Source organism: Pararge aegeria, chromosome 8 (assembly GCF_905163445.1).
Source record: "Pararge aegeria chromosome 8, ilParAegt1.1, whole genome shotgun sequence".
NCBI lineage: Eukaryota > Metazoa > Arthropoda > Insecta > Lepidoptera > Nymphalidae > Pararge > Pararge aegeria.
In genome coordinates this window covers 20,046,704-20,118,610 of record NC_053187.1, presented here as the reverse complement: position 1 = coordinate 20,118,610, position 71,907 = coordinate 20,046,704, and the positions used below count along the sequence as shown (strand labels likewise).

Here is a 71,907-nt window from a genome sequence, read left to right as displayed (position 1 = left end):
TCTAGCTATCTGGCTTTCATCAGTGCATCAACAGCAGCATAACTAGTATTAAAATAGTAATGAGTTTTATTAATGCATATATTCACATTAAATCTTGAATCTAAAGTCTAAAGGTGTCAAAACTAGATTTAGGTTAGGTTAGGTTAGAACATGAATACGAGGGGTGCCCGGCTACAGGCCGGGCACTTGGGTTCAGTTCAGTCAAAAATTATATATTATTTACTATTATTTATATTTGAATGAGAATGAAAAATAGCAATTATTTTGAATAGTTTTCAGAATGAGACAGACCGGTGTGGTAGGGTAAAATCTCCAATTTAAAGTTCCCTTATTGCGTATATGTTATGTGTGTTTGCATAGTAGTTTACTATAATGGTAAGCGGTTCGTGTAACGATCTTGCGCGTTTATATTTACAAGTGACGATTTCGATGACGAGACCTCGTAAGAGTCCCGTATCGTTATTTTTCGTCACTACCTACCCGTACCTCCCCCCCCGTGCAGGGAGTGGGTAATTTGCGCGCCTGCTGCCTTCCTTGGATGTGGTAGCAGTTTCTCAGGCTCCCTCACCGGAATCGAACCCTGATTCCCCGTTACCCGCGACAAACAATGGTAGTCGCAGATACTCATTCCGATTACGAGACCTCGTAAGAGTCCCGTATCGTTATTTTTCGTCACTACCTACCCCCCTACCTCCCCCCGTGCGGGGTACCATATTGATATGATATTAAAAAAATACCATTAATAAATAACATAATAAAAGACCACCACTTTCATACAGACATAACGCCACATAATTATAAAAAGTATAGTGTGTGGATCTAATCAACCACCACTGGCACCAGACCCTCAATGCCCTTAAATTTTACCTCGTTAAAATATTTAAAGTGTACTCATTCCGATTGCAAGACCTCGTAAGAGTCCCGTATCGTTATTTTTCGTCACTACCTACCCGTACCTCCCCCCCCGTGCAGGGAGTGGGTAATTTGCGCGCCTGCTGCCTTCCTTGGATGTGGCAGCAGTTTCTCAGGCTCCCTCACCGGAATCGAACCCTGATTCCCCGTTACCCACGACAAACAATGGTAGTCGCAGAAACTCATTCCGATTACGAGACCTCGTAAGAGTCCCGTATCGTTATTTTTCGTCACTACCTACCCCCCTACTTCCCCCCGTGCGGGGTACAATATTGATATGATATTAAAAAAATACCATTAATAAATAACATAATAAAAGACCACCACTTTCATACAGACATAACGCCACATAATTATAAAAAGTATAGTGTGTGGATCTAATCAACCACCACTGGCACCAGACCCTCAATGCCCTTAAATTTTATCTCGTTAAAATATTTAAAGTGTACTCATTCCGATTGCGAGACCTCGTAAGAGTCCCGTATCGTTATTTTTCGTCACTACCTACCCGTACCTCCCCCCTGTGCGGGGTACAATATTGATATGATATTAAAATAATACCATTAATAAATAACATAATAAAAGACCACCACTTTTATAGAGACATAACGCCACTGTGTGGCGCCGCCATCAGTCTCCTTAGACTCGGTACTTTGTCGTCGCCGTCGACTTCGCACCTTCGCCCCATATAGTAGTGGCGCGGCGCGACGGGCCTAATGTGTAAGTGAAAAAAAAAAAAAAAAAATTAAATTAATTGTTATTTTACAATATCTTCTAATATGTATTGTATACTATACTTTGTATTGGTCCGTTTTGTTTTTTGTTTTTTTTTTTTTAAACGGAACTGAACCTAAGTGACCGGCCTGCGGCCGGGCACCCGTCTTATTCATGTTCTAACCTAACCTAACCTATCCAAACCTTTTAAAACTAGTTTGGATTCCTTTAGACCTCAGCCCACCGGCAACTACGACTAACTAAACACTGATCTAGCTATCTGGCTTTCATCAGTGCATCAACAGCAGCATAACTAGTATTAAAATAGTAATGAGTTTTTATTAATGCATATATTCACATTAAATCTTGAATCTAAAGTCTAAAGGTGTCAAAACTAGATTTAGGTTAGGTTAGGTTAGAACATGAATACGAGGGGTGCCCGGCTACAGGCCGGGCACTTGGGTTCAGTTCAGTCAAAAATTATATATTATTTACTATTATTTATATTTGAATGAGAATGAAAAATAGCAATTATTTTGAATAGTTTTCAGAATGAGACAGACGGGTGTGGTAGGGTAAAATCTCCAATTTAAAGTTCCCTTATTGCGTATATGTTATGTGTGTTTGCATAGTAGTTTACTATAATGGTAAGCGGTTCGTGTAACGATCTTGCGCGTTTATATTTACAAGTGACGATTTCGATGACGAGACCTCGTAAGAGTCCCGTATCGTTATTTTTCGTCACTACCTACCCGTACCTCCCCCCCCGTGCAGGGAGTGGGTAATTTGCGCGCCTGCTGCCTTCCTTGGATGTGGTAGCAGTTTCTCAGGCTCCCTCACCGGAATCGATCCCTGATTCCCCGTTACCCGCGACAAACAATGGTAGTCGCAGAAACTCATTCCGATTACGAGACCTCGTAAGAGTCCCGTATCGTTATTTTTCGTCACTACCTACCCCCCTACCTCCCCCCGTGCGGGGTACAATATTGATATGATATTAAAAAAATACCATAAATAAATAACATAATAAAAGACCACCACTTTCATACAGACATAACGCCACATAATTATAAAAAGTATAGTGTGTGGATCTAATCAACCACCACTGGCACCAGACCCTCAATGCCCTTAAATTTTATCTCGTTAAAATATTTAAAGTGTACTCATTCCGATTGCGAGACCTCGTAAGAGTCCCGTATCGTTATTTTTCGTCACTACCTACCCGTACCTCCCCCCTGTGCGGGGTACAATATTGATATGATACTAAAATAATACCATTAATAAATAACATAATAAAAGACCACCACTTTTATAGAGACATAACGCCACTGTGTGGCGCCGCCATCAGTCTCCTTAGACTCGGTACTTTGTCATCGCCGTCGACTTCGCACCTTCGCCCCATATAGTAGTGGCGCGGCGCGACGGGCCTAATGTGTAAGTGAAAAAAAAAAAAAAAAAATTTAATTAATTGTTATTTTACAATATCTTCTAATATGAATAAGAGTACTTCGTATTGGTACGTTTTGTTTTTTGTTTTTTTTTTTTTAAACGGAACTGAACCTAAGTGACCGGCCTGCGGCCGGGCACCCGTCTTATTCATGTTCTAACCTAACCTAACCTATCCAAACCTTTTAAAACTAGTTTGGATTCCTTTAGACCTCAGCCCACCGGCAACTACGACTAAATAAACACTGATCTAGCTATCTGGCTTTCATCAGTGCATCAACAGCAGCATAACTAGTATTAAAATAGTAATGAGTTTTTATTAATGCATATATTCACATTAAATCTTGAATCTAAAGTCTAAAGGTGTCAAAACTAGATTTAGGTTAGGTTAGGTTAGGTTAGAACATGAATACGAGGGGTGCCCGGCCACAGGCCGGGCACTTGGGTTCAGTTCAGTCAAAAATTATATATTATTTACTATTATTTATATTTGAATGAGAATGAAAAATAGCAATTATTTTGAATAGTTTTCAGAATGAGACAGACGGGTGTGGTAGGGTAAAATCTCCAATTTAAAGTTCCCTTATTGCGTATATGTTATGTGTGTTTGCATAGTAGTTTACTATAATGGTAAGCGGTTCGTGTAACGATCTTGCGCGTTTATATTTACAAGTGACGATTTCGATGACGAGACCTCGTAAGAGTCCCGTATCGTTATTTTTCGTCACTACCTACCCGTACCTCCCCCCCCGTGCAGGGAGTGGGTAATTTGCGCGCCTGCTGCCTTCCTTGGATGTGGTAGCAGTTTCTCAGGCTCCCTCACCGGAATCGAACCCTGATTCCCCGTTACCCGCGACAAACAATGGTAGTCGCAGAAACTCATTCCGATTACGAGACCTCGTAAGAGTCCCGTATCGTTATTTTTCGTCACTACCTACCCCCCTACCTCCCCCCGTGCGGGGTACAATATTGATATGATATTAAAAAAATACCATTAATAAATAACATAATAAAAGACCACCACTTTCATACAGACATAACGCCACATAATTATAAAAAGTATAGTGTGTGGATCTAATCAACCACCACTGGCACCAGACCCTCAATGCCCTTAAATTTTATCTCGTTAAAATATTTAAAGTGTACTCATTCCGATTGTGAGACCTCGTAAGAGTCCCGTATCGTTATTTTTCGTCACTACCTACCCGTACCTCCCCCCTGTGCGGGGTACAATATTGATATGATATTAAAATAATACCATTAATAAATAACATAATAAAAGACCACCACTTTTATAGAGACATAACGCCACTGTGTGGCGCCGCCATCAGTCTCCTTAGACTCGGTACTTTGTCGTCGCCGTCGACTTCGCACCTTCGCCCCATATAGTAGTGGCGCGGCGCGACGGGCCTAATGTGTAAGTGAAAAAAAAAAAAAAAAAATTAACTTAATTGTTATTTTACAATATCTTCTAATATGTATTGTATACTATACTTTGTATTGGTCCGTTTTGTTTTTTGTTTTTTTTTTTTTAAACGGAACTGAACCTAAGTGACCGGCCTGCGGCCGGGCACCCGTCTTATTCATGTTCTAACCTAACCTAACCTATCCAAACCTTTTAAAACTAGTTTGGATTCCTTTAGACCTCAGCCCACCGGCAACTACGACTAACTAAACACTGATCTAGCTATCTGGCTTTCATCAGTGCATCAACAGCAGCATAACTAGTATTAAAATAGTAATGAGTTTTTATTAATGCATATATTCACATTAAATCTTGAATCTAAAGTCTAAAGGTGTCAAAACTAGATTTAGGTTAGGTTAGGTTAGAACATGAATACGAGGGGTGCCCGGCCACAGGCCGGGCACTTGGGTTCAGTTCAGTCAAAAATTATATATTATTTACTATTATTTATATTTGAATGAGAATGAAAAATAGCAATTATTTTGAATAGTTTTCAGAATGAGACAGACGGGTGTGGTAGGGTAAAATCTCCAATTTAAAGTTCCCTTATTGCGTATATGTTATGTGTGTTTGCATAGTAGTTTACTATAATGGTAAGCGGTTCGTGTAACGATCTTGCGCGTTTATATTTACAAGTGACGATTTCGATGACGAGACCTCGTAAGAGTCCCGTATCGTTATTTTTCGTCACTACCTACCCGTACCTCCCCCCCCGTGCAGGGAGTGGGTAATTTGCGCGCCTGCTGCCTTCCTTGGATGTGGTAGCAGTTTCTCAGGCTCCCTCACCGGAATCGATCCCTGATTCCCCGTTACCCGCGACAAACAATGGTAGTCGCAGAAACTCATTCCGATTACGAGACCTCGTAAGAGTCCCGTATCGTTATTTTTCGTCACTACCTACCCCCCTACCTCCCCCCGTGCGGGGTACAATATTGATATGATATTAAAAAAATACCATAAATAAATAACATAATAAAAGACCACCACTTTCATACAGACATAACGCCACATAATTATAAAAAGTATAGTGTGTGGATCTAATCAACCACCACTGGCACCAGACCCTCAATGCCCTTAAATTTTATCTCGTTAAAATATTTAAAGTGTACTCATTCCGATTGCGAGACCTCGTAAGAGTCCCGTATCGTTATTTTTCGTCACTACCTACCCGTACCTCCCCCCTGTGCGGGGTACAATATTGATATGATATTAAAATAATACCATTAATAAATAACATAATGAAAGACCACCACTTTTATAGAGACATAACGCCACTGTGTGGCGCCGCCATCAGTCTCCTTAGACTCGGTACTTTGTCATCGCCGTCGACTTCGCACCTTCGCCCCATATAGTAGTGGCGCGGCGCGACGGGCCTAATGTGTAAGTGAAAAAAAAAAAAAAAAATTAAATTAATTGTTATTTTACAATATCTTCTAATATGAATAAGAGTACTTCGTATTGGTACGTTTTGTTTTTTGTTTTTTTTTTTTTAAACGGAACTGAACCTAAGTGACCGGCCTGCGGCCGGGCACCCGTCTTATTCATGTTCTAACCTAACCTAACCTATCCAAACCTTTTAAAACTAGTTTGGATTCCTTTAGACCTCAGCCCACCGGCAACTACGACTAAATAAACACTGATCTAGCTATCTGGCTTTCATCAGTGCATCAACAGCAGCATAACTAGTATTAAAATAGTAATGAGTTTTTATTAATGCATATATTCACATTAAATCTTGAATCTAAAGTCTAAAGGTGTCAAAACTAGATTTAGGTTAGGTTAGGTTAGGTTAGAACATGAATACGAGGGGTGCCCGGCTACAGGCCGGGCACTTGGGTTCAGTTCAGTCAAAAATTATATATTATTTACTATTATTTATATTTGAATGAGAATGAAAAATAGCAATTATTTTGAATAGTTTTCAGAATGAGACAGACGGGTGTGGTAGGGTAAAATCTCCAATTTAAAGTTCCCTTATTGCGTATATGTTATGTGTGTTTGCATAGTAGTTTACTATAATGGTAAGCGGTTCGTGTAACGATCTTGCGCGTTTATATTTACAAGTGACGATTTCGATGACGAGACCTCGTAAGAGTCCCGTATCGTTATTTTTCGTCACTACCTACCCGTACCTCCCCCCCCGTGCAGGGAGTGGGTAATTTGCGCGCCTGCTGCCTTCCTTGGATGTGGTAGCAGTTTCTCAGGCTCCCTCACCGGAATCGAACCCTGATTCCCCGTTACCCGCGACAAACAATGGTAGTCGCAGAAACTCATTCCGATTACGAGACCTCGTAAGAGTCCCGTATCGTTATTTTTCGTCACTACCTACCCCCCTACCTCCCCCCGTGCGGGGTACAATATTGATATGATATTAAAAAAATACCATTAATAAATAACATAATAAAAGACCACCACTTTTATAGAGACATAACGCCACATAATTATAAAAAGTATAGTGTGTGGATCTAATCAACCACCACTGGCACCAGACCCTCAATGCCCTTAAATTTTATCTCGTTAAAATATTTAAAGTGTACTCATTCCGATTGCGAGACCTCGTAAGAGTCCCGTATCGTTATTTTTCGTCACTACCTACCCGTACCTCCCCCCTGTGCGGGGTACAATATTGATATGATATTAAAATAATACCATTAATAAATAACATAATAAAAGACCACCACTTTTATAGAGACATAACGCCACTGTGTGGCGCCGCCATCAGTCTCCTTAGACTCGGTACTTTGTCATCGCCGTCGACTTCGCACCTTCGCCCCATATAGTAGTGGCGCGGCGCGACGGGCCTAATGTGTAAGTGAAAAAAAAAAAAAAAAATTAAATTAATTGTTATTTTACAATATCTTCTAATATGAATAAGAGTACTTCGTATTGGTACGTTTTGTTTTTTGTTTTTTTTTTTTTAAACGGAACTGAACCTAAGTGACCGGCCTGCGGCCGGGCACCCGTCTTATTCATGTTCTAACCTAACCTAACCTATCCAAACCTTTTAAAACTAGTTTGGATTCCTTTAGACCTCAGCCCACCGGCAACTACGACTAACTAAACACTGATCTAGCTATCTGGCTTTCATCAGTGCATCAACAGCAGCATAACTAGTATTAAAATAGTAATGAGTTTTTATTAATGCATATATTCACATTAAATCTTGAATCTAAAGTCTAAAGGTGTCAAAACTAGATTTAGGTTAGGTTAGGTTAGAACATGAATACGAGGGGTGCCCGGCTACAGGCCGGGCACTTGGGTTCAGTTCAGTCAAAAATTATATATTATTTACTATTATTTATATTTGAATGAGAATGAAAAATAGCAATTATTTTGAATAGTTTTCAGAATGAGACAGACGGGTGTGGTAGGGTAAAATCTCCAATTTAAAGTTCCCTTATTGCGTATATGTTATGTGTGTTTGCATAGTAGTTTACTATAATGGTAAGCGGTTCGTGTAACGATCTTGCACGTCTATGTTTACAAGTGTGTGGGCAGTTCGTGTATTGATTATTCGATAACGAGACCTCGTAAGAGTCCCGTATCGTTATTTTTCGTCACTACCTACCCCTACCTCCCCGTGCCGGGAGGGGGTAATTTGCGCGCCTGCTGCCTTCGTTGGATGTGGTAGCAGTTTCTCAGGCTCCCTCACCGGAATCGAACCCTGATTCCCCGTTACCCGCGACAAACAATGGTAGTCGCAGAAACTCATTCCGATTACGAGACCTCGTAAGAGTCCCGTATCGTTATTTTTCGTCACTACCTACCCGTACCTCCCCCCACGTGCAGGGAGTGGGTAATTTGCGCGCCTGCTGCCTTCCTTGGATGTGGTAGCAGTTTCTCAGCATGCTAAAAAAAGCTCCAGGTCAAGGCGGTTTCACGGCTGACATTTGTACAGCTGTCGAATCAGGATGTTTTCTTTTGAATGATAGAGAAGTGCCTCGAACTGTCATTCTTCCCAATAATTTGGAAGGAAGCAATCGTTAGGACTATTATTAATATTCGGAAAAATATTGGAAAAGATTATGATAAGAAGAACAAGAGTATGGTCAAAGAGGCTTCGTTCTGCTGCCTATGCGGTAAATAAGATATGACCAACATAAAAACTGCTAGGCTGATCTATTTTAGTTAGGTACTTTCACAGCATTATATCATATGGAATTTTACTATAGACTAATGGTGCTGATATTAGCACTATCTTCGTGCTGCAGAAATGGCCTGTTCGTTCGATCTACAAAATGGGTCCGAGAGAGTCATTGAGATAAATTTAAAGATTTTAAAATAATTACAGTGTTTAATGAGTACATATTTGAAAATTTAATTTATGTTCATAAAAACACTTCTAAATCTCTTCTTTCTCTTTCTCTTTCAATTTTAAGAAAAAACGTGACTGCAATAATAGTCTAAGTCAAAGTCAAACATATCTTTATTCAAGTAGCCCATAGGTCTTGGTAGGCACTTTTGATACGGGCCTTCTTGAATAAAGATTTGGAAAAGAAAATTGATCTATTTTATTATGTCGCTGGACATAGAGGGGGCTTTTGACAGCGCATGGTGGCCTGGTATCAGGTGTCGATTAGTTGAAAGAGGATTCCCACAAAACATCAGGAAACTCATTAGCTGTTCCTTAATTATAAAACTAACACCCGTATTAGTGTAAGTGCTAACAGGACACGGTGGTTTTGCCGGGCACCTGCACAGATTCAAATGCAAAAATAGCCTAAGCGGTGTCTGTGATGCGGAGATAATCGAGGACATTCTTCACGTGTTGATAGGTTGCCCACAAGAATGTGAAGACAAACTTTAAACAATAACATTTACAATGACAACTGAAAATTACCTAAACATTAATTATTGAAACAAAACGACCAGTTGGCACAGACAAAAGCCTTAAACAAGAATTGAATTGAATTAAACAAAACAAAAACAAAATAATAAAATTAATTATTTTAATCTACAACTATTACACAATAACCTATGAATTGCACCTATCAGGCTGAGGACTTAGACAACCAGATCTTTTGATTTCTAGTAACTATTATTATTATAAAAGAGTTACAGAAGTTGAGCCTGAAAAATTAAATAATATATAATATAGATTGTTGTGAAGAATCGCTGTGAAGGAATTGTTTACTTGTTGGAAAGAATGTGTTCTCTTTTACTACAAAATTCACTGTCCACTTGTATAAGAATGTGTTCAGGATCGAGTATTAAATTAATACTGGGTAGCCAACCATTATGTGGCCTTTTTTTGAAATAAACTTTATGCTTGTGTTAAAGAAGTCTTTACTGTATTGATTATAATAAAGCGATGGTTTTTAATTGAATATCAATGTTTTGTTTTACTATTAAAATCCATCATCTTAGACTCAAACTGACTATCCACAAAATGTATTTTGGTTCTTAATCTGCATAACTGAACTGAAAAATAATGATTTTAATATTATTTTTATATTTTAACAAAGCTATCTTGTTTGATTGAAAGATTGTATTATCCGATAAACATTTTAAAGATATTTTTTATGGTTCCTATTTCCTAATGTTGAATAAGCCAAATTATTTAGAATATTTGGAGCTTGTTTTAATTAAAGCGGCTCATTGTCCGAAATAGCAATTGATGGTATTCTGTGCCTAAAAAATGTACATGATACTGCTCGCTGTTAACAAGTTTGCTAAAAAATAAATGATGGTAGACCCAGATATTAACTTCAAGACTTGCAAATATGTTAGAAATATTGGGTTAGGCAATAAAATACAGTGCACATATTTATTTTATTTTTATTTACTCTGTACCGTGAGATTTATTTTAGTTACCTAGTAGGTAAACATTTTTTCTAATACCTTACTTTCGCCCTTTTTAAACAGGTACTTATAATTTATCATAGTGCCTGCCAACTTAATAGGTTTGAATAGTTTTATAAAGTTTAATTATCATGCCTAAACTTTAACCGTTCTTATTATTTTGTCACAATGGTGCTTGTAGCAGCTTCTAGCAACTAGGTTTAATGTAAATGTAATATACTCATCTCCAAACTGTACTTTTTAAGTTCACTATCCTTGGTTTTCCCACCATCACCGGCTAATTTTCCTTTTTTTCCCCTGACATTGACATTCTTCCTACTAAGACCTAGACCAAGAATCTTCTTTCAGGAATCGGGAATACTCAACAACTGGTGTTGTATTGATATAATTTCCTTGATCCTAACTGATTATTAGTTCTGTTTATTACAATTTGTTTGTTTGGATACTTTATTTATTTATTTTATTCCAAATGTTAGACCATATTATATTAAATATTCAGGATGGCACTAAGATCTTTTATTAATTAATAGTATTATTGGAGCTAAATACCTAGTTTCTTAACAGTATTTATTCTCATGAATATTATTCTTTTTTATGCCATAGTATTAATGAATTAATTTTATAAAAGATATCTTAGAAGCCCACCAACCTGCATTAGAGCAGTGTTGTGGATCTGTACTCTATAACCGTATCTCTGCAAGGAGTAAAATAAAACAAATGGACCGACTCCTAATACTGTATATTAAGCTTCTCTATAATTCATATAACTTGTTATCTTTAAATTAGTACTACCAGTTTGGAATGCTGTCTTGCGCAGAGAAGACCACTGGTAACAAACTCTACCATTGCTCTTTTATTCAAAGTATTAAAACAAGCCTTATAAATACAATTACAACATTATCATATTATGTTATACCGATAGAGCTTTTGATACAAGACGTCTTATGGGTAAAATATAACTACTTCTCACTTATAACACCAGGACTTTTGGAACAAGCTGTTTGTATAGAGCAACCTCGGCTACTTAAACTGTCTATAAAAAATAATGCTAGGATTCCATATGTGATACCTTAATAACTCAAAGGTTATTAGAGATATATGTACTTATCTTATGTAAAATCAGGTACCACCATAGTACTAACAACTTTTACCAACGCCATCACCAGTATTTACGGCTCTTCTTCCTCCACAATCATATTTCATTAAGTATATCGTTTCCGAATTAAATGATCTACTCCCAATTTGTAACGTTCCTACACCTTACTTTACTTTTCTCAATTAATTAATTCAAAACCGTGCTAACTTTTCTTTCCCGCCCGATCGATCTAGTCAAACTCGCATCCCCACCTTAGATCATATACTCTTCTTGATAGTCTAGTAAAGACTAAAGGCCATTGTTCTATATTCGAACCACTATGAATATACTATCAATGAGTATACAAACTGTGGTTTGTTGATTTATTTAATATAATCATCGGCATTATCATAAAATTATTACTGTGATTCCCTATTTCCTAATAAGTTCATGATCGCAACTTTAAGATATTTTGAAAAGTAGTAGAGTATTTTGTAAAGTAAAACAGTACCTACATAACCTACAACTTTTTATTTACATAAAAACTAAGTCAGCAACTCTGTTTTTAAAACGGCCCCTTTAAAGTATCCACAATGTATTTTGCCAGTGTCAAGTAGCTTGGAAAAGGCACGAACTAGAGTGGTCAGTAAAGAAAGAGAAATGTCTATTTCATAACCGCATTTAGATACCATTTACCAGCTCCAAATGCGCTTGCTAAAAACCGTTGTACCATACAAAGTCAAAAACAATTTTAGAGGTAATTAATTAGTAGGTAAGAATTATTCTCTTACAGTAAAATCATGCCAATACACGATCAAATTTAATATACTTACCTACCTTATTCATGGAGAACTTTCTCAATAAAAATCTCCAAAAACAGATTACCAAAAATAACGCGCAGATTGTCAAACGCCCAACTCATTATTCCCCAAAGTAACAAAGTGTACGGAAGGCAGACCCTGGATTGTCTAGTGCCGACTTTGCTGAACAGCTTGCCTTATAAACCAAAGCAGGAAATAAACGCTAAAAGCATAAAGGAGAAACTTGAGACATTTTTCTTTCAAACTAATATAAATGTAATAATAAATAGCTGGAACATCCTGTGTAAAGTTTACTCAATAGATAAAGTGCGATATGTGCATTATTATTTTTTTGATTACCCGTCATATTTGGTATGTAGCTTTAAAAAACGTCACCTACTTATAATTCCGAGCGCTGCTAAACGATGAATACCGGTGTACGGATAAACCCGATTGGGTTTTTGTTACGCCGTAACAGATATTATTATGTTAACATGTTAACATAAAAAAAAAAATATGTTTTTCATTAACTAAATAAAATAAATAATAATTTCGTCCTGCAATAGTAGTCCTTAGTGAAATGAACTAAGTACGCTTGAATTTAACAATCATTTGAAAATGTAATAAAATTAAAAATTTATATCCAAAATATAAAAATCATAGTTTTAATTTGTTAATTTTAATAAATTCACAAAGATATTTAACATACCGAATACATTGCGTTATGTATTATAATGCCCACCTATAGATTTGACAGATGTCAGTGAGACAGGGTGTAAACAATGTCGACGCGAGAGCGTGATTCGGGAACGACTCGGGACGGAGAGTGAAACATCGAGTGCATAGATACTTTTATTGTTTGAAGCTTTGCAAATTCAACACTCAATACTCCATTAAAAATAATCAATATAGAAGTAATAACTAGAACATATACGAGTAGGAAAAATCGTATATATTACGTACATTTTGAGTCTAACGGGTATAAAATTATATCATACTATTGTATTTTAAACTTATCATAGGAGTCGTACAACAACGGGGACCGCAACTGCGCAGAGGCGTCTCCGCCGTCGGGCGGCTCACTGCAGGCTCAGGAAGTAGAACGCCAGGAACGCCAGCGCGTACAGCGCGCCGCTCGCCGCCAGCAGCGCGTGCACGGCCGCGCGCGCCTCCACGCACGCGCGGGGCCGCGCGCCGCACGAGCGCGCCGCGCCCGTCGGCGAGCGGCGCGCGGCGTCGGCCGGCGGCTCCGGCGCCGCGCGGGCGTTGTCGGGCAACGCGAACTCGGGCCGCGGCGCCGAGTCCGTCGCGCGAGCGCGCTCCGGCGACTCGCAGCGCCAGCGCCGCGGCGTCGGTTCCGCGCCCGGCGCCGCGCCGCCCGGCGCCCGCCGGTGCAGCAGCGGCAGGCGGCGCGGCGCGTACTCCGCGGCGCGCGAGCCCGCCTCGAACACGCCGGGCAGGTCGCGGCGCGCGCGGCGCGGCGGCGCCCGGCGCGGCGCGGGCGGCGGTTGCGCGCCGGCGCCCTGCAGCAGGCCGGCGCGGGGCGCCAGCGCGCGGGCCGGCGGCGGCGGCGCGTGGTGCGGCGGCGCGCGAGCGTCGGGCGGCGGCGCGGCGCGCAGCGGCAGGCCGAAGCGGAAGTAGCGGTCGCTGTAGACGACGGCGGCCAGCGCGCCGCCGCCCCGGGCCCGCGCGAGGGGCGGCGCGCGCCGGGCGAGCGCGCGGCGCGGGCGGGCGCGGGCGCGGCGCGGCAGCAGGCGGCGCAGCGCGGCGCGGCGCGGCGCGACGCAGTCGTAGGGCTCGGCGTAGAGGCGGCGCGGCGAGGCGGCGCGCGGCGCGTGGCGCAGGCGGCCGCGGCGCGCGGGTCAGTCGGGCAGCGCGCGCGCGCGGCGGGCGTCGGCCAGGTCGCGCAGCAGCTCGAGCGCGCCGGCCGAGCTCCAGGCCTGCGAGCGGCAGGAGCCGGGGCAGCGCGCGCCGGCCGCGTCGGTCAGCTCGGGCAGGCCGCGCCAGGGCGAGGCGCGCAGCTCGGCCAGCAGCGGGCCCAGCGCCGCCAGCGCGTCGGCCGCGGCGGCGGCGCGCTCGGCGGCGGGCGCGAGCGCGAGGCGCGCGCGCAGGTAGAAGGTGAGCGGCCACACCCACTCGGGCCCCTGGTGGTAGTTGAAGCCGTGCGCCACGGCGGGGTCGGCCGAGTCGTCGGCGTTGTCGTAGTTCGGGCGGTAGGCCCAGTCGGCCGGGTCCAGCGTCTTGAGCCCCAGCGGGCCCCGCAGCAGGCGCCGCACGGAGTCCAACGCCGCCCACGCGTGCTGCGCGTCGAACAGGTCGGGCGCCACGGCCATGGCCACGGCGAAGTTGCAGCGCAGCTGGTAGTCGGCCCAGGGCCGCGCGGCGCCGTGCGAGTCCTTGTAGATGGCGCGGCGGTGCACCAGGTCGGGGCGCGCGTCGGCCGCCGAGGGCGCGGCGGGCACCCAGAAGTGGCGCTCGAAGTTGCGGCGCAGGCGCTCCGCCCACTGCGCCCACGTCCAGGCCGTGAGCGCGCCGTCGCGGTGGCGCCGCGCCACGCCGGGGTAGGGGTAGCGGCCCGCGCGGTGCTGCGCCGCCAGCCACGTCACGGTGTCGTAGCACAGCGCGACGAGCTCCACGGCGCTGCCGTCGCGCGGCGTGGCGGGCCGGCCGCGCGTCCCCGCGCGGTCGCTCGAGCCCATCTTGTCCATCCACGTGCCGCAGTTGGCGTCGTTCCCGCCGAAGGGGAAGCCGGTGTCGGGGTCCACGCCGATCTGCACGTCGAAGCCCCGGTCGGCCATGTGCGCGTCGATCTGGCGGCCGGCGCCGCGCTCGCGGAACACGAGCCCCTGGAAGTGCACGTCGAGCGCCTCCTGCATGACGTCGTGCAGCGGCTGGTCGGCGCTGCCGGGCGGCGCGGGCGCGGCGTCGTCGCGCGGCCACAGGCGCGGCACGGCGGCCGCCAGCAGCGCCGGGCCCCGCGGCGCCTCGGCGCAGTACTGCCGGATGGCGCGCAGCCACCACCACACGGCGTCGCGGCAGTTGTAGCGCGCGTGGCGCCCGCCGTCCAGCAGGTTGGGGATGAGGCCGTGGCGCAGGCAGGCGCCGTAGGCCAGGATGTGGTGGCGCGCGTCGTCGTAGCGGCCGGTGAGCAGGAACAGGCCGCGCAGCGCGATGAAGGTGTCGCGGCCCCAGCAGCGCATGTGGCCGACGGCGAAGTGCGGCAGGCCGGCCGACAGCGAGGGCGCGGCGCCGGGCGCGGGCGGCGGCAGGCGCGCCGACGGCACGCGGCCCGTCAGCTGCACGCTGGTGAGCGCCAGCGCGCGCGCCGCCGGGCCGCCGCGCGCCGCGCCGCCCAGCCGCGCCAGCGCCGCGCCGCTCACGGCGTCGAACAGCGCGCTCAGCACGGCCTGCGACACGCGCGACCAGGCCGACAATAGTAATAATACTGAATGAACAAATATACATAGATAAAACCAGCAAACAAACCTATCCCGTTTAAGATCGTTAATGTAAATAAGAAATTATAATGGTGGTATAAGAATAATAATATGATGTGCGTAACATAATGTGCGGGGAATCTTTATCTATTTGTATGACGTTTATCTCAATATAAAAAACTTGTGTGTATATATATATGTACACGCGTTAGGAGTCTTCTTCTTTTCCGTAAAAAGATAATACCTTTTCAAAAATTTTGTCTTTCGGCTTATTCTACGTTTGTAGAAAAAACGACACTTACAATAGAAAAAAAAATATTAAATACATTGAGAGTTTTATTATTACCGCATTATCTAGGTAAATAAAGTTTATTAAAAACTCTTTTTAAAGAATTATCGAGTCTACCGGTGATCCCGGAGCGGGCAGTTACCTTCGTCAAAGAATTTTTTTTTTGACGTGACAACGTCTTATAATTCGATGGAGCCGGCTGCACGCACGAAAAACATGACAACATGCGGCGTTACCTCGCTCTGAGGCGTTCCATTTAAGACTTGAAGTGCAAGCGAGAGCGCGGAACGAGCGACAAAGAGGCACAGTCGGCCTCCGCGTTCGACATCTGTCTCTCTCTTACTTGAGTGACCGATGCGTCCGCGTGGACAGCTGCTATACAATAATACATTTACATGTTTTCGTCAAGTATCAAGTGCAGTGAAAAGTGAAAATAGTTTCTATTGTTTATAGCAACGATGATGATAGAAACTAACATTTTGTACATTGTAAAAAAAAATTACATAATTGTATTCATGCGTACAAATAAATGTAACTTGATCAATTCAATTGTGATTACAATCTATCTACTTTCTATATCCATACAAAATATCTATCAAACAAATAAAATTTAAATTTGCTTTTGAAAAATGCAACCATTCCATCAGTATTCTCGTCACTATTACGTTGTCACGTTTAACTATCGTCAGTAAACCGAATTTACAGACAATCGTTTTTTTTTTCATCTATTTATTTAAGGGACTTTTATAGGTTACCTATGTCAGCCCCATCGTTACACACAATATGAATCCTAAATAAACATAAATCTTAAACTACAATAATGGTCAAGGAATTGGTTTATTATTATTATTGGAGAAATTTGCTTTAAAATAATCACTTGTTTGTTTATTTTTGAGTTTTGTTTTTGGGTGCTAGCCTATGTAATTATAAAAGTGCTATTTTCTCAGTAGAACCCGCTCACCTCGAAGTACGTGGGCACCAGGAACCGCGGCAGGTCCTCCAGCGGCTCGAGCGCGGCGCGGTAGCGCGCGGCCACGGGCGCCAGGCGCGGCTCGGCCTCCAGGCGGCGCCACGTGTAGCGCGCCAGCCAGTCGCCCGCGCGCAGGTTGGCGCACAGCGCGTGGCCCAGCTCGTCGCGCGCCGCCACGTCCTGCAGCAGCGCCGCGACGCCCTGCAGCCCCGCGTACGCCAGCGGCCCGTGGCCCGGCACGTCGTACACCGCGCCGCCGCCGCGCTCGCGCTCCTCGGCGTCGCAGCAGTACAGCAGCGTGTGGAAGTCGGGCAGGTCCAGCGGCGCCAGCGCGGGCGCCAGCGCCAGCGCGCCGGGCGCGGCCAGGCGCCGCAGCCGCTCCAGCGCGCGCGCCGCGCCCGCGCCCGGCGCCACGCGCAGCGCCGCCACCGTGCCCGGCAGCAGCGCGCGGAAGGCCAGCTCGGTGAGCGCGCCGTCGCGCCGCGCGCCCGCGAACACGCGCGACTCTTCCAGCGGCACGGCGCGGCGCAGCTCGGCGCGGTACTCGCTCAGGCCGGTGATGAACTGCGGGTGGCGCGCGAAGGCGCCCGGCGGCTCGAAGGCGCGCCCCGTGCTCCTGCGCAGCGGGCGGTGAGCGGGCGGCGGGGCGGGGGGCGGGGGGCGGGGCGGGGCGGGCACTCACTCGTGGTCGCGGTGGCGCAGCACGGCCTCCAGCACGATCTCGTCCAGCCGGCCCTCGAAGCGCAGCGGCGGCGCGGCGCGGCCGGCGCACGCGGGCTCGGGCGCGGAGAAGGCCGTCACCGCCACCAGTATGACGGACTGCGAACACGTTCCCTCAGTTCTATTGCAATCGTCTTAAAGTTACAACGCGCGTGTAAGGAAATAGGGAATTGCAGCACTTTATCTATGATAAACTCATTGATAGTGTATTGAAAATAGAAAAGTAGCCTTTAGTAGACTATCAAAGAAAAGTATGGCGAGAAAGAAAAGTGAGGACAGATTTAAATTAATGAATTGATAAAAGGAGATTAAGTAAAGTATTGTGGATAGAACGTGACAAATTGGGACAGATGATTTATAATGGAAACGATACGAAATATTGTAATGGCGAAACAAGAGTCGTATGTACTGATGATGGAGTTGTTAAAAGTTGTCGGTACTATGGTTGTACCTGATGTTGCATCAGATAAGTATATCTCATCCTTTGAGTTATTTAGGTATCATATATGGAGCCCTAGCATTATTTTATACTAACAGTTTATGTAGCAGAGGTTGCTCTATACAAACAACTTGTTCCTAAAGTCCTGATGTTATAAGTATTATTAAAATATGTCTATTATTAAAATATATATAATAAAATATGTCTTGTATCAAGGGGCCTAGCGTTATAACCTAAGACAATTCAAAAGTTAATTATTTGAAACTAGTACATTAAATGTCATATTTCAACTAATTATAAAATTTATTAATATTATAAAATGTATTGTTAACTAAAAATTTAAAACACTATTTTTAAAATTAATCAAATTGTTTTCCCTTACGATCTTTGGTAACTTATACTTATCCCTACAGTGTTCTCGTTTATGATGCAAACAAATAAATTCTCATTGTTTCTTAGAAATAGAGCAAGTTCAAATATTAATTTATAGTATTTAAAGTTAGTTAGAGAATATAATATTAATAATATTAAGTTTCTTGAAGAATGGCTTGCAGCTTTCTCTTTTTTTGATTCCGTATATCGCTCTTATGTACCTTTTCTGCGCAACAAATACACTGTTAATATTTAAAAAAGATATACTTAAGATTATGACGTAAACATTTACACAATTTACATTTCACACATTTGTACAACATTCTTTCATGTTAGTGCACTGTTTTTGAATGTCTTAAATGTTGTTCACGCACGCACACAAGCATCCACTTGCACATTCATGTACGCACTCTCGCACATACGGTCACACACACACACACACCCACACACACACACACACTCACCTACAAAATTAATTCTTTACTTATAGTTTAATTTTTATACATAGGTTAAACATAGGTTTCAAATAATCAAGCGCCCTTGTAACATCAGGAAAGACCTAGCCTCTGTAACACAGGTTTTCCTTCCGCAGAGGTTAGGGCATTCATGTAATTATTATATCCATCATTTTTAGCCTGAATAAATGATTATTATTATTATTATTATTTGTTGCGTTTCCGTAAAAAACTATGCCATACCTAAGAATTGAAACTACTTGGGCATGATATGCTACTATAATGTTTTCTGGTCAACCTTCTTGGACAACATGTATAGTGAATAGGAAAATTGATTTAGCCTTGAGCAAACATATTCAGCGTGTGATTTCCAGGTAAGGTTTTCGTCAATTTTTAAGCCTAAAAATTTAGTTTAGTGCGTTTCGTCAATTTTTTACCTAAATAGTTAATTTTTAAATTACATGAAGCTTTACGGCGTATATTTTGAAAAGTCATAATTTTTGCTTTGTTGAAGTTTAGCTTAACCTAAACATTTAACTATATCCGATAAAATGTTATTTATTGCAGTCTCGTGTTCTTTAACATTTTTACTAATATAAATCACCGTAAAATCATCGGAGAATAGCACCATAGAGTGTTTTGTTGCTTGTGGCAGGTCATTGATATATTTGAGGAAGAGCAGCGGTCCTAGCAGAATTCCTTGAAGCACGCCACAAGTAAATGTTTGTATTTTAGAGAAGTACCTTAAGTTTCTATGCGTGTTTTCTCATTAATCTTATCTATTTTCGCGGATTTTATTAAATTCAATGCGTTTCCTCTAACTCCATAGCAATTTAATTTGGACAATAGTATGTTATGGTCAACATAATCGAACGCTTTGGTTAAATCCATAAAGAATGATGATACAATTAGTTTATTATCTATATAAATAATTATTTATCTATATAGTTTATTATGATAATAAAGTTATATATACCTAGCCGTATTTATAGTTTTGGTTTTCCTAAAACCCATTTGATTAGCAGAAATTCTATATATATTTCAATACATATATTGAATTTCTCAAAGAAATTGTAAAAAATATTGCATATAATTTTTTCAATGATTTAAGAGAACACTAATCAAGGCCACTGGTCGGTAACATGAGATATCTTCTCTGTCTTGTTTCTTAAATAACGGCTCGTTAATAGATGTTTTTAATTTGTCTGGAAATATTCCTTGTTCTATGCACAGATTCATTATGTGGCATAAAACAGGTGAGGTGATGCATGAAACATGTTGTGTAATTTTTCAAGAATGACAAGACAAGACTAGAATGTATTTGACAAGAATGTTTAGATATGCTTTTTGTTTAAGTAACAACAAAGGGGCGCTTTTTATTAGCTCGTGCTCCGATTAGCGTCTTAGCGTAGCGACTTAGTTTTGTACTTGACGTTTCAAAAGTGCTTATATTAGGCATACTTGAAATAAATGAATTTTGAATTACGAATTTTTGTAACCTTAGAACAATGCAGGTATGCCACCGCACCGTCACAAATTTACGTCCATGACGCGTCGATGCACACAAGACACACTACGCTCGAAACACCCGAGTACGTGCGCTCGGTCGGATGCTCACCTTTCTGGAGACGGGGTCGTGCCTGGTGACGGCGATGACGTCGTCATCCACCTGGTCCACGTACACCTGCAACAGACGTGCCGTCAGGCCGCGTGTCAGTGCCGCGGCGCGGCGGGGAGCGCGCACTCGCCTCGCTGTAGCCCGCGCCCGCCAGCTCGGCGTGCAGCTCGTTGAGCGCGCGCCGCGCGGCCAGCAGCCCCGCGCGCGCGCCCACGCGGCCCGGCGCCTCGGCCTCGCCCCACTCGGCGTACAGGCGCGCCTCGTCCACCACGTGCACGGCGTGCGGCACCAGCTCGTCGTAGCCGCGCGTGCTGCCCGAGGCGCAGCTGGCGGCGGCCACGAGCGCGGCCGTGGGCAGCAGGTCGAACACGCAGCGGCGCCGCAGCGGCGACGGGTTGTCGTGCGTGAGGTCCAGCAGCAGCGCGTGCGCCACGGCGGGCGCGGCGGCGCGGCGCGGCGCGAAGGCGCCCACGGGCCGGCCGCCGAAGCGGTGCAGCAGGCGGCCCAGCTCGCGCGCGTCCCACGCCGCCTGCGCCTCGCGGACGAGCGACGAGATGCCCAGGCGGTTGACGAACACGTTGTCCACCTGGTCGGAGTTGGTGAACAGCTCGGCCAGCACGTACAGCTCGGGCCGCACGCGGCGCGCGCAGTCCAGCATGTACTCCGCCACGTGCAGCGGCGTGGAGTGGCAGTTGTCGAGGCGCACGCCGTCGAACAGCTCGGCCGTGAGCTCCACGTAGCGCCGCATGTGCGCCCACAGGAAGGCGCAGTCCTCGGGCCGCGCGCCGTAGCGCAGCTTGACGCTGTCGCCCCACGCCACCAGCTCGCGCCGCAGGTACACGCGGCCGTCGCGCTCGGGCGCCGCGAAGTCCTGCAGCGGGTCGGCGTCCATGACCCAGCCGTTGTGCGCCTGCACCAGGCGGCCGCGCGGCCCGTACACCAGCGCCTCCGCCTCGGCCGCGCTGTCGACGGGCGGCCACGCGAAGTAGCGCGGCACGAGCGGGTGCGCCGCGCTCACCTCGGCCACGCGCGGCCCGTCGGCCTGCAGGCGCTCGTAGCGCATGCCGGCCACGCAGTTGTCCACGGCGGCCGCCAGGTGCGCGCGCACCTCCGCCTCGACCTCCGCGTTCAGCCGCTCGAGGCACCGCCGCAGCTCGGCGCAGGCGCTGTCCAGACGCGCCTCCTCGTCGGCGCACTCGGGCCTGCCGACACAACGAGCCTCCCACTCATCTGCATGTGCGACATATCTCGTGCCGACGCCGGCTTGCGTCTTGGCCGCTTTGGTCTGACGTCTAGCACTGAGCGTGCCTCATCACTTGAACCGATTCACATCCACTACTGCACATAGGTCGTGAAAAGATGTCACGAGGTTTCCCGAACGGGCAGCGTACGAGTTGGATTCGGCGGTGTCGGCATGTGTTCTAGGTATATGAATGGGAGAACAATTTCGGGAGAAGCTGAATCCCATACTTTAACAAATTTATTAAAATATGGGAATCCCATATTATATAGCCGGGCGTATAACCTTAGCTTTCGTACTAAACATTGAGGTGTCGAAATTCATTTATACAGGCCGTATGTAGGTGTGACAAGTTTTTTTCCATATATTTCTATCTACAATCGGCTTTTCTAGTCATAATCAGATTATTGCATGTTATTATGTTATTCTACTGTTAAATAGGGAATTAAATCGCTAATCTATGATAAATCCGATGCTTATGTTAAAATATATCAAAAACCGCAGTTTGTATACTCATTGATAGTACATTCATAAATGTACTATCAATGAGTATACAAATGAAATGTTGTTGATATGTCATGTTTTGAAAATAGAATAATGGCCTTTACTAGACTATCAAAGAAAAGTATATGATCTATGGCGGTGTCGCCAGTTTCACAAGATAGATTGGCGGGAAAGAAAAGTTAGCAGTACGGATTTGAAAGAAGTTTCAGAAAAGGAGATTAAGTAAAGTATGGTAATAGAACGTACAAATTGGGAATAGATAATTTATAATGAAAACGATTACAACGAAATATTGTTGTGGTGGAACAAGAGTTTTATATACAGGTGATGAAGTTGTTAAAAGTTGTTAGTACTATGGTGGTACCTGATGATGCATAAGATAAGTATATCCCTAATATCCTTTGGATTATTTAGGTATTATATGTTAAGCCCTAGCAATATTTTATACAGACAGTATATGTAGCAGAGGTTGCTCTAAGCATACAACTTGTTCCAAAGACCTGGTGTTATAAGTCTTAATAGTAGTTACCTATCTTATATGTCTTGTATTAGAGGGCCTTGCGTTATAATATATGAAAATGTTGTAATTGTGTTTATAAGTCTTGTTTTAAATCGAATTTCAAGAGCAAAGGTAGAGTTTTTTGCCAGTGGTCTTCTCTACAGAAGACATCATTCCGAACTGGTAGTAGTCATTTCAAGGTAACAGGTAAAGTTAATTATAGAGAAGCTTAATATACAGTATCAGAGTTGGTCCAGTTTTTATTTTACTCCTTAGGAAGAGTTTTATAGAGTACAGACCCACAACACTGCTCTAATGCAGGTTGGTGGGCTGAAATGATATCATAAAATTAATACTTTAATAGTAATAAGTAAGGAAGAATAATATTCATTTGAATGAATACTTACCGCTAAGAAAATAGGTAGCTTCAATAATACTATTAATTAAGTTTTCCACAATATGTCATCCCTATGGCCCAGGTGAATATTTCACAAAATAAATAAGAAAACTATAATATGTCTATCATGAATGCCAGTGAATTTAATGAATTACAAACATTAATCTTCATTAGTTCTTGATACAATTAGTTTTTTGTATAAATCTCACCTCCACATAGTGCTGATTCTCTGAACTCGAGCACTAAATATCAAATAGTTCAATAAGTCCTCACCGGTTGAAGAATAATTTGTCACTGTGTGGCCCAGAAACAACTGGCACCGGCTATATTGCATATATGCTTTCTCAATTGAATAAGGTATAATTTTTTATTAAAATTAGACAACTTAACTAGTTATTTTATAATTTATTGTGAAAGTTGTATAAAGAGCCGATACAAGGCAGTGGCCGATACTAGGATATCCTATTTTTTTTGCATCAAAAGTGGGATACAATTCTTATCCAATTTATGCCTTTCTCTAAAAGCAGTTTTCCTTTTTTTTTAGAACCATCCCGACAAATGTGGACAAAGATCACAGTTTGATGTTTTTGATGATGCCTCAACTATTTGCTGCAATGTGCTAAAACAGAAACAGTCTGCCAAGCATCAGGTTTGGTTAAATTCCATTTAGGAATATGTGGTCCGGGAAACCTGTGAATTTTTTTTTTATGGATTCTACTTTTCAAAGTGAGTACTAATTAACTGAAACTGGTATGTGGCTCTTTGTTTATTTTGCTAAACTGATTAACTTGGAGTCAAAAATAAATTTCATTCAAGTTTGTTTTGTTTGTGATAACCAACTTGTCAAGTCAGCCAAACAGAATCTGTGATAACTTTGATAAATTTAAATTATCAATTTTTTTTCCACTAGTCTGGTTAACCAAATGGAATTTTTGTTCATATTTATTTCATTAGTGTGTACAGTTAAAATCATTTATAAACTGGTCAGGTTAGCTGAATTGAATGTGTGATATATTTTTCTTATAAATCTTATTTATTACATACAAGATTTCAAGTTTAAATTGAGCAACTAGTCAGGTTAGCCTAATGGAATGTGTGTTAATTTTTCATTTTCATTACTGTGTTCATAATGTAAAACAAGTCAGGTTAGCAGAGCTGTTAACTTTTTTTCAGGAACTTTTTTATGTTCTTTGAGATTGAAGTACTTCTCAGGAAAAATCGGTTATTGAGCCCGATAACAGGAACAATCGATCTGGCAACCCTGACTAGATAGCTATAAATAGCGGCACGAAAGTCTAGCGGTGACCGTTATTGCGCAGAAGTCGAAATAAGGTATCATGGGGGACTAAGAGGGTCGCGGGGAGGGTGTGCGTATCGTTCGCAGTTCGCTTATTGGCTCTCCAGTCGTATACCGACTCCCGTACCGATACGACACCCCGCGCTCTTCCAGTGTACAGACGCGTTCTGAATTGTATTGTTATTACTGATAATTTTTGTTGTTGTTTTAATGAATGTTTTTCTATTCCCCATAAACTTGTTAAAAATTATAACCTAGATAACAAGAAATCTTTGGAACTCACTTGTTAAACATATACTTACACTCAAACATGCATTTACACTACACACAAACACACACATTACAATTAAATAATATCGTTTTCATTGGAAAACAATCATTACTTTATTAATTAATGGCTAAATACTATTTATTAATTAAAGTAATGATTGTATTGCCTGCGCGACAGTACCCACGCGCAGCTATCCCCCCCACGTTTCGTTCAGCGCTAAGACTTACTTGCCGCGACTTGTACCTACCTACTCGGCGTCGCAATTTCGAACTAGTCGAGCGCTTACAAGAATCGAATTTATTTTTATATACATAATATATTACGAGTTGAATGTAGTGTGCAGTCGGTGTTTTACCAATTAGGTAATTAAAGATAAAAATGTAAGGTTCAATTTTAAAGCAGCGGTTTACGAACTTTAACAATCCAACCAGTTACAACGAATGTCTAACGACCATTAACCAACAACATATCTTCCTGGTTACTGGAATACATTGATAAATAAGTACTAAAGGATATATATCACTACTTTGTGTATCTGTTGTCATTTGTTGTTTAGACACTCAAATATGTTGATGATAGAATTAAAGTAATGATTAATATTCTCTCGAAAATATATGGATAATAACTATTCCAACTTTATATATTTAGGTATATACAGAAGTTTGTGTTTTATGGTTGTTACAAAGACGTTAAATAAAAAATGTGTGCGTGTACTAGTGTACACACGTAAAAAGTGAAACTTCTTAAAGACCTTTACAGAAACTGGTTAAATAAAGTTAAATTAGATAAAGTTTAACAAAAGGCTTTTATTATCATGGACATGAATACAAATAAATATATAAATAAATAAATATACTACGACTAAAGTAAGCTTGTGTTATGCGTACTAAGATGACTGAAGAATATTTTTATTTATAGGTAATATAAATAAAATACTTATAATATACATATAAACACCCAGACACTGAAAACACTTATGTTTATCACACAAACATTTTCCCGTTGTGGGAATCGAACCCACGGCCTTGGACTCAGAAACCAGGGTCGCTGCCCACTGCGCCAGTCTGCCGTCAAATATTGTTTACATTCCATAAAACTCCAGCAATTTTAGTGCCGGATCTTGTTGTTAATGTTTGAGGACTTTTTTTAATAATATATAAAATTCAAATAATCTTTCAAAAATTCAACTAGCTTCAAAGATTTTTCTGATGCAGATCGGTTTTTTATCATTATTGCAACCGAGTAAAGAGGCACGAAGAGGGAGGAGGGAGAAAATAATTAATAATTTCGTCCAACTTCTGATTTGGAGATATATAAAGTGCAACAATCAAAATATTCATCCTATTTTCCATTTGGCATTGAGCCATACATAAGTCAGGAGAAAGAACAGAAAAATCTATCGATGAAGTTAAAATGTTAACAACATCATTAGTATTATGATATATGCTTACGTCTTCAGCCGTTTAAATTTTGCAATGCATTTGAAGTTCGAATAAATTCGAATCAACCGTGGTCGGGACAAGAAAAAGACGGCGCGTAACGAAAAAATGTGACGCGTAACTGAAAAATGTTACACTAAGTTTTTTTCCAACCTCGATAAAGAAGTTTCACTTCAAAATCTTACATTATAATTATTAATTATCAAGTATATCGTAAGAATGTTGTAGTAAAGGGTGTAATAAAGTTGTTTTTCGGTTTTTTCCCCAAGGAATTACCTAGCTCACGTTGAAAAAAATTTTTTTTTTTTTTTTAAATTTTGTCGTAAGGTTTCTGTTGTGCAACCGAAGCGGTGGTATTCAAACTATGTGTAAAAATTATTTGATGATCTACCCGTAGGTGTTTAATTATAAATGTGTATCTTTCTCTATTTTTTTTTCTCGAAGCGAGGAAGTGTAATGCATAGTAATTTGTAGGTAGTTATAAAATAAAAATTTGTTACAACGTACCTGTTCGTTCAAATAAAGACAGTCTGGAGTTGAAAGTCATCGCGTTTTGTTTTGATATTACAGTATCTAGCGTTGTAACAAATGACAATGTCGTTGTAAGTCTCGTTTTGATCGTTGGAATTAAAGAGCTACGGTAGAGTTTCTTGCCAGTGGTCTTTTTACCGAAGACGGCATTCCGTAGTGGTAGGGAGTCATTTCAAGGTAACGGATATATATTATTATAGAGAAGCTCAATACATAGAGTTCAGACCCACGACACTGCTGTAAAGCGGGCCGGTAGGTTTTATGGATTTCAATAAAAAATGAATAATTTTATAGTATGTCACAAGTAAAGAAGGATAATATTCATGAGAATGAATACTCACTGCCGACTTCAACATTCAAACGATCAATGGAATGACGCAAGGGCCGTCCCGACCGTCGCGAGTCTCGCAGGGAGCGGCGCGTACCTGTGCACGTTGTAGAGCTGCAGCGCCAGCTCCAGGTCCACGCCGGCGGCGCCGCGGCGGCGCTGCGCGTCGGCCAGCAGGCGCAGCGGCGCGGCGGCCGGCGCGCGCGCGGGCGGCGGCGGGCGCGCGGCGGCCAGCGCGCGGAAGCGGCGCTCCACGGCCGCCGCGTCGCACGCCCACAGCTCGTGCAGGCGCGCCGCCGCCACGCGCGCCGCCAGCTCCCCGCGCAGCGCCTGCACGTGGTCGTGCGCGCACACGCGGCGCGGCACGCCGGGCTCCAGCGCGCCGCGCGCCACGTCGGCGCCGAGCCGCGCCAGCAGCGCGTCCAGCAGCGCGGCGGGCCGCAGGTGCGGGCAGTTGTGGCAGTTGTACGTGGCCTCGGGGTGCTCGGCCAGCCACGGCGTCTCGTTGGCCGTGTGGTTGAGCACCACGTCGCTGATGCACAGCACCTGCGCGGCACGCGACTCGTTTGTGAACGATCCCGACTCACTTCGAAACCGTTCGAGATGTCCAGCCTCTCCCGTAGTATCGGTTCCCTAGGCGGACTCGGAGCTACACGGAGGCGACATTTTTTACCGAGAAGCCCGATTCGAAAAGTACGAAGCCCCCGTTCGACATTTTATATTTATCGTAAGTGGCTGAACGTTCACTGGGTTCAGTGTGAAATCCGGTTCGAAGGACCGAACGGACCTCTCGTCCGCGAGTGCTCGGTGGAAAAATGATATGGAGCTAGAAGTTCTGCGTTCGTTTCGGCGGCCTCACCTGCCAGTCGGCGCGCACCGCGTCCAGCGCGGCGCGCACGTCGTCGAAGCCCGGCGGCGGCGCGCCGGCGGCGCCGAAGCGCGGGTCGACGCGCAGCTGGTCGGCGATGCTGTAGGCCGAGTCGGACGCGCCGCGCGCCTGCACGGGCGTGAAGTGCAACGCGTTGTAGCCCGCCTCGCGGGCCACGCGGAGCACGCCCGGCCAGCGCGCCAGCGGGCCCAGGCACTTGGCCAGCACCGTCTGGCACATGACGCCGTCCAGCGGCACGCCCAGCGCCGGCGCCACGTGGAACCAGCCCGAGCCCTGCGGGCCCACGCGCGACTCGGCGCTGTCGTACACGAAGTAGTAGTGGAACGAGCCCGCGCGCGCCAGGCGCAGTTCGCAGTGCGCCTCGTCGTCGGCCACCAGCAGGCCGGCGCCCGCGGCGGCGCCGCCGCACCGCCACTCCAGCGCGTAGTACTGGTTGCGCACGAACTCCGCCTCGCCCTCGGCGCCGTCCGGCACGTAGTTGGTGTACAGGAACACCTTGCGCCCCAGCAGGCTGGTGCCGGGGCTGAACTGCAAACGGCAGCCCCTCTCGAATCTGAACAGCGTGGAGTCGAGGTGCTCGCCGTGGTTGAGCGTGAGCACGCGCACGTCGCGCGGCGCCTCGCCCGCGCCTTCCGCCTCGCTCTCCACCGCCATCTGCCCCTGCGACACACAGAGCGCGATCCCTCAGCGGGCGGAGAACGGCCTCGACCGGTCGAGAACGATCGCCGGCCGATCGATGCTCGTCATCGACCGAGGCCGCCTCTGCGCCCGAGACGCGAGCGTTTCCCGAGATAGCGCTACATCCCGAAGGAAAAGCGAGAGGAACCCGATCGCAGCTTGCGACCACGAGCAGGCAGTGTGGACCGCCAAATACGGGAGTCGAAGGATCACAAAATGAACGTTGTTATACGCACGAAATCGTCGAAGACGGGGACTCGAGCTAACGATTGAACCACAAGTTTGGACAGAATCGACTCTAGGAGCCAAAGCGCGGGGAGCATGGCGGGAGCGCGGACGGCACCTGCGGGGCGGCGGCGCGGGGCGCGGCGCGCGCGGGGTCGGTGGCGAGCAGGCGGGGCATGAGTGCGCGGGCCGGGCGCGCGGGCGGCAGTGAGCGGGCAGTGAGCGCGCGCAAACAAAGCGCCTTTGTGCGTCGGCGCCGAGCGCGGCGGCCAGGAACGCGGCCTTTGTGCCAAGACTGGATATGACTCCTTTGACACTGATACGGTCGTGACTGCTCACAGGCGTTACTGAAATACCAAAAACTGGCGAATGCCGGCGACTTGGTCTGCGTACGAAATTTTGCCGTGACTTCGCCTCCAGCAAGCGAGCACGGGTAAAATATCATGTTAGTCGGGAAGAAGCTTTTTATAGTTATAGATTAGCACTAGCTGTTGCCCGCGACTGTTAAAATTATGCGATGTCTATCTCGGGGATGCAAGCTATGTCTATGCAAAATTGTGTCATGATCAGTTTAGTGCTAAGAGGAACAATTGTTTTTATTAACCGAGAGAGAACGGTTACAATGTGCTTAACAGGATACCTCGCTTGGTATCCCGATATCCCTAATTCCATCTCCGGAATGCAACGTCTGGGCCAAATACATACAGATAACAAACAAACACACAGACATATTAGCAATCAGCATTCAAATTCAAAATTCATTTATTTCAAGTAGGCCCAATATAAGCACTTTTGAAACGTCAAGTCTGTCTGTTTATAGTGATTCTACCACCGGTTCGGAAGGCAGATTCTACCGAGAAGAAGCCGGCAAGAAACTCAGCAGTTGCTCTTTTCCAACATCAACAATTTACATTTTGCATTTTAACATTCATTTTTCTATCTTGTGAGAGCTGAAAGCGGAGCCGGATGCTTCCAAGCAACCTTGTCATTAAAAAATTCATCAATTGTATAGTAACCTCGCTGTAATAAATGTGTTTCAACAAATTCTTTAAACTTGTGCATTGGCAGGTCTAAAATCACCTTAGGAATCATATTATAAAAGCGTATACTCAATCCCACAAATGATCCCTGTACCTTACGCAGACGATATGCAGATGACACTAATTTATGACCATTTCTTGTAAGTCGACTGTTTATGTCCACTTTTTGTTTATAAAGACTAATATGTTGTCTTACAAATACTATATTGTTATAAATATATTGTGAAGCTACAGTAAGTATGCCTATTTCTTTAAACTTCTCACGGAGGGATTCGCGTGATTTAAGTTTACATATTGACCGCACAGCTCTTTTCTGCAATATAAATATAGTTTCGATATCAGCTGCTTTACCCCATAACAAGATTCCATAGGACATAACACTATGAAAGTACGCAAAATAAACTAGCCTAGCTATTTCAACGTCAGTAATCTGACTAATTTTTCTGACTGCGTAGGCAGCCGAGCTTAGTTTACCCGCTAGTGAATCTATATGGGCACCCCACTGTAGCTTATTATCCAAGGTCACGCCCAGAAAAACTGTGGAAGTCTCTATTTTTAGTGATTCACCATTTATCATTATATTTTTATCAATTTTCTTTACATTTGGTAAGATAAATTCGACACACTTTGTTTTTTTTTGCATTTAAAAGTAAGTTGTTAACTGTAAACCCGTGCGACACATGCGGCATAACACGGTTTACTTCGTCAGAGTTATCTTTACTCCTATCAGTCTTAAAAATTAGAGATATATCATCTGCAAACAATACAATGTCGCATGTTCCACTGACATGGTACGGTAGATCATTTATATACACTAAAAATAGAAAAGGACCCAAAATCGAGCCTTGTGGGACACCCATTGAGGTATTTGAACCCTGAGACTTTGCATCATTTATGCAAACTCTTTGGGTTCTATTGCTGAGATAAGAGGCAACCAAATTTAGTGCAACGTTTTGGATACTATAGTGGCTTAACTTAAGAAGCAAGGTTTTATGATCAACACAATCGAAAGCTTTAGATAGATCACAAAAAACACCCATGGCGTTCTGTGAACATTCCCAGGCATCATAAACATGTTTTATAAGCTTAGCGCCTGCGTCCGTTGTGCTACGACCTTTAGTGAAGCCATACTGCTCAGGGTACACCCTGTAAGTTATTTACATTAAAATGATATAAGAGTTGATTTAATATAATTTTTTCAATTATCTTACTAAGAGCTGGTAAGATTGAGATAGGTCTGTAATTGTTTATATCATTTTTATTACCAGATTTAAATAGAGGAATGAGTTTACTATGTTTCATTAGGTTCGGGAAAGTACCTAAATCAACACATTCATTGAAAATTATGGCTAAAAGAGGAGCAATGACGTCAATAATTTGAGATATTACCTTTACCGACATTCCCCATATATCACCTGTTTTCTTTAATTTTAACAACTTGAAGTTTTTACTGATATCCGATGCATCTATATGTTTGAAATGAAATAAAACTTTGCACTCATTAATGTTGCCTCTTAATAAATTCTGAGCTGCAGTAGGTGAGGAATTTAGTGAATCTGTTAACAAAATAGGAACATTCTGAAAAAAGTTTTCAAAAGTACTAGCAACTTCTGTATCAGTAGTTACCATATTATTATTAATAATTAATTCAAAATTTCCGTCTCGAGATTTAGTTTTCCCAGATTCATTATTAACAATTTTCCAGGTTGTTTGTATTTTGTTTTCAGATTTTACTATCCGATCTTTAATGTAGCGACTTAGCTTGTCTACAAACATTTTTAAATGTTTTGGAGTAACTTTTTACATATTCAAGGAAAGTTGGAGTCTGATTGTATTGTTTTTCATCATATAGCATACAACATACAACTTATCCCTGCTTTTGTAAATGCCTATAGTCGCCCAATCACTAAACTTCATTTTTTATTAGAAGAAGGAAGGCAGAAGGTTAACCAAAACAATTCCTAACATTGTAAAGTGCTGGCCCAGCAGGTACACCAGCATGAGCGGCAGGACGCAGCATGCTGCCGAGGGGAAGTTGGCTCTAATGAAAAGACTGCTCTTGGTGATTTCACGTTTATTACTTACTACTTCAAATATAGGCGATACATCTTATATTAAACTAGCTTTTTGCCGCGGCCTCGCCCACGTTAAGTTCAATTTTTGATTTGGTAAATTTTAACTACGAAGGTTTAAAAAATGTCTTGTTGCTAATAGAAAAATATGAACTATAAAACTCTTTTATAGACAATATTCTTTACTGATCTATCAGTAGGCGCCATAACTACCAAGCTACTGGGTGAGCTCACGTGTGAGCAAGCTAGAACTGCCCATGTGAAAAGTAGTATTCCCGCTATTTTGAAAGTCTGTCCTTGAGACTTGTTTATAGGGATTCCAAAACATACTTTTAGAGGAAACTGTAACCGTTTAAATTCAAACGAAAGATCGTTCGGTAATGCAAGCAGTTTGTCTGTGCACTTCAGGATTTTCAGCCTGGCCATCAGCTTGCCTGTGAATATTGGGATATTTTCATAGATATCTAGACATGATGTGATGTGATTGTGGCTTAGTTGGCTATATGGTTTTCGTGCTCTCTTACTTGATTTTTTCTTGTTTAATAAGTATATCGAGCACTACGTTCCTTTTTGCTTTTTTCAATCATTAATGACAACGCAAATTCATCAGTGCTACCTACCTCAGTCAAGAACTCTGGTAAAGTTTCACTGTGTACTGAAGATGTAAGAGGCATAAGTCACGCTCTAGAACAGGCACCTCTTGATCCCTCTCACTCCCAATTCAAGTAAAGGAGTGCGGTCCTCTACGACAGATGCTACCTCAAGACCCTGCATTATTCCATTAAGTTCTGAAAACGTCAGGCAAACGATCATGCACTTCTATTCACATACTTTATATGACGCTGAGTAATTTTTTTCGCAACAATAGGAAAATAGGCATCAAAATGTCCAGTGGAATTTTTTAAATTTGTAAAACACGTATTTCTTTTTTAAATAGGAAACCTAGGATCAAAATTTAATTGCCGTAAATTGAAAAATAAATCGATTAATGAATGATTTTATACAAACTTTCATCCCCCATTTAACCCTCTTAGGTTTGGAATTTTCAAAAATCCTTTCCTTAATCCTTTTAGCGGATGCCTACGTTGTAATTACTATCTGTGTGCAAAATTTCAGCCACATCCGTCAAGTGGTTAGAGCTGTGCTTTGATAGATCAGTCAGTCAGTCACCTTTGCCTTTTATACTTGTACACAGAAAAGCGAACCTCACCCCCCCACAAACTTACAAAGTCTAAAACCTTCCTCTAAACCGTCCAAATAAGACAAACTCAAAGATTATTATTAGGTACACAAAGATTATTTCTCTTTATTGATGTTTTAATACTTCCCTTTCCTTTCAATTCTTTTCCAGTTTTATTTAGATAAAACGAAAGTCATCGTAGATACGCACAGGTATATGCTGTCGCTAAGGTTAGCTTAAACTAAGATGACTTCACGCGCATGCACCTAATCGTGTTTCGTAGGGAGCTCACCATAGATTAGAAATACAATTATTTTAAAATTTAGATTATATTCATTTCTTCAAGCTTGACAATTTTTGGTTACAGAGATTTGAATTACCTTACACCTCTGCGGTAGGAAAACCTGTGTTGCAGAGTATGGAGGGTAGAGGTAAGGAGAGTCATCTTATATGGGAGAAAAGTTGAAAAAGTGTCCAGTTGTTGCGCTAAATAACAGTTCATAAATCCTCCACAATGGCGCTGGTGGATGCACAGGGTATGGTATGAATGTAGCAATCGTAGATTAATTGAAGTATGCCGAGTTAAAAAATTTAATGTCATTATCGACTAAAGTAGTTAATTATTGAGAATTTCAACAACTTACGTTGTACAAAATATTGTGGTAAATATAACCTTACTTCCTTGTATCTCCATACTTCCTTGTTCATTTTTCAAGCCTACTCTAACAATATTTATATTTGGCGCTTCTTTTAACTGAAGTGTGTCTGTGTGTTTGTGAAAAAGGTGTGTTTGTGCGTGTATTTGTAAATGACTGTGCGTATGTATGTATGTATGTATGTATGTTCCTGTAGATGTGTGTGCGTATGTAATTGACATGTTCGTGTGTGCGTACATGTAATGTTTGTAATTAGAAAGTTCGACGTACGCTAAAACGCTTCGTAGTCCAGAACGACTAGCGAGGGTTTAAATCATTTAAGTTAAATTTACTTTGTTTGTTTAAGTTTATGTTCAAATTACAAAAAAATTTACTGAACAATAATTTCATGATGGGAATACTCCTATTAAAATATATTTTAGATTTTTTTGGAAATACTGCCCAGGGTACCCAGGAAGAGGTGTGGGTGTGGTGACAACTGTATTGCTCTGAGCTGCATTTACCACAGCACCTCTGCTACAAATATACCAAATTGCACTTGTTTCTAAGTGATGCAGGAACATTCAATGTGATGTATATGAAACTGGTGATAGCTTAGTGATCAGGACTTTAGCTACACTTCTGGGGGTTCTGAGTTCGAATCTCAGAACGCTCCTCACTCCTTTTATAAGCTATGTGCGTTTAAACAATTAAAATATCACTTGCTTTGGCAGTGAAGGAAACCACCATGAGGAAACCTGCAGGCCTTACTTTGCCATGTTCTCAGAGGCGAGTGGAGTCTACCAAACCTGTCTCACTGTGGAACAAGACTTGTACCTTGGGGCAGAGGCCATTAAATGAGGCCTATCAACACAATACTTCCACAAGAAGGCCTACCAACCCATTAACAGACCAGATATGAATGGATATGATGATTATGCATAACCCAACATACAAAAATTGTATATAACTTTTTTCTGGGTTCTTTCTTTCTTTTTAATTTTCAAAAAATAATAAATGTAAAGTATATACCAGTTGGTTTTATTATAAGTATAGATAGATAAAAGGCCAAAAAAAACTAAGGAAATGTATCTCAGTGACATTTACAGAATAAGCAACTCTGGATCCTCAGGGGGCGAATTAAAACATTACAGGTGACAGTGAAGTTATCATGGTTTATTGAGTGGTAAGTAATTCCACACCTTTTTTCTACACAACACTGAAAATTTGCAATTGTGTGAAAACTCCTCTTCCTAATAAATATAACAATAAAAAAATGGAGGACAAGTTATTATTACCCAAACCACAACATTAATTATGGTTATTTCATTAATTCATTTAATATATATGTCTGAAGTTTTTTAATCATAATTTAAAGACATACCTTTACACTTCCTATTTCAGTAATATGACTTGATAAGCAACAAAATATCATGGCCAACATAGATTGAAACCCCAAAGCTAGAAAACTACTGCACTTGCAGGCAGTTGCAGAGTATGCGAACAACTCTGTTACCGTAATTGCATTGCTAACAGATCAATCCACACTTACTGATACTGACTTTTTAATTTGAACTGTTACTACTTTAGTGATAATAACTAGAGCTAAGAATTGATTGAATACAACTCGTAAAACAATAACGTTTCATTTGGTAGTTATTTGAAAGACATTATGCAGGTAGGTACACAATATGTTCTGTAAATATAGGTACCTAATTTAATATATTACATAAGCAATTCTAAATATCTAATTCTTAGCACTATTACTAACTTGACATATTTATTAAAAAAATTTATATACACAATCATGACTAAAAATAACTTTTAAATACAAAATTTAAAATGAGACTTACTTTATAAACTTTCAAACTTAAAGTTGAAGCACATTTAATAGTAGTTTATGCTGAAAATATTTGTTCGATGTAGACGATATTCTCAGGATAGTTATCGCCTATGACTATTATCAGTTACATTGAAAAATATTATAAATTGTAGTTCCCTCCTCCGTACGGCCAATGAAGCAAGATTTATTATGACAATTGTATCCTCCAGATGACCTTCTCAATGTCAGGCAGCTGTCAGATTGACATTATGTAAATCGTTCAAAAACATACTATTGTTAAAGCAATTTGGTGTATCAACCTTTGGTACTGTTATTTTAAAAAACTAACTGTACCTGACGGCTTTGCCTACGTGTTACACACTATCCATGGCTATAAAATTTGTGGATTTCCTTTGATATTGATTAGATCCCCTCATCAAATGGTTCATCATCATCCATCATTCACTTGGTGACAATAGGACAACCAGAGTATGTAGTTAAAAAAAACCATAAATCCGTTCATTGGTGAAAACCGTATGAACCGTATGAGTCTTTGTTAAACGATAATGTTGTGATAGCTTCAGTGATATTGATATTGTATACTAGTTTATTGAAAATAATCTGTGAAATTAATCAAAGCCCTATATATTTAAATAAAAATAAATTAAGTTTACATAGATACCTAAATCAAAGTTATTCTATTAACTTAATTTTCAATATTCTACTAAACGTTTATTATAGACAACAGGAATTGATTCTGGGTTCTTGTTAATCGCTTTTTTTTATCCATCACAATGTATCTATTGGGTCTACTGGAGTCGGTTGGGTTTTGATCGTGATTGAAAAACCCTCATAGCAATATTCCCGAAAATCGTAGCCAGGACCTCACGAGCCATATTCGAACAAGCTTATCGTTAGGCCGACGCGGGCATTATTATTATCGCCATTTACTTATCGCCGTTTCGCCTCTAACCCGGTGCCTCTTATCTCGACTTCACATAATATTATCGTTCGTAATGAGACAGAACCGGGGTATATACCGGTAGGTAGCTGCCGATCGACCGGCCCCGCCTCGGAGCGACATGGACGTGGTCATCACCGGCGCCGCCGGCTTCCTGGGCCGGCGCCTGGCCGACGCGCTGCTGGACGCGCGCTCGCCGCTGCCCGTGGCGCGCCTGCTGCTCGTGGACCTGGCGCCGCCGCCCGCGCGGGACCCGCGCGTCACCGCGCTGGCGCTCGACCTCACGGCGCCGGGCGCGGCCGCGCGCGCCGTGCCGCCCGGCTGCGGCGCGCTGTTCCACCTGGCCGCCGCCGTCAGCGGCCACGCCGAGGCCGAGCTGGACCTGGGCCTGCGCGTCAACCTGGACGCCACGCGCGCGCTGGCCGACGCGGCGCGCGGCCGCCCCGCGCTGCGCTTCGTGTTCGCCAGCAGCGTGGCCGTGTACGGCGCCGAGCTGGCGGCGCCGTGCGAGCGCGCCGCGCCCGCGCCCCGCAGCTCGTACGGCGCCGCCAAGGCCATGGCCGAGCTGCTGCTGAGCGACTACTCGCGGCGCGGCCTGCTGGACGCGCGCGTGGTGCGCCTGCCCACCGTGAGCGTGCGCGGCGGCAGCGCCAACCGCGCCGTCACGTCGTTCGCCAGCGCGCTGGTGCGCGAGCCGCTGGCCGGGCGGGCCGCGGTGCTGCCCGTGGGCGCGGAGCGGCGCGTGTGGCTGAGCAGCCCCGCGGCCGCCACGCGCAACCTGCTGCACGCGGCCGCGCTGCCGGCGGGCGCGCTGGGCGCGCGGCGCGTGCTGAACCTGCCCGGCCTGAGCGTGTCGGTGCGCGACATGCTGGCGGCGCTGCGCGAGACGGCGGGCGCGGCGGCGGCGGCGCGCGTGCGCTTCGAGCGCGACGAGAGCGTGGAGCGCATCGTGGCGTCGCTGCCGCCCGCGCTGGACCACTCTCGCGCGTTGAGCCTCGGCTTCGTCGTCGACGAGAGCTTCGCTCAAATCATTCGCCAGTACATCGCTGAACTCGGGGATACGAGCTCAGAATTACATGATGCCGATAATTAGCGAGTTAAATAACTTCATTGCATGTTACTACTTCACTTAGCATGATGAGTAATATCTACGTACAAAAAAATACGCGCACGCATCGAACGTGTGCGCGTATACATCTAGAGGCTGTCCTCGACTTAATCACAGCTTGCATTGTCATGCCATAATCTAAGATTTCTAGCGCGTAATTTACCATCATAGGAAATTACACTTGTGAATAAATGATAAAAATAAAGCAGTTTCACACACTTACTTTACACATATTAACATTTACAAATACTTGTCTAATTATTTCAAGTGATTGATCTCCCAGACCAAGTTTTACTGTAAAACATTCCAGAGCCTGCTAGCTACTATTTCTCTTTTTAAAATTCATATGTACATATATATTGGAATACTAAGATTAATAAAAAGTATAGCGCTATATTTATGTAATGTTTATTTTTTGACAATCACGGTTTGAAGCGGTCTCCACATTACAGAACTAGATGGCGCTACAGTGGATCTTGCAAATATACGTGAAATTGGCGAAATACAACGTGCTGCATAAAAAATATGGAGGATAGAGGTAAGGAGAGTCATCTGTGTATATGAAAAAGTGTCGTCAAAATGTATTAAATTAGGATGGCGCCACATTTGCATCAGGGTAACTTTTAAAAGAAGCGCCAAATATAAATATTGTTAGAGTAGGCTTGAAAAATAAACAAGGAAGTATGGAGATACAAGGAAGTAAGGTTATATTTACCACAATATTTTGTACAACGTAAGTTGTTGAAATTCTCAATAATTAACTACTTTAGTCGATAATGACATTAATTTTTTTAACTCGGCATACTTCAATTCATCGACGATTGCTACATTCATACCATACCCTGTGGATCCACCAGCGCCATTGTGGAGGATTTTTGAACTGTTATTTAGCGCATACACTGGAAACTTTTTCAACTTTTCTCCCATATAAGATGACTCTCCTTACCTCTACCCTCCATAATAAAAAGAAAAGAAGACGTTGACATAGAATAAAGATCAAAAGGCGCAATACAGATAAAAAAAGAAAACAGAAAAAATAGTACTTTTAAGTTTACCTTATACTTTAATTTAATTCTTGTTTATGGCTTTTGTTTGTGCCAACTGGGCACAAGGTACTTCGCCAATGTCTTGTAGATAAAGAAGGCACGAAGGAGATTGATCGGTGAAACTAATGAAAAGTTGATTTTGAATATGTACCAAGAAGTAGTTGTGATTAGCTTGTTACCTTATACTTAGAAATAAAGAAAAAAATAGTTATTAACTCTGACAAAAGAGAAAAGAAAATTTTATTTTTTTATTATTATATAAAAATGTAGTCAATGACGTAAAACGATTAAAAAAAAAAACTTTCTACATTTTCGACATTCTCGACATCGCATTGTCAACGAACGCAATTTTCATAACTATACATTAAACATCAATATTTTTTAGTTTTTTATTAAATGTAATGAAACAACAACGAATTACCCAGAGACTTACAATAACAAACAGCGCGCTGCAATTTGAAGATTTAAAAAAAAACTGCTTTGAAACGTTAATTTTTACGGTCCTGAGAGTGCCAGATCCATACGCATCAAAAGTGCCACCTACCCTACTTCAATAAAGATATTTTTGACTTTGACATACGGCAGACATCCAGATGTCCTCGATTGTTTTGTCTTTTTTTTTTCACTTGTCATATTTTAATTGCTTCTAATGCTATGTGCATCATAAGCAATTAAAATATGAAAACTTAAAAAAGTTAGAGGTGCATGCTGGAATTTGAACTTGGCCCCCCAAGACTAAAGTCAACATTAATTACTACTAATGTCATCCCTTTTATTATTAAAATAAAAGGATTAAATTTTGCCAAATAATAACAATTTAATGGTAAAAATAAAACTTGTAATTGTTAAAAGTCAAAGAGAGTCTTCTCTATGGCTTGCTCCGACTCCCATGCATCAGCGCTGCTCAAGTCTAGCTTCACACGTTTGGCTTTCTTAGGCACTACCAGCATCTCTTCACTGTTTTTTCTTTTCTTTCTGTTTTGTTGTTCACCAATGTTTGATTTTACCTCATTGTCAAATTGAATTGGACTTCCTTTAAGTTTCTGTTTCTTTTTCTTGGAGTTAAACAAATTGGAGCTTGTTTTCACCTCTTTTTCAGATTCAATCTCATTTTTTTCTTCTTTAATTTTTTTTCTCTTTTTTTTAGAGTGTAAAACATTATTACTTGGTTTTACTTCAATGTCAGATTCAATCTCATGTTTCTCTTTAATTTTATGTACTTTTTTCTTTTTATTGTCTGTATTAGAGGAAGCATTTGATGAATTTAATTGTTTTGATATGGCTGTTGGAATTTTGATAGCTTTTTTGTAATTGATCCCAAACAATGGGTGGCGGCATTTAGTATCTGGCAAAGGAATAAAACTACTTTCATTATTAATTGTCATCAAAGACTCATATGGAATGTGAACTTTAGGAATCCTTTTACGCAGATGAATAACACCCATTAAAGGCATATTTCTCATGAATGCTTTATTTTTGTTATATAATAGGATTGGTACTGCACATGTGCTAGTATCTATAATGCTGTCATAAGTTTTTCCATTTAGCTTTACTTTCTGCTTACTGTCTAATGTTACATTTGTATTCTCAAAATCTCCAACAGAAATTTCATGTGGTCCTTTAACAATCCAAACTTCATCATCTTCACTTAACACAGAATTACTTGGCAAATTGGCTTGCAATGCTATTAAATTGTTATTAGAACTAATGAATTGTTTAAGTTGAATTGATAATTCAATTTTAGGTGCATATTCTTCAAGCTGATAATCAACACTGTCATCTTCATACCTTATTCTGTCTGATATTCTAGAAGCTTTTTTTTCCATTTCAACAGATTCCTGACTATTAAGAAGGGTTGATACACTTAGTATTTCATTGTTAGATTGTTCCTTGTCATTATCTTGAAAAGAGTTAAGTAATGTTGAACTTATAATTTGACTGGTAGTAGTATTTACACCATTTTGAAATTCAACATCATCATTGCTATTAGACTCGATTTCTTTGTCCTTCTTCTTTTTCTTATTACTATGGTCTTGATCTTGAAATATTTCAGTGCTGTCATTATCCACTGATGACCTTTTCTTTTTCTTCTTCTTCTTCTTTCTTTTACTAACATCTTTTTCACTTATTTCTGAAAGTTCACCATTAACAAGGGAAGAAGTATCTAAATGGTTATCTTCAATACCAATTTCCACTTTTAAAGGAATATGAATTTCTAATTCCTGGTTTTCAATTGCTTCAGGTATGACTTTGCACTTTTTTTTCTTTTTTGTTTTCACTGGAGTAGGTTCCATGAAAGAGCACTGCTCTTGTTTGACTCTAAGATTAAGGTATTCCTCAGCTTCATGTAAGGATTCATTATAGTTGCTGTTGATGCTGGTTACATTACTTTTATGTCTCTTATTACTTTTAGGACCATCAAAGTCACTGCTTGGCTCAGACTTTATAGACCTGTTTATTTGATAATCACTATTATCATTCTCAATTTCCTCATGAATCATATCCCTTTTCCGTTTCTTTACTCGTTTTTTTTCTTTAATTTGAACAAATTGTGGCATCTCATTGCTAGCTTCTCCTTCATCAGAATGATGCTCTGATTTATTTTGCTTTACGACCAAACCCCTGAAAAAAGGAATTTAACCATTTCAGTGTATATGATATATTACACTTACACTCAGTGGCGTGCCTAGAGGGTATGCACAGGGCATGCAGATGATACAAAATGTAGAAAACCTCCAGTACAAGTTATAAAAAACTTAAGGATAGGCATTGTAAAAGTTATAAAAAGCCTACCCTTTAGTATTTATAACTCAAACTTTTTTTTTTATTTATTTATTTATTAAATTTTGCTTGAACATTTTCTTCATGTTATATCATTTGCATACCACCTATGCACGCCACTGTTTACACTTGAATGCAATGTTAATCCATAAAAAAATGTAACTGATATTAATCACATTTTGTATTAAGAAACAAATACTTTTCAACTATGTGCACTAGATATTTAAAAAGTTTTTAGTGGGAATTATCAAATTAATTGGAAACAGGTAGTGTATAAATATTTTCTTTGGCAGGAAATGAGGCATACTTTAGGCTGCCTGGCAAGTTCTGCCGCTTAGTGGCATTGTCACAATGCTGTGTTCCGGTCTGAGGTTGCCGGTGTAATTGTGGGAACATGGGGCTTTACCTCTACGCTTCAGGTTGATGGACGCAAGGACAACCCTTTGCAGGATATGTTTCTTGCATGCTCTGCGAGTGTTGGTCTGTTTATAGGCGCTGGTTTTTCACTTACCATCACGTGGGCTATCGGCTTAGTCCATTAATTAATAATTATAAAAAAAAGATAAATACCACCACTTATTTAAATCAGACCTAAAACTTTTTAAATTAAATAGGTACACTGGCACTGGTATTTTCTCTCGAAAAAAGTAACACCTCGGAGGAACTTACTACATTTGTTCAGTTATAGATTTCTAGAATAAAGTACAAATTGATAGTCTAAACATACATATCTTTACTAGAATCACTAGAAGCATCTGTCCAAGCAAAGCTTTCATCAGACGTTTCCATTAAAAATGTGTAGTCGATCCAAATATAAGTACCTAATAACAAGCTTCTTTTAAGAAAAAATATTTATGAAAGGTTATTAAATAACCTAAAACTGTAATTAAGATGGACATTCATTGACATTTAACAGATCACTACCACCACAGACTAATAGTTGTAGTTAAGCTTTTATGATTTGTGGCAGTGTTGAAATTAGAGCCTATGATGGCAGATTCAAGATTGTTTTAAAACCACAAGGAAAACACCGATTCTATTCATTTTTGAGTCCGTACAAAGTTTCCTCACTAAATTTATATTAAAAAAATTTTTTTGTAGAGTTGTGATTAATCCGTACAGAAAATCGGTTCATTGCTATTTTAGTACTGATTTCATGGATTCATTGTTCCTTGATTTAAAATAATTATGACATAGCATTCGATTATATTTTGTTCTTTTGTTATTGTATCTATAACGTCTGTGTTATATATCTGAATTATTATATTATAGACAGATTTCATTCTAATAATATGCTGGTGTTAAGTTGATACATAATAAATTTCAAGCCTGGGAGGAGTCACGAGACGCACTTGGCGTCATCTGTGATTTGTTCAAGGCTTTTAATTATGTTCAGCATGAGACATTAATCAGAAAATTACATCACTATGGAATTCAGAGCATAACTCTAGATTTAATGATTTCCTATTTAAATTCTAGAATTTAAAAAGTTGACGTTAATGGGAAGCGGTCATTTGAGAAAATAAGTGTCTTTCAGGGGTCTATATTAGGACCTTTTATGTTCCTCATTAACATGAATGACCTTCCTTACCTTGCTAAGGACAATCACAGGATAGTATTGTTTGCGGATGATACATCACTGATGTTTAAAATAATACGAAGCGAAACAAGTCTTGACGAAGTAAACAAATGTCTCGCTAAAGTAGTACAATGGTTTGAGGTCAATAATTTAGCTCTGAACGGAAAAAAAACCAAGTGTAATAAATTCATGTTACCTAATGTTCAACAACTAGACAGACTTAGCTCTGCATCATACGCGGTTAAAAAGATACGTAGTATGACAAGATATAGAAACTGCCAGGCTTGTGTATTTTAGTTACTTTTCACAGCATTAATGCTGCTGATATTGATTCTATTTTTGTACTGCAGAAGAGGGCTGTTCGTGCAAAATGAAAAAGAAAACAGATTAACTTCATTCAAGTGGAGTTGAAATTGCACAAATTTGGGTTCCTGCACTGGCGTGAAAGATTATTCTTTGCATGAAAGATGGTTTGCTTTGCGTGGAAGTCATTGTCAATTTTATATAATATATATAATATAAAAGACTTTTTAGCACAAACAATAACGAATTTTAATTTTTAACGTAAAAACTGTCAAAATGATATTATTACTTTGTAGTGCTGCCCTACCTAATACAGATATTCATATTTGAAAAATATTTTGGTGAAGCATTGTCAAGAGATACGGAACTCCCCTGAACATGCTATCAAGGAATTGTGGTGTAATTTTAAGAAAGATGTAAATAACAAGTCTTGTTTTGTTAAGACGAGATTTATAGAAACGGAAGATATTACTCTATTAAATGCCATTTAAGATTTGGACTCTTCATAGTGTAATCTTTGTAACAGCAATAAAAATCAAACACTGAATCATATATTATTTTCTTGTGCATCTTTCAGCATTCAGCGCCTTATGCTGGTTGATAATTAAAGTTATATTTATTTGAAGGTTGAAAAATCCTTTGAAATATAAATATTTGTACAAATTTATCGATAGCACAATTAAAGAAATTTTATTAATTTAGAAGTTAAAAGATAAGAAAATTAGAGAAGTGGATTACTGAAATTATATGTACAAGATGTGACAAATTGTAAGAATGCGAAGAGAAGAATGAAACATTCAGATGAATCATTACAATAATGATAATAAATTAAAACAAAGGTGAAAATACGACTGAAGAGGCTTTGACTTAATATGAACAATACTTAAGCAAACATTTTTCGATTGAGTAGGCTGTATGGTCAATGGTCTTTGCCTTTCCTAAAGAGAAGAAATTAAAAAACAACATTAAAAGCAATAATTTTTTATATACTCTGTGTTACCTAGAGTTTATTTGACATTTATTTGACGTTGACGGCTGACGTTCCTTTTGATCATAATTTGTGTCCAACATGGTGAGTTTATTTTGTAAAAATTCTGTTTAATCCATAAAAATCTACGGATTATTTATATATATGATGTTTTCGAGGTATTTTACGTAGTTACCGATTATTTAGTAAAAATGTTTTTATTTTATTTTGGACCATTGTTCAGAATAAGTATCATATTTTTGGACTTTTAAGTGATCGAAAACATTTTTGTCGGCTCATTTTAATCAACCTTACACATGAAAAGTTTTTTAATTTTAAGCTCTATTTTACATTAGATCATCAGAGTTGACGTGAAATGATCAATGAATAAGTTACTTTGAAGACGAATTGTTTACGTTCTAGGCTCGTGGACCTAAAAAGCATTTGAAGCGATTAAACGCTCCTAAAGCATGGATGTTGGACAAATTGGGCGGCGTGTACGCGCCACGGCCCTCTACCGGCCCTCACAAGCTTCGCGAGTGCCTGCCGCTCGTGATTTTCCTGCGGAACAGGCTCAAATACGCGCTCACGGGCAACGAGGTGCTGAAGATCGTCAAGCAGCGGCTCATCAAGGTGGACGGAAAGGTGCGCACGGATCCCACCTACCCTGCCGGCTTCATGGGTGAGTACCTTCGCCTGTTGGTGTACGCCTGGCTGTCCCACTGCATTACGAGGCGCAATAAACCGAGTGAACTTCCTGAGAGCACTGAGGGGATATTTCTAAGAGATGCAACTATCCAGCCTCCTGTCGGCTTCTGTATACAAGTGAATTGCATTTTTAGGAAATTGATTATAATACGTAATTATTTTATTGAATAGTTTAAAGATATAATATATCATATTTTACTTACCTCAAGTGTTTTTGTCACATGATGTCTTTGGGTATTTTAGTATATATATGGGAGCAATTTGATACAAATTGCAAACTCTTCTTGAGAGACTTCAATGAATAATCTCCAGTATTCAGGTTGTATATATTATCTAAATACCTGTTTTTTGAACTTTTCACCGGTTTGATTATTTAGACAAATTCTATACCGTTCGAAAGTATGAAGCCCATAGAATATGCAAAGGTTAGGTTGCCCATTCTTTTCCGGTAACAACTCTCCGTAGCCAGGTATAATCAGGTAAATCGATACTACCATTATGCATCGTTCTGATTATTGAATTTAAATTAAATACAAATGAAGATTATTTAATTATGAACACAATGGTATAGGGTAGAATTCCGGTTGAGGAATAGTTATTTAATCATAATTACAATTCTATTTATAATTTAATATAAGCCTCATAAGAAATACATAATAATATAGTTTTTCCTTACTTTGCAAAACTTTTCGAGATCATTGACAGACATTTACCCAGCAGTCCCAGCACCGCACCAGTCGGCATTGCATCAATTGGTGGTGCAGCTACGAGGACATTACAGATACCGTATTGAATGCATTGTTTACCATAGCATGTATTGTATGTTTTCAGATGTGGTATCAATTGAGAAGACCAATGAACTGTTCCGCCTGATTTATGATGTCAAAGGTCGATTCACAATTCATAGGATAACACCAGAGGAAGCTAAGGTTAGTTGAGTAGTTGGAAATTTGAGTAAATTGTTTGAGTCTGAATCAGGGGCCAGTCTTAAGTCAGACAAGAAAGCTATCCATGTGTTCACAGCTATCCAATCTAGATTGTTGATGTAAAGTCTGGTAAAGTAGATTCAGATTTCACTCAAAACAAACACCGGCCACCACATTGCCAATGGCATCAACAAAGTAATAATTTACTGTTTCTTATTTTGCATTTTCTTCAGGTCAACAATTAACATGCTGTAAAAAGTTAATTTCATCTTTAAAAACAATCATTTCCACGAGTTATTTTCTCAATGTTCATTAAACTAATTTTAACTAAAATATGCATTACTCCTAGAGTTATTTACAATTTTTCAGAAAAAAAAAATATATTTCTTTAAATATCAACCCTTAAGATGTATCATGTATGTTCTACTTTGTATAGGCATTTATAACAGTATACCTAAACATAAATTTAAATACAGTTTATTTTCATTTAGATTTTCTCTTAGAAAGTTATAATCTAAAGAATTAAAATTATGTTTTCTCTATTAAGAATACTTGATCCTGATTGGACAAGAGCCTCTTACTTGTTAGCGACGTCCTTGTCTACGGCCTTGCGCTGCGGGGGGTATGTCGAGCACAAAAACAGATCAATTTACTACCAAATTATAAACAGACTTGAACAGTATTTAGGAAATACAGTGGAATTCTTTGAGAGCGACCAACTTACATTCTTTTTCCATAGTAAGTCATGTATAGGATCTCGAGGAAATAAATTAAACATTCCATTGCATAAAAATAGAAGAACCAAATAAAAGAACTAAAAATATCACAACAATTTTTTTAATATATAATAAGCGACTGCTTTACTTTGTTCAAAATCTTTCGATCGCTCATAGAAATCCAGCTGAATTTAGTGAACATATTATATACCTAGTTCTGGTCTCTTTTTGTCTTTTAGAAAAAGGTTCTCAGATTTAATGCAATTTAAATAAAATACTGTGGTTCTAAGCAAAACAATAGTTTAAAATTATAAAACAATCATATACTTCCTGGAAAAAAGTAGTCTATCATCTTTTAAGTTGAGTAATTTTTGCATGTTTTTACCATGCAGTATGTCATTTTGTATGTGTAATCTTCTGCATTTTACTTGCACAGAATTAAAAAGGTTGTAGAAAATATTTATTTCTTGCTTTTTAGTTAAATTACAAAGTGAGCTTTTTTTTTTCATGCGTAATTTAGTGGGTAGTTTCGCAATCATGTCTAAGTAATATATTTAATAGCCAAATATTTCTCAGTAATGAGCATGTATTGCTTACCTACGATATACCATGGTCAAAATGCAACTAGAAATACCCCTTATTGAGTAGTTCCGGTGGCCCTATGTGGTCTCTTCATCATCAGTTTTACTTGATAACATGTAAGGTGCTTTTTTAATAAATATTGAATAATATTAGCAAACGCTCAAGTTAATACATTTTTCCAGGATCCCTTCATCTTGATCTGGTGAAAATGGGACCACATGGGAAGTATATCGTCTCAAACAAAAAAGCTAATATACATTTATTATATTTGCTAGAATGTGGTACATGTTTTGATGTTACAGTAATTATTTGTGACTCCTAAACACTCAACAAATTTAATAGTATGCAAAACCTAAAATCTATCCTTTAGGCGTGCAGATTCTCCTGCTCTTCACCGAGTATAGCAAATTATTATTATTATTACGAGCTCTGAATAACTCGCTGTACCACGCGCGAGTTATTCAGAGCTCGTAAATAAAATGAAATGAAGAAAATTGATTTGCGAATAGATTGCATATGTTTATATCGTCACCAAGCGACATTTGGGAAGGGATATCAATAGTGTTACCCGTGCGCTCTTTAACTTACGACCAATATGTTGTCCATATGTAGTTGGCAAAGCATATCTTATTTAAGTGTTGGGCTGCTGGTTTAGAATCTGCTATTTGCACAATCGTTTTGCTTTGGAATGTCTTAATTAGTAACATAGTGATGGTGTGTGTTCGCAGTACAAGCTGTGCAAGGTGCGGCGCGTGGGCACGGGGCCCAAGAACGTGCCCTTCCTCGTGACGCACGACGGCCGCACGCTGCGCTACCCTGACCCGCTCATCAAGGTATGTGCTCATCTGTGTAAGTGAGCGCGCAAACAGGTGTACACTCTTTTCCTCTACTTTCGTAGTCTTTTGGGACGTCAGCTACGACAAAACGGGAAAGAGAGGCACAAGCCAACAGTTTAACGTGCTCTCTAAGTCATGGGGGTGAATCACCACAAATTTCCAAATTCCGGGCTGGTACTAATGATACAGATAAACCTAATACCTGGGGGATTGAAACAGGATCTTGTGATCTGCTGTCTAACATACTAATCGCTAGACAAACGAGGCAGTTGGCCAGCAGTTCAGTAGCTTGAAAAGATATCATATTTGCAATTCTGCTGTACCTGTCGGATTATAGTTGACCAGTTAATTCAATCATGTTCTTCTGACATTGGACCCACTTCCATCTCGCGTCTGATTACAAATGACTAGAAAAAATGAGACAGCTGCCCCTGCCACCCGCCTTAAATCAAATTTTAAAGCTGAAGACTGTTGAAGAACTTTTAGAATACCTTAGCAATCATGGGGCTGATATCTTGATGACAGTAGATAATTATTGAGACAAACTGTTTCTTATTACACACTACAACTAAAGAACAAAATCTTATTTGACTAAAATGAAAGCATCTGGAAAGAATATGCACTATGTCAACACCCTATGACAGTCCACTGCTGGCTAAAGGCTGACTAAAGGCTCTCCCAAGGGAAGGGTTTGCTCATCAGTAGTATATGGTAGTACAGAGGATGCTGCTGCCCGTTATCTTTTATATTCCCTTAGTGGTCTCGTACGACACCTGCGGGAAGATGAGTGGTGGCAATAATTGTATTCTGATCTGCCGTCACCACAAGGTAAAGTCGCAACACGGCAAAATAAATAAAAAATATATACGCGCGAGTTCACTAGTGTGCGCTTTTCGAGCTAAAGGTCACATTGGCTCAGCCAGGAAATTTCGATAATTCATTAAAAGTAGTAACTGCATGTCGTAAATTGTTTTTCCTTTTGCTGATTGTGATAACATGAACATTAAATAATTAAGCTTATTTCTATTCAAGGTTAACGACTCCATCCAGCTGGACATCGCGTCCGCCAAGATCATGGACTTCATCAAGTTCGAGTCTGGCAACCTGTGCATGATCACGGGCGGCAGGAATTTGGGCCGTGTGGGCACCATCGTGTCCCGCGAGCGCCACCCCGGCTCCTTCGACATCGTGCACGTCAAGGTGATGGCCGCTCGGCTGGCTGAACCACAACTTCACACCATGCTTCAAATTACATACATATTAATGCACGAATTATTTATTAGTGCGTAGAATTATTTATTTCGGTTTTGGCCTTTTCTATGGCCGACCGCTCGCCTGACGTCAAAAACGAGATGTTTTTGTCGCTCGATTACCTGTCCGGTTTTTTTTCACAGGTGTAATGTGGTGGACCCCTCTCGGTTTTCAATTTCGGTTTCTACTTTTAAATGTTTGTCCTTTTCCATTTAATAACTCATCGAAAAAGTTTGTAAACATTGCAAATGAGAATGAATGTGTTCGCCTACAACGTGGCCCGGTTTCAGGACTCGACGGGGCACATGTTCGCCACGCGGCTGCACAACGTGTTCATCATCGGCAAGGGCACCAAGGCCTACATCTCGCTGCCGCGCGGCAAGGGCGTGCGCCTCACCATCGCGGAGGAGCGCGACAAGCGCATCGCCGCCAAGGTGGCGGCGCACTAGCGCTGCGCAATAAACTGTTAACCACCACGCCGGCTTTCACTCGCCCCGCCCCCTCCGCCCGACTCCTATTAAAAAGGCCATGAGCCACGAAATCGTTGCAATGTACCAAATAATTGTAATGATCTCTGTTATAGTGACGGTAGCGGGAACAACGAGATTAGTTTTTAATAATTGTATTGAAATTAAATTTAAATTTAAAGTAGTTTCTGAGTACCACTGTCCCAGTTACAGATGACTGCCAAAGGAAACAACGCGACTGCACACGAGCAGGCGTAACACTACTTTGAACTAATCTGTTGAAATTTGTGAAGTAAAATAAAAGCTACTATGTAGTTTTTACTGTAATAATAATATTTTATTTTAATATACTTGCTGTTACCCGCGACTTCATGCAAATTTTTTTTCATATTAAGGGCGCGTTTGCAAATTTGTTTAAATATGTAAAATGACTAGTCCAAAAAAATAATTTCAGAATCATAAACTAACATATAATTTGTCAATTACGCTAGCAATATACTTCCACTTTAAAGTCTTAAAATAATTACTCTTACTAATATATTCCTTTTCCTTTTAAAATCTCCAAATAATCCCAAACGCCCGATGACACTTTCCGCGCCAGTAACCAATAAAAAAAACCGACACATTTTCGCATTAATTAAGACTTGGTAGGTATGCATAGATTTTCTGTTACCAGACATTAAATTACCTTTTAAAGGTTTCGACCCTAAAGGGAGCCAATGGGTCTCATTAGATAACCGTGGCGCGCACTACATACTTGCACAAAAGCACTGAATTATTATTTTATAACTACCTACCTTATCTTATATTTAAAGATGGAGAGTTTGTTTGTTTTTTTACTTGAACGCGATGATCTCACGAACTACTGGTCCGATTTAAAAAGTTATTTCAATGTTGGATAGGTTATTTATCGACGAAGACTATAGGTTATATAACATCACGCTAAGACCAAAAGGAGCATAGCACCTATTATTTCGAAATCGGGTTTTCTCCCTTTGAGAGCTTCGTGAACGGTCAGTTTTTAGAAAAACATGTACTATGACAAAGTTGTTCCCTTTAAAAGTTCTAAAAAAAGTTCCCGACAGCAGATATGTTCATCTCAAAAACTGCCTTAACCCAGATAAGCCTGAAACTAAAATTTTCTGAAAATTTTGAAAAAAGTTACATTATTTAGTTTATTAGATCTTATGCAACATAAAAAAAATTATGAAAAAAAAATTAAGTGTAAGTCTTTCAGGGAAACAGCCGTCCTATATGTAGGACAGTAGGATAATAAGAGGAAATAAAAGACCATTTATGACAAAACAGAATGTAATCAAAAAGTGTAGTTTATTAGATAACTATTGATTATATTACCCATTGTTATATGTAATTTACTAGATTAACACTATTTATGAATGATATGTTTCAAAACACTTGACACACACTCAAACATCACATTTCTTGCAACGTGTCAAGCATTTTTTGTGACATTGATGACAGTGTGTTTGCTTCGATTGAGGAATAACCAGATGATTCATTTGGTCTTTACGACTATCAGCATGTTCATGATGGGAGGGTCGGCTAGGCCCTCTTTTGGCATTTTTTCTGTTTGATTCAATCAAAGCAATTGCTACCCTTCTGCGAAAGCCAAGATGATCCAATTTTCCATGATTTATTTTATATAACTGCCATGCATTATGTTCGGCAAGATCAATCATGTGTGTGAGCAACGGCATGTACCATTTCTTACCTCGTATACCAATTCGGTAATGTGAAATATTTTCATCAGACCGATCCACTCCTCCCATATATTTGTTATAGATGGACACCATATGTGGTTCTTCTATGACAATGTTTCTCTTTTCACTTTGTGACAAGCGTTTGGCAGATTGTTTAGGATTTTTTCCTACAGCATTAGAAGCAATACTGAATATATTATTGTCATGCCATTTAGCAATAATGAACGTGTTGTCATGTGTCGTTCTGTAATCAAAATTCAAACCACTCAATTGGGCGCTTATCTTGGCAAGCGCCTTGAACATCTGGCCAATTCATGGGATTTTTTGCCAAGTCCCGTTTTCTCCATTCGTAGGTACGCCTACGTTTAGTTCGACCTGTAGAATCAGAAGGTTCTTCTTCTGTATCACTCACCATAATCTGCCCTTGAATCATTACTTCAGCCGGTTGAAGCAGAATGTTTCGTGGCAAATTATTCAAAGTTACATTATCTTCTTCACCCGAATCTTCGTCAGTGAGACAGTCAGGATCAACAGGAGGAGGTAGAATACATATCAGTCGTTCTCTATAATCTTCTTCATTATCAGAAACATTTTCTAAAGCATCTAAAATTTCATGCGCAGCTAACGGTCTGTAAAGAAAAAGTTGTATTATTGTACTAAAATCATGTATATTATCCTACTGTCCTATATATAGTACGCTAGTATTTGTAACAAGTTATACGTAATTTATTTATATTATTTTGCTAGAATATTTATTTAGTACAAAAGTTAAGGTTATCAACTAGATATTAACACAGAAAAAAACAACTCACGAGTAAAATATAACTTTTTATACATACCTGTCATTTGCCATGTCTGCAACGCACTTTTATTACACACTTATAAGGTAAAATATAAGGTAAAAACTGTTAAAATAACTGTCTTTTTATTTTTTCTAATAAAGCTGACACGTTTCTTACTGCAAATCATAAGACTAAATAATCTTAGATAAAGAGGGTATTCTGATATTTTTTTTTATTTCTACTGTCCTAAATATAGGACAGTAGGCTTATCTGGGTTAAGTCCTTAAAATTGTAAATGTAGTAGTAGGTACATAATATGAACTACGAACTGTATTATTTTAACAAATATGGGCGTCGTTTCCAAGTTTAATAGTGTGTCAAAGAACTGATTGTATGGTATTTTTTTATTCCGAGATTGCCGCAGTGTCAAGTTGACAATTTTACAATATGGGTGTCATTTTCAATGTTTTTCGGATGGCTTAGAACGGATGACATTATTTTTAAATTCAAGAGTGACTAGTTTTTCATTTTTAGTGTTTCGTGTCACCAATAAATAGGTGCGTTTCTTTCGAGCGGCCATGGTCTGAACGTCATTGGGTCTATCCTAGGATCTTGGTCGTTATTTGTAAAAGTTTATCTGTTTTATTATAGTAAAGTAATAGTAAAAGCTATATTTAAAGTTATAGACAGGCTCCGAATCATGGGGTTGGGTTCTCAGGAACTACAAAGAGCCTGCTGAAACTTTCTTTCAAATAACGAATCATAAATAAATGACAGCTACGACTAGAAAAAAATCTCATATACCTCTATTCCGTTCGTCATCACGCGTTGTCTTTATGTGAGCAATTTGCGGGTATTCACGAAACGAACAATTATTAGTGTCCTCTTCCACAGACCTCCGGCGCGCGTACGGTTGGAACTGGCCGGAGCGAAAAAGCTTTGTTTCACACAGACCGGCTCGAACCCGAGAGCAGATAAAGTGTTGGATACTTGAAATAAGGTTTATTTTTACATATCACCTCTTTTGATATTGAGAATGCCAGAGAGCAAACCTTACGCAGATTTCTGATGACGCGCGCTTCAGTCCGGCTCCGAGCGCGTCCGTTTGAACAGTGCCGGTGTGTCTTCTAGCCGGTCTATGTGAAACAAAGCTTTTTCGCTCCGGCCAGTTCCAACAGTACGCGCGCCGGAGGTCTGTGAAAAGAAGAGCACCGTCCGATTCTGTCCGAGCCGGTCATGTTTGCGCTCACAATCACCGCGGAAAGTGAGCGCCCATTTCGTTATTTGATTTCAAGTTTTTGGCAGTACAAGCAGCATGATTTTTGTCCTTTAGTTGCTCGAATAACCGTATAGGTATCGTTGTCTCCGTTACACATTTGCAAGAGTGTGACATCAATAGGGAGGTAGTCAATTTGACATTTAAAAATTCTATTCGCTCGTCTATGGTTCACCTACTGCAGCTCAGAGTTTATTGAGGAACAACATAAATGAGTGCAACGTTTTATTTAATTTTAAACATATATCTGCATATGAGATAATAAAAAAATTTAAGTTGTTGAAACAGAAAAAAACAGGTGATTTATGGGGTATGTCTGTATCTATATACATATCTAACATTATAGACGTTATTGCCCCTTACTTAGCCGTACTTTTTAATGGATGTGTTGGTAGAGGTAATTTTCCAAATTTAATGAAACATAGTAAACTTATTCCTTTATTTAAATCTGGCAATAAAAACGACATTAACAATTACAGACCCATTTCAATCTTACCAGCTCTTAGTAAGGTTTTTGAAAAAATTATATTAAATAAACTTTTGAATCACTTCAATTTAAATAACTTACTACATCCGGAGCAGTACGGTTTTACTAAAGGTCGTAGCACTACGGATTCAGGCGCTAAACTTTTTAAACGTGTGTACGATGCCTGGGAACGTTCGCAGAATGTCATTGGTGTTTTTTGTGATCTATCCAAAGCATTCGATTGTGTTGATCATAAAACCTTGCTTCTTAAACTAGCCTACTATGGTATCAAATACGTTGCACTAAATTTGGTTGCCTCTTATCTCAGTTACAGAACCCAAAGGGTTTGCATAAAAGACATTAAGTCGCAGGGATCGGCTACGTCAATGGGTGTCCCATAGGGTTCAATTTTGGGTCCCTTCCTATCTTTGGTGTATATAAATGATCAACCACACCATGTCAGTGAAACCTGTGACATTGTACTGTTTGCAGATGATACATCTCTAATTTTTAAAACTAATAGAGGTAGAGATAACTCTGACGATGTAAGCCGTGCTATGTCGCATGTGTCGCACTGGTTTACTGTCAATAATTTACTTTTAAATGCAAAAAAAACTAAGTGTGTGGAAATTATTTTACCAAATGTAAAGAAAGTTAATAAAAATATAATAATAAATGGAGAATCACTAAAAATGGAAGATTCCACAGTTTTTCTGTGCATGACCTGAGATTGTGTGAGCTTCAATGGGGTACTCATATAGATATACTTGTAGGTAAACTAAGCTCGGCTGCCTACGCCGTCAGGAAAATTAGACAGATTACTGACGTAGAAACAGCAAGACTTGTTTACTTTGCGTACTTTCATAGTGTGATGTCTTACGGGATCTTATTATGGGGCAAAGCTGCTGATATTGAAACTATATTCATTTTGCAGAAAAGAGCTGTACGATCAATATATAAGCTTAAATCACGTGAATCCCTCCGTGAAAAATTTTAAGAAATAAGTATCCTTACGGTAGCCTCACAATATATTTATAACAATATAGTATTTTTAAGACAACATATTAGTCTTTATAAACAAAAAGTGGATATAAACAGTCGACTTACAAAAAATGGTCATAAATTAGTGATATATGCATATCGTCTGCGAAAGGTGCAGAAGTCATTTGTGGGATTGAGTATACGCTTTTATAATGTGATTCCTAAGGTAGGTTTGGACCTACCAATGCATAAGTTAAAGAATGTGTTAGAACACATTTATTACAGCGAGGTTATTATACAATTGATGAGTTTATTAATGACAAGGTTGCTTGGAAGCATCCGGCCCCGCTTTCATCTCTCACAAGATAGAAAAATGAATTTTAAAATGTAAATTGTTGATATTGGGCAAGATCAACTGCTGAGTTTCTTGCCGGCTTCTTCTCGGTAGAATCTGCCTTCCGAACCGGTGGTAGAGTCACTACACACAGACAAACTTGAAGTTTCAAAAGTGCTTATATTGAATTTTGTATTTTGAATTTTGGTTCCCTTAAAGTCAAAGCCACAGAGTAACCACAGTAGTCGTTTTTACATTAGTAAAGAGGAAAAAAACTGAATGATGATAAATTAAATTTTCATTAAATTTGGCACTATTTTAGCACCAAAAAAAACTAAAAGGTACAACAAAGCCAAAAATAGCAGATAGATCGAAATTTATAGTCTGCGCAACAGTCTTTAGAATCATATTAATCTGTGGTGTTTACAATCAAAATAAACATAGGTAACCTATTATTTATTCGTGAAATTACATTATATTGGTTATTAATCGACCAAAACTAGATTGATACACTTACATAAAATTAGTACCTACGTGCAACACAAAAGTAGTGCAACATAAAAGCCGAAGCTTAAATCATGAAAATATGAATTTTTCAAAATGGTTAATTGTGTTTATATCAGCCTTCTTACCAAGTTAGTCCAGCTGCGCTGTGCTAATTGTAATTAAAATAGGTATTCTTATAGCGGATAATGCAGTTTTGCGGCGCTAATGGGCAGGGTCCCATTACCTAATTGTTGCGAATGCAATGTATTCCTCTACGGACGTGTATCATATAATAGCGGAGTGTGTTCGGTGCGAGGCCGAGAGGTTGGATTTAGTTTTAAGAGATTTTTTTAATGTAGGTAATTAATATAGGACTGTGGAACAGCATTCTTGCCTTCCCGGCATCCGAGAAGGCTTTATAAACTTGTTCTATTAGCGGAGAGTAAACTACAGTCGTAAAAAAGTAATAAGCCCGTTTTGACATTTGTCATTGCGACGTAACCAGTTATGGAACCATAAGACTCTGTACTCGATACTCTCGATAAATCAATTCAAGTTTGTATCAGTACTTGATTGATATGATTATGTATTGTAAAGTGTTCGTTCGTTCAAAGTATTCCTTTAACTTCACAACCAATTTGCGTGACTGGCTGTTGATTATACGTCCACTTTTCAACATGTTGAAACAGAGTTCGTACTATATAACAACAAATACAAAAATCGAGTCAAATCACTATGTTTAAATCAATAACCATAGTAGAAGAGCAAAAGTTAACGTAATAGTAAACAGTATATATCAAACTAAAACGAGCGCACAGTCAACTTTACAAGATCGGGAACGAAAAACTGCTCAGTGCGCGCGGGGACGCTTCAGTCATGTTCCGCTTGGTCAGATACATCAACTCAGACTCATTATTTAGAACACAGTGTCGTCAATTCAAAATTTTATTTGGGGCTTTGAGAACCAAGCGCCGCGGCTTTCGATATTCAGTAAAAAAATGGTTACAACTCTAGAATTAAAAAAAAAAACTCGCGATATATTCTTTCATATTATTTAACGTCCCAAAAAAATTTACGTATTTTTGACGTGACAACGTCTTATAAATTGGTTTGCCGGGTGACACTTCAAGAAACTGCGTTACGCTCCGCTCACGTTATGCGCTCACAATGAGAGCGAGTGAGAGGCACGCGTCCTTTCCACTCGGGCATGGTTAGCCCGCCTAAGAGCGAGAGAGACAGACATAAAAAGTGAAAGGCACGCGTCCCATTGTAGTAAACGCTGTTTCATTGTACGCAAATGTATTGCAAGTTATTGTATGTATATTTGTATATAAATACGTATGTATGTGTAAAGGTAAAAATAAAATTTTGTTAATATGAAATTCAGTGCGAGATTCTTTGTATAAATAAATGTTTTAAATTGTTACTATTATTTCATCCTTCTTCCTACTATACGAATGAATATTCACATTAAAATTATTTTACCACTCAAAGTCGTTGTCACGTAAAACTTTCGCCCGTATACCGACTTTACAGGCAACCAATTTTTTTTTTACACTGTATGTAATTGATTTTTATTTTATTGTTTCTTTCAGTTTCGATAGTTGCAAGTTACATTCTATGGTCTTGCACAAATGTCAAAACGGGCCTATTAAATTTTTACGACTATAGTGAAAGTTTTTTTTTGTAATGTTTAGCGACCATAGGGGACGTAGTCACGTTGTAACAAAACCCCTTTAAATAAATAAGATAAAAAAGAAATTAAAAATATCTTACAAGTAAATTTATTCTGACACCTTGAAATAGTCATTACTTTAGCTAGATCACCTGCTACCTTTTATCCCTCATTATAGGAGCATGGTGGCTCTGATGCTAAGGGGGAAGTTCAATATGTTTCAGTGGATTTTGATATGTTGTTTAGTACTCTTAAGTGTATTCTACAACTATTGTGTTAGTGTAGTTGTGTTAGTACTTTTATAAGCAACCTTTAAATGAAATGCTGTGAGAATCAACCACAACTCTTCCTAGCTTTAGCTATTAATGAGCCCTATGAAACAAAAATGGGAACTTAAATATTGGGATAAATATTTGGGATAGATATTGATAATTATTAAAAATTAAAGAGAATTTAAAACTATGTTTTTTCCCTCTTTTTATTTGCAAGTTAATGGAGTTATTTACTGTATAATTTTAAAGGAACTGGGTAAATAAATCTCAAAAGATATTTCAAATCTTTCATATTGAATATTTATCCCAGATAATGTATTGTTGCTCCACCAAACAATGACTAGCTAGACTGGCTGTTTTGCAAAGTAAAAAATGTTGACATTTTTCTACATGAATATATTGTGACTAAAGTGGTGATAGCTCAGGGGTTAGGGCTTCAGCCTCTCTTTCTTGGTTGCAAAGTTTGATCACCGGTTCTCTTTTGAGAGAGTACTTCTGTGACCTGAGAAGTGGAATGTTAAATATGCAATAATTACCAAAAGCATTACCAAAAAACAACAAATATATAGGGAGAAGGCCAAAAATCAGTAAAGGTACCATTTGAAAAGTAAGCAGGAATTGTTAGGAACTATCAGTCCGATAAACAACTGTTAGCATGAAAAGGGATAATGGCTCTATTTTAACGCTGGTTTTCCGCAGGGTATCGGAAATTTTTATGTAAAGATGTTCAATCTCGCATTAATTAATTTGAATGTAATTTGAACCACGGTTAGATAATTTGGCCTAGATTAGTTCTTCCCTAGAACATACAGGATACGAGACGATAGAAATTTTTGGCTTCCGACATGTATACAGTGAAATCAAGAGAGAGAAGAGAGATCTCTTCCAACGTGGCTGATCAGTAGATGGCGCTTGCGACGGAGCAACTCTAACCTAACCCTACAGTCATTATTTAACCTCTAATGTTCCAAGCGTTCACTATAAACCCCGCACCCGTCCACTGAATGCGGATGATGATGATGATGATGATGCCCTAATAAATTTCCATTTAGATATCACATGATAACACTTTCTTGAAATATTACGGAAAAAAAAAATTGTATGTACTTACACGCGCTAGAAGTTATACTTCTTTGGCGTAACAAGATAAAAATCTTTTCCTAAATCTTTCGCCTTATTCTGCGTTTGTAGGAAAAACGACACTAACAATAGAATAAGGGTATTCAATAAATTAAAAGTTTTATTAGACATCATTATCTAGTTAAATAAAGTTTATTTAAATATCACAAAAAAAATTGTACACCAACTACAATTTGTACAATAACTGAAGAAATTGACAAAATAAACATAATTAAATTTGGAATACTAGTAGACTGATTTTCGGGCTACCAAGTTTCACTCAACATTAAAATTTGAGATTTTTGTACAATTGAATCAATTAAATCACCGGAATTAGTCCACAGACTTGGCAATTGAAAATGTACACTGTCGACCCTTATAGCTTAAGGGTCGTACAGGGTGTCGGGTGGTCGACGGTGCCTACTAACTGCTATTGACTGATATGTAGTGCTGCTGCTAAGCAAGACATTATTAATGTAATCATTTCTTATAGAGAATTCAAAGTATTTTAAATAAAGCAAAACCGGGGATTTGCGATTGGCAATGTGATTGAAGTTTTCAAATAGTGGGTGAGTAAAGTCACGCCATTGCCATGCGCCTCCGGCAATGGCCGCCCGAGCGCTGTAACCACTGAGACACGGCTCTCTTCCCGCCAATCCCGAAATTAGTAGGTATAAATAAGCCTTTTAAATCTGTCTTACAGCGCCATCTAGTAGGAAACATTGCAGTTTCTATCTACCTTTTCAAAGGTTCATGTTATGAGGCCCATAGTAAGCGACCACGTTTCAGATCCGTATCTTTCGTAAGTTTTTCTAATCTATAGCTCCCGGAAGTAGGAAATGTTTAGTGCTAATGTGTTTCTTGTAATGGCTGTTCGCTCACTATTTGATCCTGAGAAATTGAAATGGTCTTGCAGGAGTAAAATAAGGAACAGCTATAGCTATGCCCAATCTAATCAATTCCTCCAAATTTGAATTGGAAAATTTTCTCTGGAACCAAATCTAAAGTCAACACACACATACGAAGTCTCGGGGCAGATTCTAGTTTTCTAGTTTTCTAATAACATAAGCTTCATCACGAATTCACATTTACAGGCTAACGAACCTACAGTCGGACGTGGTACTGGTACGTTTCACTGGCGCCTACCATAGACCATTTCATGTGGTCTATGGTACCCACTAAGGCCTTTCGGAAACGGGCTTGTTCGCGAGTATGGAAGTCGTCGAATCGATTTTCGATTGAGAAATTAGCGAGACGATTCGTACGTAATGACTCTCCAAAACATTGATTGAATATTATATTACTACTGCTCGAGAACTACTTTTAAACATGGCTCAGCAGTTAAATGGGTCTGTAGTTCTTCAGCAGTAGTGTTGCCCAAATTCAGTCTTGGTCTTGCAGTCTTGGTCTTGTTCTTGCGTTTTTGCAAGACCAAGACCAAGAACAAGACCGCGTATTTTTAGCAAGACCAAGACCAAGACTGACCGTGCAAGACTTGAGCAAGAACAAGACATAGCCTGCAAGACTCTTGCGTCTTGCAGCTAGGACTTAGCGCTATTTCACGGAGTAGTTAGGTGTAACAGTTCGGTGTATAGGTAGGTAGGTACGCTTAGGAATTCTATGAGACGCAAAAAACTATATCAAAAAATATGAAAAACTGGACCTATGCGCATTACGACTAATACCATAAACATAGCGAATAAAAAAATATCTATTAAAATCAAACTGAGTGCATGCATAGTTATGTTTTAACCATCGGCACTTTGATAATGCGGCATCAAAGGTTTTGTACTTACTTCTCAAAGAAATTTGCCGCTTTTCGGAAGTACATGGTTATGATACACGCGCCGGCGGCTTCTTTTGAAATCTAAAACAATCGTTGCCGCCGCGCCGAAATCATAACATTTGACACTATTCATGCAAAATAATTACGAATTTTAAGAGTACCTACAGGTGTTCCAAAGAATAAATAAGTTTCAGAGTGCTTAGAATGAAAATGAATACATTATACTGATCACGCAAGTAGTATTATGATTAGGATAAAATGGTGAGGATAGGTAGTAGATGTCATAATAATTCATTCTAGTAAGTAATTATAATATTGATTACTTATATGGTTTTAAACTAATTACTTAGGTACTATTATTGTACATTTAGTCATTATATTTCTTAAGTTTTTACAAGAAAAAATAGCAAAAAAGTGTTCGAATATCTCTGAGAGAGATGATGAGAGTAAGTATTTACTAGCTGTGCCCGCGACTTCGTCCACGAGGAATAGTAACTTTGGAGGTATAGTGACGTTCAGGATTTATTTATTTATTTTAAAACTTCTGTCATCAAACATACAAACGAACTCTTCAGCTTTATAATATTAGTATAGATGCACGCCAAAACATTCACTTATATGTAAAGAATAGTGATTGGCACTAATTCTTTACATATATTTTATTCACGGGTCGCGTCTGTACAAGTAGGTAATATTTAGTGTGTGTTTGTACGCCGCACGCGGCATCGTTCGATTTGCGGCGGCATCCTTTTCATAGAGCCGGCACGTGGCGAGGCGGCGCGGTAAAAAGCAAGGAAACGTACTATAAATGAAGGAATTATTTTAATTCCAGTCATTTCCAATTGAGCTGTGCTTCGATTCTAACTTAATAATTGTTTTTACTAATTCTCGTTGTTTTCTAAAAACGTATCACGTGTACAATTTAATATGAGTGACGAAGATTCAAATTATTCTAGTCCGAGTAACGAGAGTTTGAGTCACAGATCTAAAAGACCCAAAAGCAAATTTGAGGAGTTTTTCGAAATAATTCATGCATCCCAAACTGCCTTGTGTAAATTGTGCCAACATAAAAAGATTGAAATAAAAATGAAAAACAGAAACACTTCAGGCTTAAGGAAACATCTAATGTCTTTCCACAAAAAGGAATCAGAAATATTTCTTCCTGTTAAACCAAAATTAAGTGGAGATATCACAAGCTTTTTAGTAACCGCTGGAAGAAGTGGACAGGTAAGAATATTTTTTTAACAGTTAAAATAATTTTAATTCCGCGTAGCTATTCATGCGATACTTTCAAAAACGCCATTAACTTACGTAAGTATTTTTGAGTTAGTGGTGTTTTCATCTAGGGGTGCGACATATTAAGTATGTAATTATCGTCTTAAATATTTTTTATAAACACCCATATTTTCATTTAATCGGCCAGTAACAACTAAGTACTTTATTTTGGTAAATTACAGTACAGTGCAACCTTAATATAACAAATATCAATTTAACGATTTTCTCGATTTAACAACAACAAACCTCCTCCTCTTATACGCTCAAACCTAGTATGTTTTAAATAATAACACAAGATTTATTGTTTTGTTTCAGTCGGAAAACAGCAGTGACAACATCACGACAGCTACAGTTGATTGGGTGGTGAAAAAATATCTTCCCTTCTCATTTTTCGATGACGAAGCTACACAAGTATATTTTCGACGTATTTGCCCTAATATGGTGTTTCCTAAAAGGTCTACACTTAGAAGGAAAGTCAAAGAGCGATTTGAAGAGCTCCAATTGAATCTCAAGGAACGACTTCAACCATTATCATCTAAAATGTCGTTTACCATTGATGGGTGGACGTCAATTGCTGGTAGGAGTTACTACGGGGTTACTATTCATTATATAGACAACGAATGGAAGTATCGATCTGTAGTTCTTGATTTTATACTATCACGCGGTCGACATACTGGGGAAGATATTGCAACGATTTTCCCTGAATGTTTATTGGAATATGGCATAATTGATAAAACACAAGGTATCACGGTCGACAACGCAACTGCAAATACCAAATTTATGTATGAACTGGGCAAACAGCTGCCGCCACACTTTGATTCAGACAATCAACATTTCCGGTGCTTTGCTCACATTTTAAACCTTGGTGTACAAGATTTATTAAAGACCTTAGCATTACACTGTGAGTCTGACACTAACGCGCAAGATCAGCAGTACGAAGACTATGCAGACGAAACTGAGGATGAGGAAGATGAAGAATCTGCACCAAATATTGCTGACTCGCGTACATCTGTAACAAAGTTACGCAGTATTTCCAGTAAAATAAAAAGAAGTGAGATAGTGAAGAAGAAGTTTCAGTCTGCTTGTGAAGCAGCTGGCGTGCCATCAAATCTAAATGCCATTCTTGACTGTCCAACGAGATGGAATTCCACACATGATATGATTGGATTTGGTTTAAAAGTGAGAGCGGGCATTGACATATTGTGCAGTTCTGTCACCGAATTGAATGATTTTCAAATCACAGCTAATGAATGGCAGGTACTCGAAAAATTACATAAATTTCTAATAAACTTTAAACTTTTAAGTACAAAACTTGGTGGAGACAAATATGTTACGTTACCGCTAGTCATTGTATCATTTAATCTCTTGCTAGATAAAATTGAATCCATGGTAAAACAGTTAGATGAGAAACCTAATCGATCTGAAGTGGATGAAAGGCTCATTCTAGCTTTCCAAGCAGCTCGAGACAAAATGCTTAAACATTACAAGAAGAGCAACTGGATTTATTGTACTTCTTTAATTTTAGACCCAAGGCATAAGGCTCAGACTTTTGACCTGACAATGTGGGGGAAGCAACTTAAAACAGAAAGTCTGCGCAAGTTCAATGAACTTTATGAAGAATATAAAAGTCTACACTCACTGAACAAATCTCTGGAATTACCAGAAAAAGACAATAAAGTATGTGATGAAGATGAAGACGTAATAGACTTTGATAAACTCTATGAATGTCCCTCGACGTCATCTGGATCTTGTCTTCAAGGCTTAGTGATAGACGAGTTGGAGGAGTACCTGAGAAAACCAAGAACTGCCAGCTCGGAAGACATTTTAGATTGGTGGAGGACGCATGAGACAGAGTATCCGATTTTATCGAAAATGGCCCGTGATTTTCTCTCAATACCTGCAACTTCAGTACCTGCTGAGAGGTTATTTTCTAAAGCATCATTAGTAATTAGAAAACATAGAAATAGGTTAAGTGATGAGTCAGCCAGATGGTTACTTTGTATTAATTCTTGGTCAAAAGAATTGATATAAAGTATCATAACCTAATGATAAAGCTGTTGATTTGTGTTGTATTTTATTTTTTATTCAAATAAATGATAAATCGTAAAACTCTTTTATTAAATTTCTTATAAGTTGAGGGTTCAATCTCTTTCTAGACAGATAAGTATTGTTCTTTAAAATACAGTCAAGTTATTGTAATTAATTTGTTTTTTTACATGTTTTAGCAAATGTAAGCTTATAAATCATAAATGTTTATTAAGAAACAGTTACTTCCATGGAAAACGACATATAGGTCAGTTGATTTTTCGAATTTCTTATCAAATCTTCAGTTATTTATTAATCTGCTTGATCTTTACTATGGCTATGTTAATTCAAGCTCACAATGTTCCAATTCTAATACGTTTTTCTAAGATTTAAAGTAAACTTTAATAAATAGTAATAGACTAATAGGTAATTGCAAGACTTGCAAGACTCTTGCTGCAAGACCAAGACCAAGACCAAGACTGGGAGCGCAAGACCAAAACCAAGACCAAGACCAGGTGTATTGGCGCAAGACCAAGACCAAGACTGGCTAAGTCTCGTCTTGTTCTTGCATTTGGGCAACACTATTCAGCAGTAATACCTACTTTCATATTGTCACCTTTATTGAAGAAACGAACCACCACGTTCCTGTGCCATGTCTCTGGCATTGTGCCCTAATGAATGACCGAATTGAACCGATGAACAATCGCTGAATTTTGAACAAGGGACATATTTTTCTTCACGCAGATTTCTTAGATATATTTTTTGAAATCAGGTTGGCATGGGACTGTTTTTATATTTTATAAATTTAAAATGCATATAAAAATTTTCGGAACCGACAGGATTTGAACCTGCAACTCTCGGGCAATCGCGGCCTGAGCGCTTTCACCAATTAAGCTACGGCTCTCCTACCGTAGGAGACGACGGATAATTCCTCCAAGTGTAGGTACCTATTATGCATGCATTATTTATTGAAATATTAAAAGGTCATAGGTGTATATTTAGAACTAAAGAGAAACTACAAGCACTTCTGTGTGTGCATAAATTTAATCGTTTCGTCCTTAAGATAAATAAAAAATCATTTTATTAATTTACAATTATTTAAACTTTGTTTTACTTATTTACAATATATTTTTTTTACTTACCTAGGTACTCTATAAATATCTATTTACTCGCTAATGTTTTGTAGGTAATTTCATTTCTAAAATGTAATGAAATTAATTTCATACGAGATAATCTGTCTACCAGGCAAAATATGCCTTGCGATGTCTGGCGTTTTCTCGTAGGCGGGAAATGCGGGGAGCCCCGCATTTCCCGTTCCCTGTCGCGGCGCCCTCACGTGGCGGGCGCGCCGGCGTGCTGCGCGCGCAGGTGGCGCAGCAGGTCGCGGCGGCGCGCCAGCGGCTTGCGGCACAGCGGGCACGCGTGCGGCGCGGCGGCCGGCGCGGCGGGCGGCGCCGCGTGCAGGCGCACGTGCTTGTTGAGGTTGCTGGGGTCGCCGAAGGCGCGCAGGCAGTGGCGGCAGCGCAGCGGCTTGTAGCCCGTGTGCGTGCGGATGTGGATCTTGAGCCCGTAGCGGCGCGAGTACAGCTTGCCGCAGAACACGCACACGTGGCCGCCGCGCGCGCGCCCCCACGCCGCCGCCAGCGCCTCGAGGCGCGCGGGGTCGGGCGCGGGCGGGGGCGCGGGCGGGGCCGAGGGCGCGGGCGCGGAGCCGGGCGCGCCCAGCCGCGCCGCGCAGCGCGCCCAGAAGGCGGCGGGCGCGAAGGGCGCGCACGCCAGGAACAGGTGCGTCTTCAGCGGGTTGGGCTGCTCGAAGGTGGCGCCGCACTCGTGGCACACGTAGGCGTGGCGGCCGGCGGGTGAGAACGCTCCCGCCCCCTTCCCATCGACTAGGTAATAGAAACGAAGTAAAGTAAAATACTAATTTAGATCGTTTCGCGTGTCCAGGGGGCCAGTTTATGATCTTCGTAGTTATAGTTAAAACTTAACGAATGCGGGTAAGTATATGCAGGTATTTGCGACGAGCCTCCGCTGCACATAAATGCGTTTCGGAATTGGATTCGTACGTACGGCGACGCGGCGGGCTCACCGGTGATGTTCCGCAGCGTGAGGAAGGGCATGTCGAGCAGCGCGAGCGTGCGCTCGTCGAACCACAGGCGCAGCTCCGCCAGCGGCGGCGCGTCGGCCGCCAGGCGCAGGCGCAGGCGCGGCTCGGCGGGCGCGCGCTCGGCGCACAGCAGCGCGTCGGCGTGCGGCGCCGCGTCCGCCAGCCGCGCCGCCCGCACGGCGCGCGCCACGCCGCCGCGCGCGCGCAGGCGCCCGGCCGCGTCGACGTCCGCGTACACCTGCGCACACGCCGCGCCGGTCAGCCGCCAGTCGCCGCCGCGGCGCTCTCGCCGGTCGGCGGCGCTACTCACGTTCTCCGCGGGCGCGGCGGCGAGCAGATCCCGCGGCGCGAAGGAGCGCGAGCGCGCGCCGCGTCGCAGGCCGCGCCGGCTCAGCAGGCGCGTGCACATGGGGGTTGGGCGAACTCGGGCAGGGTCGGGCGGGTCGAACGGGCTCGAGCGGACTCCGGCGGGCGTGGGTGCAGGCGGCGTGCGAGTGCAGCCAGCTTCCGCAGCCGGCCTATATATACGTCGAGCGCGGAGGGCCCGGAGGGCGGCGAGACCCGGGCACCCTCCGCTAATCGGTGCGCGATTAAACAATATTGTTGCTAAAATGATTTGTGCGCGGCCGGCCCCCGCGGCCGACGACGCACTTGTTACTTTTTGCTTTACTCCCTATTAAATATAATATGAAGAGGATTAAATAACCGATGCGTACACTTGTTCCCAACTCGCTGACGAAGTTCACTCGGATGGTCCACGTTTATGCAGCGTAAGTAAAAGTTATTATTAGCTAGAAATAATAAAAAGGAATAGTAAAATTCGCGTAAACAATGAGGACAATAACTTTATTAATCATCAAATAAACATTAGGTACACTATAAGTTTATCACACCAGCGCGGCCGCGTTCGAGAGCGTGTGCGGACTAAATACATAAATACAATAACTTTAATAAGTAGGAGGTGAGAACATTTCATTTTGCGACCAATGCTCCAGACCAGCAACGTTCACTTTGATCTGATGCAAACCTTAAGGAAGTATAATTTCGCAGCTCATTTTTGTCAAACGGCTATTTCTTATAGGAAAATATTGGACTGCTCAGCAAATAAATAGATAAATGCTCGTCTAATTATTGTTTCCATCAATACTACGATAGCTCCCAATAAATCCCTCTCAAAACAATTTTGTACCTGTATCAATATAGAAGCGAAAAGTTTTAAAACTAAGTTCAAAAACCGAAACCCGACTACGGATTTTTTATATAAATCTAAAACCTGCCTAGTATAGCAGCTAAAAACAAGTAAATACCTATAAACTAAACCCCCAATTTATGAAAAGATCTTATATTTTACAAAAAGGCATAGTCAGTTGCTACCGTTTCGTCACAGCGGGAGCTCACGAGGACGAACACTTATTTGCAGAAGAAGAGTCCGTTTATTGTCAAGCAATCTTATGTCGATAATCCTTGCATGAGTTATTTGGTCGCACAGTTCAGGATATAATTAATAATGAATATGACGGACGTACGGGATCAGCTATGAGCAAGATATCCGTGCGGCTAATGTGACCACGTTGCGACCGTCAGCTAACGCGGGTGAAACCGGGGGACTGCTAATAACTGACCTGTTGCTGTTATATTGGGTCATGATAATTAATGACCTTACAGATTACTTTTATTTAAAAGTACCTATGTAATAAAAGTTTATTTGCTTTGTTTATTTATTTCGGTGTGTAAGTAGTCAGCAGTCTACTTTTAAGAGTAAAATAATGTTTTGTTGAAGGAATACAGTTTTAAACATCAGAGATGTTCAGAGGCGTGTATACCGACTACCGACATATATGCGCCTACTAGATGGCGGATATCAAACGTCAAATTTACGGGAAGATTATGATTAATTAAACCATATTGCTGTACAATATATTATTTACATATTATCATATATGTAGATTGTAGAATCATATTACATAAACTAGGGGGCAACCCCAAAATAGCAGTTCTCGGCCGGTCTGGGATCTCAAGGGAGGTCGCCTGAAAGTCAGCTGTAGCAGTGATCACTAAACTACTGCTATTACAGCTGGAGACGATACTCGGTTTGGGAGAAACAACACCACAGATATGCATTTTATTATTTTTTGTTTACAAAATACAAGGGCAAAACCCTTGTATTTTGTCTTTGTTTTGTTTCTAGATTATTTAATTTTATTTAGTTACCTAATTGTAAGATCTGCTGCTATATATATCCCTGATATACTGTGGTGTTATACCTATATGTACTTTATATGTTGTTTTTTTCCGAATAAAATATATATTTATTATTATTATCATCAATATAACGCGTGTGTGCTAACCAATCGAGCGGGTCCCGGATTACTGGAACAACAATGGAGAGGCCTTGGATAGTAATCTGATAAAATAATGTTTAGGTTCATACACATACGCGTGAAAATGCCATTTCAAGTCATTATAACATTAGTCAGGGTTAGGAATTTTATTTTTGAAAAGGTTTATTTTTTATGAAATATGAAACATATATATATAATTTAAAATTGTACGTAGTAAAACGTAAAGGATCTAACCGACATTGAGGTAGGTACTTTTAAGACACTTAGGGCCCACACAAACGTGTCAAAACGTCGGTATTTATGCATGATATATTCACGCTCTAATATCTGAAAATTGAAGTTTGTCTCAAAACTCCCGTGATGTAGGTCAGATCCTGTTCGTGAAAGTAAGGTTACCTATCATTTCCGGGAATCGAGTACCCATTAGGTATATTAATTAATAACCCATTAAGTAATATTTTGTATTGGCGGTGTCTATTGGGTAGCCCTTGTCTATCGAGCCTTGTGTGAACGAGTCGCCGGGGACGGACGATCGCGCACTGTTGCGGTATTGAGAGCGAGCATTACAGAGGCACGACTGAGAGCACGACTCAGAGCGGCGACAAGCAGTCCCAAATCCCAAAGGCCAATGTGGCAGCACCCGGCAGGCCCGGGCACAGCACTCTCGTCTGTGCGGCCGCTACTCTTGCAGTTCTGGAAAATGAAATCACAGTTTGGATCATTTGTTCTGTAATGTTAGGATCGAACCTTCCTCGAGATAAGAACAGGTTTTTGAAGTCCAGTCTTAAGCTCCGTGTGACAGATAGTGGAGACCCGCCGCGGTATAGCAGAGCTGCGGCGGCGCGAGCCGGCCGCTCGCAGTAGACCGCCACCTCGCGCTGCCATAGGGCCGTGTGCTTAAGGCGTACATTCCTAGGAGGACCGTACTGAACTATAAAGTTTAAAAAAAAGACTGATTCCCACTCGAAGAGAAGGTTAGCGAGTCGCGTTTTGATGAAGTGCTCTGAATGGTCACATTTAAGCTCTTTACATTATTATCGCAGAGCGCGAGCCGCCACAGCTGCACCAACACGTCGGCTGCGCGCCATTGCGGACCTTGCGCTCTCGGGCAATAGGGTTCAAAGTGCCAACGGCGCCGCCCGCTAGCAGCTAGGGAGCGCAGGGCGCGGCGCCGTCGTGTGCGACAATGTTGACTCTGCGAAATGGCTGTCCGCGCGCCCGAACCTATCACTCGATACGAGTTACACTTTGTAAGTCGCAGATATCAATCGGTGCAGACTCTGGTAACATCAGGGGGACCTCGGTCAATTCACAGAAATCGAATACAAAACAAACATGCTTTTTGTCGACTTCCTATATAGATGCAATGCTTCCTGTATATTGCACAGCGAACAAAAAAGGTGAACGAAGATAGTCTCATTTTGTACGGCTACATTCACCGCAGGAAAGGAAAGGTTTCCTATTTTTATGTTAGTAATAAATGGTGATGGTAAGTGGAAAAGCATCGCCTATAAACGGAGCAAAACTTCGTAAGGCATGCGTGGGACACGTCTCCACCCCACGTCTCACCCTCTGTCCAACAACTTGAGGCGTGTGTGAACTGTATTAACTACTAGCTGTTGCTGGCGACTTCGTCTGCGTGCATTACGGCTTTTTACGAATCACGCGGGAACCGACAGTTTTTCCGGGGGTTTTCAAGGTAATAATAAGTAATTTAATCATGTAGTACCTACATTACTCCTGTGCATCATTAATAGTTTTTCTCGCACGCCACGCCTTTTCTTTTATATAATAATAATATATATTTTTTAATATTTTCTTTATTTTCGCATTATTAAGAATTTCGTCGTGATAATTTATGGTATAAAAATGATTAAAATCGGTCCAGTAGTTTCGGAGACTTCTATGAATTTAATTACCTCAAAGAAGGTATTGCGGCGGGTGTTCCTTAAAGTACCTGCCTATTTCAAGGTTAACCATTCATAAACGGTCTTAGTTCTTTGAGTGTACAGTACAGTACACTGTATAAGTAACTATATCGTATTCCTTTCTACGGCGCACTTGTGGAACAATCTCCCGAATTAGTTATTCTCTCACTGCCTACTATGTATATATATGTGTGTTAGTTAAAAGAGATACAAATATTAGATATACAACGGGCTTTGTACTGCAAAACGGTGCAATAGTAGGTACATAATTATATGACATGTGCTTGCGGTATGGCTGTAAAAAATAAAAATATATCTTAACCGACATGACATTCATCTAAATATGTTTAAGAATAAATTAACGAAAATGCTTCTCGAAAAGTGTTATGAAAATGGTTTTTTAAATATCATGAGCGAACAGTACGCGCGTAATTCACCCCTACACCCTAGTCCCTAGTCCGAGCGAGTGTTTTGTGCGCCCGCACTCCATGCGCGGCGCGGCGTCAGGTGCGGGCGAGCGCAGATCGCACTCTGCGATTCCGCATCGCGATAAGCTTTCGCGCCCGCCCGGCGGCCTGCTCTCGGTTTGGGAGCTCTGCTTTGATTACGTACTTTGTGTTTTGCCCTGCCTATCTTCCACTTTATAGAACTATAGCATATACGAATCCTTACTAATATTATAAATGCGAAAGTATGATAGTATGATAGAGTAACATGGGCTACTTTATTCCCAGGAAAACAAAAGGTTCCCACGAGATTTGTACAAAAATGAAATAAACGGAATATAATATCCAGTCATTGAGCCTTCTCTACCAAGCTTTTTTTTTTTTTTTTTTTTTTTTTTTCGGATTGTGTGTAGCTGATTAACCCTAATGATTTTAACAGCGTAACGCGGGCTTGTTGGCGAGCCTCGGAATGGGGCTCTGCCAGGAAGAGTTTGAACCCTAGGGCTCGAAGAAGCGAAGGGATCGTCGGCCTGAGGGCGCCTCATGTGAGGCCGAACCTCGGCTCAGGCGACGATTGGAGTCTCTAGCAAGCGCGTTGTCGCTCTTGAATCGCTACCGTTCTCACTCGCATTCATCAAATGCTAGTATATCTTCTAAGTTCTAATGCCTACTCTTCTTAAATCAATATTCGGAAGATATTACTTAGGTAAAGAATAAGGAACGCTTTATTTACATACCTAAGGAACTTTAAGGATTGCAACCTGGAGATGGACATAGGAAACCTTTTTATGCCGGAACAGGTCTAAAAAGCGTTTATTACCAACGCACGTCTGTACATAGCTAAAAAGATCTTGGCGTGCATAGGCGACCTGGGCGCAGAACTCGTAAGTATAATTATGAAAATCGAATGAAAGTGCATGAAGTCGCCGGTCGCAGCCCCACTACACTTCTATCCTTCCAGTATGACCCGGTAAAACCAATAAATGCACAAACCGGCACGCAGCCGCGCGCACGTGCGCAGTCGCCGCTCGCATTAGTATTTACTGATAATCTTATCTCGACTCAATCCGATTACCGACTGCGCTTTCAAATGT

At 40.8% G+C, this 71,907-nt stretch overlaps 6 protein-coding genes across 9 annotated transcripts; 2 read left to right on the top strand and 4 right to left on the bottom strand.

Annotated features, from left to right (window-relative positions):
• Positions 1 to 13,053: 13,053 nt before the first annotated feature.
• On the bottom strand, positions 13,054 to 13,584 carry LOC120626054 (the record flags this gene model as incomplete). Its single annotated transcript, XM_039893335.1, has 1 exon — positions 13,054 to 13,584. A coding segment is annotated over one exon (291 nt), but the record flags the coding sequence as incomplete, so codon positions are not given.
• A 492-nt stretch (positions 13,585 to 14,076) lies between these two features.
• On the bottom strand, positions 14,077 to 35,978 carry LOC120625651 (glycogen debranching enzyme). The gene is made up of 8 exons (XM_039892750.1): positions 35,593 to 35,978; positions 27,880 to 28,569; positions 27,118 to 27,566; positions 20,645 to 21,716; positions 20,515 to 20,580; positions 17,593 to 17,729; positions 16,902 to 17,526; positions 14,077 to 15,621 (listed from the first exon to the last, which is right to left on the bottom strand). Exons 2-8 carry the CDS (start codon positions 28,561 to 28,563, stop codon positions 14,077 to 14,079), a joined length of 4,578 nt encoding a protein of 1,525 aa, XP_039748684.1. The 5' UTR covers positions 28,564 to 28,569; positions 35,593 to 35,978.
• A 630-nt stretch (positions 35,979 to 36,608) lies between these two features.
• Positions 36,609 to 37,852, top strand: LOC120625766 (D-erythronate dehydrogenase-like). Its single transcript, XM_039892965.1, has one exon. The coding sequence runs from the start codon at positions 36,644 to 36,646 to the stop codon at positions 37,613 to 37,615; it is 972 nt and encodes a 323-aa protein (XP_039748899.1). The 5' UTR covers positions 36,609 to 36,643; the 3' UTR covers positions 37,616 to 37,852.
• Positions 37,853 to 39,473: 1,621 nt separating this feature from the next.
• LOC120625827 lies at positions 39,474 to 42,395 on the bottom strand. 4 transcript variants are annotated; one of them, XM_039893062.1, is made up of 2 exons: positions 42,279 to 42,395; positions 39,474 to 41,298 (listed from the first exon to the last, which is right to left on the bottom strand). In XM_039893062.1, the coding sequence occupies exon 2, from the start codon at positions 41,232 to 41,234 to the stop codon at positions 39,522 to 39,524; it is 1,713 nt and encodes a 570-aa protein (XP_039748996.1). In that variant the 5' UTR covers positions 41,235 to 41,298; positions 42,279 to 42,395; the 3' UTR covers positions 39,474 to 39,521. The 4 variants fall into 4 exon arrangements, with proteins under 4 accessions (XP_039748996.1, XP_039748994.1, XP_039748995.1 ...); XM_039893060.1 differs by having other exon boundaries at positions 42,185 to 42,394; XM_039893061.1 differs by lacking the exon at positions 42,279 to 42,395 and adding an exon at positions 42,127 to 42,254.
• Positions 42,396 to 44,275: 1,880 nt separating this feature from the next.
• On the top strand, positions 44,276 to 49,801 carry LOC120625832 (40S ribosomal protein S4). Its single transcript, XM_039893067.1, has 6 exons — positions 44,276 to 44,411; positions 44,730 to 44,988; positions 45,846 to 45,943; positions 47,967 to 48,071; positions 49,107 to 49,274; positions 49,616 to 49,801. Exons 1-6 carry the CDS (start codon positions 44,409 to 44,411, stop codon positions 49,772 to 49,774), a joined length of 792 nt encoding a protein of 263 aa, XP_039749001.1. The 5' UTR covers positions 44,276 to 44,408; the 3' UTR covers positions 49,775 to 49,801.
• Positions 49,802 to 65,322: 15,521 nt separating this feature from the next.
• LOC120626053 (zinc finger protein 574) lies at positions 65,323 to 66,506 on the bottom strand. Its single transcript, XM_039893334.1, has 2 exons — positions 66,080 to 66,506; positions 65,323 to 65,858 (listed from the first exon to the last, which is right to left on the bottom strand). The coding sequence occupies exons 1-2, from the start codon at positions 66,504 to 66,506 to the stop codon at positions 65,323 to 65,325; spliced, it is 963 nt and encodes a 320-aa protein (XP_039749268.1).
• Positions 66,507 to 71,907: the final 5,401 nt, after the last annotated feature.

Coding starts and splice junctions, on each gene's coding strand:
- LOC120625651 (XM_039892750.1), bottom strand. CDS start 28,563: ATGGCGGTGGAGAGCGAGGCGGAAGGCGCGGGCGAGGCGCCGCGCGAC. Junction 27,567..27,879: donor CGGTGCGCGCCGACTGGCAG/GTGAGGCCGCCG, acceptor CGTGCCGCGCAG/GTGCTGTGCATCAGCGACGT. Junction 21,717..27,117: donor CAGCTCTACAACGTGCACAG/GTACGCGCCGCT, acceptor TTGTGTCGGCAG/GCCCGAGTGCGCCGACGAGG.
- LOC120625766 (XM_039892965.1), top strand. CDS start 36,644: ATGGACGTGGTCATCACCGGCGCCGCCGGCTTCCTGGGCCGGCGCCTG.
- LOC120625827 (XM_039893060.1), bottom strand. CDS start 42,246: ATGGAAACGTCTGATGAAAGCTTTGCTTGGACAGATGCTTCTAGTGAT. Junction 41,299..42,184: donor AGTGATTCTAGTAAAGATAT/GTATGTTTAGAC, acceptor TCCTTTTTTCAG/GGGTTTGGTCGTAAAGCAAA.
- LOC120625832 (XM_039893067.1), top strand. Junction 44,989..45,845: donor CTACCCTGCCGGCTTCATGG/GTGAGTACCTTC, acceptor GTATGTTTTCAG/ATGTGGTATCAATTGAGAAG. Junction 48,072..49,106: donor ACCCTGACCCGCTCATCAAG/GTATGTGCTCAT, acceptor TTTCTATTCAAG/GTTAACGACTCCATCCAGCT.
- LOC120626053 (XM_039893334.1), bottom strand. CDS start 66,506: ATGTGCACGCGCCTGCTGAGCCGGCGCGGCCTGCGACGCGGCGCGCGC. Junction 65,859..66,079: donor CACGCTGCGGAACATCACCG/GTGAGCCCGCCG, acceptor AGGGGGCGGGAG/CGTTCTCACCCGCCGGCCGC.